Below are 72,089 nucleotides of genomic sequence, written 5' to 3' on the forward strand. Positions count from 1 at the left end.
AGTGTCAAAGTTGTTGAAAAACTGTTTGTCCTTCAATCTTTTCCCTTGTCTTTTCTAATTTTTAAATACATTTTTTAATATTTTTCAAATGTTTGTTCTCTCTTTCACAGATTGAAAGTATAAAAACAAAAAGTGAGTAATTTAACGACAATTATAAGGTAAATATTTTGTACTGTTTTCGTTACATTTCTATCACATTTAACTACTATTAGTTCCACTGCTTCATTTCTTTAACCCTCAGTTTCCTGCCTTTGCTACTTCCCTCATTCCTTTCTCTATTACCTACTTACTCAACTCCTTCCACTCTTTTTCTCAGTCCCTCTCTTCTCATAGTTCCTCACTCTTGTTCACTCACTGCGTCTCTATTACTCTTAGTGTCTTTGACTGATCACTCTATCACTACTTGTTCATAATGCTTTCTCTGTGTAGTTGAAGCACACTAAGGGGAATATTATGAACACAGCCAATAAAATTATTGCTCTTTTTATTGGCAGAAAACTGGTGCAAAAGTGGTTTTAGTGGCAGTTTTCTGCCACAAAAGCAGCTTTAGCGACACATTTCTGCCAATAAAAGCTGCAAAACTTTTATTGCCTATGTTGATGATATGGCTCTATGTTAATTACATTTCTTTGCTGTTTCAATTAATCTTTTTCTGTTATTTTTTGTTTTCTGTTTTCTATTTTTTCTCTCTGTTATTCCTCATGTTTTAATCTTATTTTGAACATTCACTCACATTCTCCAAGAAACTCTTCTTTGTTAATGTTATACTCTCTTTTTTTTTCTTTCACTTCGTTATCTATTTTGTTTTTCACAATTATACCCTCTTCTGTCTTTTCTTCGGTAAATAGATCTATTAAACAGTATCTCTTCTTTACTCCCTATAGCTGTCTTTCTTTTAACATCACTCTCTGTTTCCTTTCCTTATACTTACACTTTTTTTTTTTTTTTTTTTTTTTTTTGGTTAGCTCCCGGTCCGCGTACCGGGAAGCTAACCCGGAAGCGAACCAAAAGAAATAGAGCTTGCCAGAGTGCTAAACATTCTAGCAATTTTTTTGGAAAGGGAAGGTAGTTCTGAAAAGAACTTTTTTTTAAATATTTTTGTTGTTTTATATATTTTTTTTATTTTTTGAACATTTTTTGTTTTTTTTGTATTTTTTGAACGATTTTATATATTTTTTGGTTTTTTTTGGGGGGGGGGGAAACAACAAAAAACAGGCGTTGAAAAGGGCTCAACAGGAGCAAAAAAAAATTACTGGGGGCGGTTAGGGCAATCATGGTGTTCATACGCCAGGTTCAGTGCATTGATGCTCATGTTGCCACAAGCTAATAATGCACGACAGTGCATACATAAGTGAATCATGTGCCCAAAATTTTGTTGAATATTTGGCACAGTTTCCCGTGCCTCTTCTGGTGTTAGAGAAACCGGTATTGTTGGTCTGGCTACAGGAGTTGGTCTTGGATTGTCGTGCATATCCCTTAATTCCGCCCGGCTGTAATTTAGGGGATGTTTCCTTATCATGTGCCTGTGCATTGTGTGATTTCCAAAGCTATATTTTTTGTCCGTCCCTCTGGACAATTGTTCCTTGCATATCAGGCAGGTGACATACCTCGCATTGACTTTTTTTTGGCCACGAGGTATTGAAAAAAACTGCCAGATGAAACTGGCTTTCTTTCTGGAAACCCGGGGCAACTCTTCTAAAAATTGTGGTTCTTCTCCCTCCTCATCCATTTCTTCCTCTTCCTCCTCAGTGTTGGTAAGGACCTGGGGAGGTGGTCCTCTCTTCCCATGAGGAGGTGGTGGTGGTGGTGGGGGTCCACCAGCTGAAGCTACCAATGAAGCCATTTTCCAAGGAGCAAAATAGGTCTTCCTCTCACAATGATGAAAGTCAGAGTGAGGAAAGAAGGAGGGGTTTTAATCATTTGGGAAAAAACAATACTTCTCAACCAATGAAAAGTGTTATTTTTAAGTCACCTGACCTAGCCTTCCATCATTATGAAACCAAAAGTGAAATGAACCAATGAAAAGTTTTATTAACAAGTCACATGACCTCTCACGCTCATGTTACGCGCTGCGGAACGCTCCCCGGTTAGCTTCCGGGTCGCTCCGCTTCGCGCCTCGGTACGCGCCCCGGGACACTTCCGGGTGCGCTAACGCGATACGTCACAAGACGCATTTCGCGGCAACGCGATATGTCGCGCTTTCGCGCCGCGGATCGCTTCCGGGGAGCTGCGTTTCGCGCCTCGGTCCGCGCCCCGGGGCACTTCCGGGTGCGCTAACGCAGTACGTCATAAGACGCATTACGCGGCAACGCGATACCGTCACTATGTTGATTTCTTACCGGTTCGCGGACCGGGTCGCGGCATCAATTTGAGCTAACGGAAAGCTTCCCGGTTAGCGGACCGGGAGCGAAACAAAAAAAATATTTAAAAAAAATTATTAATAAACATATAAAATATATTTTTGGATTTAAAGAAGAATACATTTTACAGCTATAGATATTAGCTTTTAAAAAACCAATGAAATTCACTGAAAAAACCATAGGTTATAGACCATATATAGTTAGGAATTAGCATTTACAAAACCTTGAAAATTCACTGAAAAAACCATAGGTTATAGACCATATATAGTTAGGAATTATCATTTAAAAAACCTTATTTTACTCACACAAAACCATTGAAATTCCATATATAGTTAGTTGTACTAACTATATATCGCGCACCCGCAATCCACTGCTGATCATGTCACATATTACATCATTCATGACATGGTCAGTGACATCACTGATGACATCACTGATGACATCTCAAATGACATCACTGATGACATCACTGATGACATCTCAAATGACATCACTGATGACATCACTGATGACATCTCAAATGACATCACTGATGACATCACTGATAACATCTCAAATGACATCACTGATAACATCTCAAATGACATCACTGATGACATCTCATTTGACATCAATGGTCACATCACTGATGATATCATTCATGTGACAATACAATGCATCTCCTCACACTTTAATATAACCTCTGTTACACCCAGTGTTAAATACAGAATATATTTTTTTAAACAATTGACACACCAATACTAGTTACTACATACGCACTCACTGATTCCTACGTCTACACACACATTCACTCATTCACCCATACAATCATTCATACATACAATCACTCATCTTTACAACACTATCATATGCACTCATACACCCTATACAGACACTCACACTCTGCCACTCATCCTTGGAGTTACTCACACACCTAGTCAGTCCTGTAAAGAATCAATCACACTTCCATTTTCTAATCTATACAGTTAAACATAGAGTACCTTACATTTTCAAACATATTCTAACACATACTTACTCTCTTATAAATCATTGATACAAGAACACATTGATCTGCACAGAGTCACACATCTCCCAGCCAGCCACACACACACTCAGTCTCCCATACAAATACTTGGACAATCAATCAATAACCCATATAGTTACTCATATAGCTACTGATCAACACATGCAGCAGTTTACAGAATACCAGACATAATGATGCACAAATTAAGACAGTTTAGTCACTAACCTATGCATTCAGTGAGACACATTTAATCACTCACTCATACAGTCAGTCACGCACCTACTAAAACCTTCATTCAGACACTTATACATCCACTCATTTAGTTGTGATGTGATGTCATCAGTGATGTCATTTGAGATGTCATCAGTGATGTCATCAGTGATGTCATTTGAGATGTCATCAGTGATGTCATCAGTGATGTCACTGACCATGTCATGAATGATGTAATATGTGACATGATCAGCAGTGGATTGCGGGTGCGCGATATATAGTTAGTACAACTAACTATATATGGAATTTCAATGGTTTTGTGTGAGTAAAATAAGGTTTTTTAAATGCTAATTCCTAACTATATATGGTCTATAACCTATGGTTTTTTCAGTGAATTTTCAAGGTTTTGTAAATGCTAATTCCTAACTATATATGGTCTATAACCTATGGTTTTTTCAGTGAATATATATATATATATATATATATATTCTCAATATCAAAAAGTTCACGCGGCACACTTCTTGGCAGATAAATCACAGTTTAATCACACAGGTTGTAAGCAAAACTCCTACGCGTTTCGAACAGACGTTCTTGGTATATATATATATATTCGTAGCACTATTTCTGAAGTGTACTCCAGTGATTAGGGCAAGATAAGCCTTTGGAGGTTTCTGGAAGGTGAGTAGTGACGGAAAGGGTTGAATGTCTTCAGACAGACAGTTCCATACCCTGGAAGCTAATTTAATGAATGTGACTAGACAGGGTTTACTCCTGGTAGACCAAAGTCCCCACACAAGTGTGGGTTTCTTGTAGGGGTACTGTTTTGTGTTGCCAGTGAAATAGCTTTTGTGCTGCTATTTATACAGCAGATTCCACATCCGTAAGTAGTTGGGTTGACGGAGGACGAGGGTCTAGATGTCTGTACACTTTGATTGAACGTCAGCCTTTGCTCACTGGCATGACTTCACCATCAACACAGGGGTAGCCTTGATGACATCACACACAAATCGTTTTCTGATTAGGCCTTGGCGAAATTTAAATTACGCTGACGTAATTCACATAATGTAGAGAATTTCATGTTATGCTTGTTGGAAATTCTTACAATTACGCCAAGTCACGTAACTGTGTTGTCGTTTGCAGCAAAATTTAAGGGCCCGATTCACAGAACTAACTTAAGACAAAATCCTAAACTTGCTACTTTTGGTATTCACAGAAGTTAGGATTTTGTCTTAAGTTTGTCATGAGACAAACTTAAGACAGACTTAAGACAAACTTAAGACAGACTTAAGACAAACTTAAGACAGACTTAAGACAGGCTTAAGACACTTATTTTACTGGGAGCTCGTTAACTGGAGCAAATGGAACCACACATTCACTCTTTGGCCTCTCTGGGGCGAGATCTCGCCCCAGAGAGGCCTAAGAGTGAATGTGTGGCTCCATTTGCTAAGGAGTGAGCGAGGGGAGGCATTGAGTCTGATGGTGCAAGCCACCTGTCGTGACATCACTTCCTGTCGTGACGTCAGCGTCCCCTTACTTCTTTTTTTAGGACTTGTGCCCTGAATAAATGGGTGCTATCGGATGGCAGGTAGATGTTGTCACGATGACAAGACACACACAGGTACGCATTTGGGATAAAAGTGTGAGCTGTTGACAGGGCTAGGAACCGTCCATCTTGAGTCTCAGGGCGACTGGCGCGCCCTACAGTGCAGGGGTATGATTCTGGCCTAACCAGTCCTGGATAGAGTCCCTCATTGTTGGTAAGGCGGAAAAGCAGGGACCCCTTCCAAAGCCGCCGCCTTGAAGCCTGCCCCAGCAGGGCGGAAGGCACCGTGTAAAGACACTGTTTGCCTGGCATTGTGTGGCTGCAAAGCAAACAGCCCTGGCATGCTCACCCAGCCCTCAGCCTGCGGGCGCGCGAGGGCGGCCATCTTGAGAGGCCTAGAGGCGGCTGACTGCAGACACAATACACAGCCACTCCAGAGAGGTAAACACTCCCAAGCAAAGTGTCATGTCGGCCATGAAGATTAATAGGCTGTGGAGGCCGCGGGTCACGTGCGTGTGCTCGGCACGACGTTTGACGGATGAGGCTGTCACATGGCCGCAGGCCTCCTCCCCTGCTGGGGCTTGGCAAATGCAGTGATTAGCAGGGAAAATAAACAAATATTTCGATGTTTTCAGACCCCTGCCTGGCCCTATCTGTGTACAGTCAAAACTCACACCAGGCGTCCCCCGCCCTCCCCCAAAACTGCTTTCTCGATCACTTTTGAGATGAACGGTGTGTTTCCATCACTGTCCTGAAATAAGGAGACATATGCCTTGCAAATCAGGCAGAGGAAAGACTAGGGTTCACTACATGGTTAGGATTATTGGGTTAGCGCCCCATCACGTGCTGGTGTCACACTTAGTCTGGTTATGCCAAAGGAAGACAGCACTAATAGTGCCAGAGTGCATTTGGGTAAGTGACAATGTGGCCAATCACGAAAAAGGACCTATTTACTGGTGCTAAGCTGTATGGGAGAGCCCGAGTGCTGGGCCTTGTGGGAAACTTGCACTGGTGAACAGTGTGAGAAGCATATAATGGTGGGCAGTGTGAAGATCTGGCACTAATGGTCATTGTGATAAACTGGCACTGTGTGAAAAGCTTTCACTGGTGGGCAGTGTGAGTAGCTGGCACTTGTGAGCAATGTGAAAAGATGAGACTTTTGGACAATGTTAGAAGCTTGCACTTGTTGGCAGTGGGGCAGTGTAGAGGGTTCGCACTGGTGAAGAACTTGAGAAGCGTACCCCTGTGAGTCGTGCAAGGAGCTGGTAGTGATTGGCAGCATGACAAGCTAGCACTGATAGGAAGTGTGAGATGTTGGCACTAATGGGCTGTGTGAAAAGATGGCACTAGTGGGTGATGGACGTAGCTTGCACTAATGGGCACTTTGTGGAGACGGCTCTTGTGCTTAGTGCAAGGAGCTGGGAGTAGTAGCAGTGGGCCTAGGTAGCACTGGAAGTGTTGCATTAGATGTTGGCAGTGGTGGCCGAGTGAGTATTTGGCACTGGTGGACAGATTGTGAACCTGGCTCTTTTGGGTAGTGGGATGAGCTCTGATTGGCGGGCAGCATCAGATGCTTGCTCTGTGGTCAACACGAGGAGCTGACACTGGTGCCCAGTGTAAGGAGTTACCCTGGGTGGGCAGTGCGTGCGACCACTTGCCCTGATGGATAGTTCAAAAGATGGTACCGACCAGCACTGAAGAACAGTATGAGCAGCTGGCACTGGTGGACATTGTGAGACACTGTCCTGGAAATGTGTCCAGCTGGCACTGGTTGACAGTGTGAGGAGATGGCATTTGTGGGCAGTGCATAGAACAATGGTGGGATGTGTAAGATGCTGGAACATGGATAGTTTGGAGATCTGCTGAAGGCAGGCAGCGTGAGGACTTGCAAAAGGTGGGCAGGATGGTGCCACTGATGGGCAGTGTGAGAAGATGGCCCTGGTGGACAGGGGAGAAGCTGGCACTGCTGTGGTGGACTTCAGACTACGGTCAATTAATCAACCAATCAAGGGATTTATAAAGCGCGCTACTCACCCGTGAGGGTCTCAAGGCGCTGGCGAGGGGGGGTTGGCACGGATCAGTCGAAGAGCCAGGTATTGAGGTCCTTCCTGAACGTGTGCAGGGTCGGAGAGCATCTGATGTTCACAGGGAGCTCGTTCCATGTCTTGGCTGCGATGTAGGAGAAGGATCTCCCGCCTGCTCTGTTTCTGCGGATGCGGGGGACCTCGGCCAGGGCGAGGTCGGCGGAGCGGTGGTTCCTCTTGGGTACATGGAAGGAGACTCTCTTGTTGAGGTACTTGGGTCCAATGTTGTTGAGGGATTTGTAGGCATGGATGAGGAGCTTGAAGGTGACCCTATTCCCGATGGGGAGCCAGTGGAGGTCTCTTGGGTGTTGAATCATGTGACTTGGTGTCCAGAGGATGAGTCTGGCTGCGGCGTTCTAGATGGTTTGGAGTTTGTGTAGAAGAGAATAGGGCGTTGCTGTAGTCCAGTCTGCTGGTTATGAGTGTGTAGGTGACGGTCCTTCTGCAATTGGGGGGGGGAGCCATTTGAAGGTCTTGCGGAGATGCGCAGGCATTTGAAACAGGTGGAAGCGACGGCGTTGATTTGGCGGCTCATAGAGAGGGAGGAGTCAAGGATGATGCTTAGGTTTCATGCGTGGTCTGTAGGGGTGGGGGGCTTCCCGAGGGCGGAGGGCCACCAGGTGTTGTCTCAGGCGGAGGTGCGGGGTCCGAGGATGAGGACTTCGGTTTTCTCTGAGTTGAGCTTCAGGCTTCATCCAAGCTGCGACGTCCTTCATTCCTTCGTGTAAGCAGATTCTGGTGTCCTCTGGATTGTTCGTGAGCGAGAGGATTAGCTGGGTGTCATGGGTGTAGGATACGATGCTGAGGCCATGCTGTCTGACGATGGCGGTGAGGGGGGCCATGTAGATGTTGAAGAGCATCGGGCTGAGCGATGATCCTTGGGGACTCCCCGGGACAAAAAGTGTACATTATACAATGAAAGTTACGCATCAGACGCAGAGCATCTCTGTTTTTAACCCTATGGTTTCCACTACAAGTGCCCCAGAGGGGTAGGAGATAGTTATCGAATCCGATAATACTGATACCCCAGGGATCAATATTTATATGGGGTGTAAATGTCACCTAGTTCAAATTAGGCCTTGTGAATTGGGGAATAATCTATGGACTTCAGTGCTTTGGCCATCAGTATCTATCTTCCAGGTATTCACCAGGCCTTTTAATCTGTTAGATTCCGACAGGTTGACTTGCCAAAATTTATCAAGGGAAAATTCAAAGGTACAGTCTTTACCAGTACCCGGCAATTACTCCCAACCCCCTCTACCTGGTCCCACTTCACAACCCCTCCCATGAGGTAGAATATGATTGCTGGGTAGTCGGACAGAGCTAGAGTTGGGCATAACCCACATAATTCTGTGTAAGGTAATCACATGGAATTACCTAAGAATTTTGTAAGATTCCACTTGAATTCCGCAGGTAGAGTTGTTCTGCATTTAGCTCTATTTCTTACTGCAAAATGTCTCCTTACACGCAATAGAACATGAATAGCGACCGCGGGCAGCTGTTCGCTAAATGTGCTCTTGGGGTAGTATTTTTTCCCGATTTACTACCTACATATAGTGCTATATCTTAGTACAAAATCCAGCAGAACACAAATTGCAAGCATGAGAAGTCACTCACACTCGCTAAATGTGCTCTCGCTGTAGGGATTTTGCCCCAAAATAACTCTTATGCGTGAGGAGGCGTAATTGTATAACCATCAGTATTCCATGTCAAAGAGTAACACAGAATTACCAAAATTACTCTGATTACTCCAGCGTAATCTAAATTCTGCCCCGACCAAGACAGAGCCTCTGCAATTGAAAACCTTGTGTAAACCAGCGAGAGGCAATACAGACTGAGACATGAATGCATAGAACACCTTTCGCGAGATCAGTGACAAACTAATCTCTGGTTGACAAAGAGCAACAGAGAACGAAGCAAAATAGAGAACAAGACAAAAGAAGGAAGAATGGTAAGTAGGATTTTTTTTAATAATTGCACACTGCAGTCTTTGTGATACTGCTTACTCTCCTGCAGCAAAGAGAACAAAAGAAAGTCAGGCGCCACCTGGAGGAAAAGGTAGGGAAATGAAAAGGAATTCATGGAAAACGAAAGAAACAGAAAGAAAACCACTCATTGGCATTAAACTAATAAATAGAACCAAGTTAAATAGGAAAGAATATACAAAAAAAACAACAGGAACATTATAAATAAACAGCTCTGCTTCTATGTGCAGATATTGTAGAGGTAGAAAAAAATATTATGTTTTTCATGTTATTATTTTTTATGTAGGGCCACACACCCTGAGCAAGTAGTGTGCTCTTGCACAAGTAAAACAAAGTTTTAAATCCACCGGTTGAAAAACCAATCAGAGATCGGAGAATGTTCTTGTACCGGGCACACTGTGACCGGAATGTCATCTGTCTGTACCCACATTTGTCCTATAAGGGAACCGAGGAAAAGGTAAATTATGTCACTCTAAGGAACTGGAAATATTCATTCAAACCTTCTGTTGAAGTATGGATATGGCAAACTGAGCACAAGTGGAAAATTTGGTGCACATGCATCAAAGAAGTCAATAGCGATTCTTTAATTGCGATTTTTACGGAATCGTAATTATAGAAGCGGTATTGCATATGCATGTAGGAATCTCAAATAAAATTGCGATTCCCACAAATTCCTTAATTGCGAGTAGCAATTAAAGAATTGCTTCCCATTCATTCATTTCTATGGGCTTAGGGGCCCATATGAATGAATGGGAATTGCATGTGTAATATGCGAGTACCCAATAGGTACTCGCAAATTGCGCATTCAATTTCAAGGTTGCAAGTGTGCCAAAAGCACACCCCGTTGCTCCCCTGAAATTGTAATGTGAAAACATGTTGCACATGTTCATCTGTGTGTGTAACCAGGAACTTTAAAAAACACACTTTAGTGCATTTTTCAAAGTTTTTGCATATTACCTTCAAGTTTCATTTGACGGTAATTTGCGTCCCTTAATAGAGAAATCGCTATTTTCAATAGCTTCATGCATTACATTTGAGGCATCACAATTTGCGATTTCTTAAATGCAATCGCAATTTAAGTAATTGCAAATTATGCGATTCCTTAAATTACAATTTTTGCCTTTGGGTTGATGCATCCCAAATGCAAAAATACTGGTCGCAAAGGGGCAGATTCTGAGAATCTGCCCGTTTGCAACCGGTTTTTCTTTTGATGTATGTGGCCCTTTGAAATTAACAGGTCAAGAGGTTCTATTTGATCTTATCTGGAGAGACTAGATCTGTCTACAATATAAAACATTTTAGTTTTTTGAGTTATATTTGAGCCTTTAGATGTTCCCCTTCTATATATGTATTTGTTTTGAGATTTTTAAATCACCTATTTAGCACAGATTTATTGGCGTTTAGGAGTTTATTACACACTATTTGTTTCTGACAATATTATAAATATACTTCCATCCGGGTATTTTTGAAAAGGGATTCAATTTCTTGATATATATATGCCATGTCTCTGTTTACTGCTTTCATATTATATGTGGTACATATAATGAGTAGACAGATGTTTATTCTTAATGTTTTGTAGTGTGTGTGTGTGTGTGCATGTATATATTCACTGAAAAAAACAAAGGTAAAGTTATAGTTAGGTGAAGTGTTCAGTAACAATGTAACGTTTTCAACTGAAAAAAACACAGAAATTCACCAGTTATAGTTATCTCAAGTAACGATAATGCGTGCCTTTAGGTTACTATAAGTCACACCCTCACCATGCACTGCTAATTACTGCACATATTACATCACTCATGACAACTCCTATGACACCATTGATAATATCACTGCAACATTTGCAATGAAATAATTTGTGAGAAAACTGTGCCTGGTCTGCAGCCAGGCCCTGTTGCCAAACCACCAGGGTGCAGCCGACTCCACTGCAGGCAGCCAGCCTCACGCTGCGCACAGCTTTTCATCGCGCACAGTGTGGGATTGGCCACAGGGCCTGGCTTGCCGTCAGTCCCTGCATTGAACTCCTCGCAGGCAGCGAACCCCACGCCGCACACGGCCTTTGCTCGTGAGAAGCATGGCGTTACCTGCAAGGCCTGTGTTGCAGCCAGGCCCTGCTTCCAACTCCCACAGGCAGTCGAGAGCAGACAGCGCACAACCTTTGGGTATGCGCAGTGGGGTGCTGATCACAGGGCGTGCCTGTTGCAAGGCTCTGCGGCCAACCCCCCAGCCAACTGTCAACAGCACACTGTGCACAGACTATGCTGTGTGCAGCGTAGAGTTGGCTTTCAGGCCCCGAAAAGCCCATCCCTAGGGCCATAACATATATATTAAAGGGAGGGGGTCATTCAGTCCCTTCCCCCACCCCTCATTTGCCCCGGGATCCCATTCCGAGGGCCAAGTGCAATTTAACAGGGGACAAGTGTGTGTCCCCCCCCCCTTCCTGAGCCCTATTAGGCCCCAGATCCCATCCCTGGGGCCAAGTAAAATAATAAATTGAAGGCTGCTCCCCTCTTTAAATCTCATTAGGCCCTAGGGACCACTTCCCCCAAGGCCATATTTTGTTTTTAGGGAATGGGGGCCATGGGGCCCATCTTCACGAGCATCATTAGACCCTGGGACCCAATCTCCAAGGGCGTTATGGTTTTTAAAGAGGTGGGGGCAAAGTGCACCTACATTCGTAGTTTTAATGGTATACCCATTTAAAGAGCAATGCGAACAGAAGAAGCTTGGATGATGTCATCAGTGATTAAGACAACCCTAAGACAACCTTAAGACAAACTTAGGACAGACTTAATATTAACTTAAGACAGACTTAAGACAGACTTAGGACAAACTTAAAACAGACTTAAGACAGACTTTAGACAGACGTAAGACAAAATCCTAACTTTACCACTACTAAATGCCTTCTGTGAATACCAAAAGTAGTAAGTTTAGGATCTTGTCTTAAGTTAGTTCTGTGAATCGGGCCCAAAGTGATCAGAAATGACTCAAAACATAGAGACGTGTTGCTATGCGGTGGTAGGCCCTTCGTAGAAGTTGACTGGTAACCTTTCAAACTCCTAAGACTGCATTTGAGTGTTAAACTGTTACTAATGAGGTGGAGATTTGGCGCAGACTGTGCTAACATGCCAACAATCATTGGCAAAGCTATGTTGGAGTGGAGTGGTATAGAGTAGTATGGAGTGAAATAGAGTGAAGTGGCACTGTGTGGTGTGGAGTGGCAGGTGTGGCGTGGAGCGGCGTTGTGTGTGGTGGAGTGGCATTGTGTGGCATGGGATGAAGTGCCATTGTGCGAAGTGGAGTGGCATTGTGAGGCGCGGAGTGGAGTGACATTGTGTTGTGGAGTGGAGTAGAGTGGCATTGCGCCGAGTAGAGTGACACTGAGTGGCATAGAGTGGTGTAGAGGGGAGGAGCATTGTGTTGTGTGGAGTGGCATTGTGTGGCGTGGAGTAGAGTGGAATAGAGTGGCATTGTGTTGAGTAGAATCATTGAAGTGAAGTGGCAATGAGTGAAGTGTAGTAGTGTGTCATTGTGTGGAGTGAAGTTGAGTGGAGTGGTATTGTGTAGAGTCAGTGGACTTGCATTGAGAGGAGTGACGCTGAGTGGAGTGGAGTGGCATGCTGCAAAGCCCTTTAATGCCCCATCAGGGGCATTAAAGGGCAATAACAATTAAATAAACACAATTACAATTGAGTGGAGCGGTATTGCATGAAGTAGAGTGTTATTGTGTAGCATGGAGTGGCATAGTGTGGTGTAGAGGGGAGGAGCATTTGTTGCGTGGAGTGGCATTGTGTGGTGTGAAGTGGAGAGGAGTGGCATTGTGTAGCGTAGAGTGGCGCTGTGTGGCATGGAGTGTAGGCAAAAACAATTCCCAACAGGTATTATGTAGAGACAATTTCAAATATGTATGCCAAAAGCATTACGGAAGAAACAGAAACAAGGAGTCAATTGATTTCGAAAAAGGTAGTATTATTCACCAAGGAAACAGAAAGGGAAAATTCTTTCATATGCAATTACAGTTTAAACAGCACTGTAAAGACCAGATCTTGTGACAACCCAGTGACACTTGGTGCAAAGTGCTATGTACAATTGGTGAGGTGAATGTGCAAGTGCTTTAAAAACAGCATTGGCGACGCATTAAACAAAATATGTACATCAGTTAAAGGCTCCAAAGACAAGTTACAATCACTTGGAAAAACAATTATTTCTACAGGAGCATTTAAGCGTGATATGCGTCATATGATTCAGGCTGTATAGTCGACGGCGTTTCGATCCCCTGTAGTCGGGATCGTCATCAGGACAGAGTTGTCGATAGATACAGTGCTGATCGCGGCTTGAGGTGGGACGGCACGCGGGGTTTACAGCGTCTGAGTTAATCAGGGCGTCAGAAGGCAATCAGGGGCTCATCTGGCGTGGCGACTACCGGCAGTAAATGTGTGGCATGGAGTGGCATCCTTTGGAATGGAGTGACATTGAACGGCATGGATTGGAGTGGAGTTGCATTGTGTGGCATAAATTAGAGTGGATTGGTATTGTGTGCAGTGGAGTGGAGAGGCACAGTGTGGTGTGGAGTGGAGTGGAAAAGTGTAGTGTGGAATGGCATTGTGTGGCGTGGAGTGGAGTGGTATTGTGTGGAGTGGCATTTCCATGGAAGCATGTGGCATGGAGTGAAGAGGCATTGTGTGGCATGGAGTGAAGTGGAATTGTATGGAGTGAAGTAGAGTAGAATAGCAATGTGTGGGGTGGAGTGGAGTGGGGAGGAGTGGAGTGGCAGCTATAGGGGAAGAATCAACATGGAGCGGGGTGGGAGGGAGGGGAAAGATGCACCAAAACTTAGGGGGGTAGAGGGGAAGGAGAAATAGTACCTCAATCACAGTTCGAGCAGAGGATGGGCACTAATTAATGCCTTAACTGCGGCGGTCCATGCCATAGAACTCAAAATCAGCTCAGACGTCACATTTATTTTATGGTATGTGATGTGTTGTTATGTTGTGTCAATTTGTAGAGCACACTTATCACCCTCAAGAGTAACCAGGTGCTTAAGCCTGTGTTTAGGTGTGGGGACCTTACAGAAATATTCGGCCAGCCAGGTCTTCAGCTTCTCGCGAAACTCAAGTAGCAAAGAAGCGACTCTGAAGTGTTGCGGGAGGTCAGGCCACGATTTGGGTGCGTTGTAAGAGAACTCCTGTTCTCCTTTTGTGAATACGGGGGTGAGAGTAGGAGTAAGGCTGAGCGTAGGTGTCTTGATAGGTTCTGAAAGTGCATGCAGCTGTTGAGATGTGTCGGTCTCATGTTGTGTAAGGCTTTGTAGGTGTGAGTGAGGAGTTTGGATTGGCTGTGTTTGTGAATGGGGGCCACAACACAATCAGGCTATTAACCCCAGCATCAAACAATATAAAGCACAGCTTCAAATCTATACCACAGCATCAGGCCATGCACGCAGCCTCAGACAAAGTACCACAGCATCATGCCATAAGGTGCAGAATCAGGCCATGCACTGTGGCACCAAGGCTTTACACACTATACCACAGCATCAGACTGCACACAACACAATCAGGATATTAACCTCGGCATCAATCAATATACTACTGCTTCAACACTATACCACAGCATCAGACTGCACACAACACAACCATCACAATACATTACCCTCAGCATCAAGCCATACACCACAGCTTCAACACTATACCACAGCATCAGGCTGCGCACCTCAGCATCCGACAATACACAATGGATTAGACTGCGCACAACAAATCAGGACATTAAGCCGCCAAGCCACATATACCACCGCTTCAACCCTATACCCCAACATCAGGCCATATACCACAGCAGAAGGCCTGACACCTCAACTGCAGGCCACACACCTTAGCACGAGTTGTTTGAAACAGCGGCATCAGGCCTTGGACCTCAGCAATATGGCGTTCACATCAGCACTAAGCCGTGCACCCTTGCATGAGGCTGCACTGGTCAGCAAAAGTCTACACACCTTGGCATCATGCCCTAGATATCAGCATCAGTCCACGCGCTTCAGTATCAGGCTGCACTGGCCAGTATCAGACCTACTACAAAGCATCAGGCTCTACACCACAGCATCAGGCCACGCACCACAGCATAAGTCCATACAATCAATTTAGACACCACAGCATAAGTTAATGCAATCCACTATTATGCTAAACACCACAGCATAGGTCCATGCAACCCAAAATCATGCTAAATACCACAGCATAGGTCCATGCAACCCAGAATCATGCTAGACACCACAGCATAGATCTATGCAACCCAGAATCATGCTAGACACCACAGCATAGGTCCATGCAACTCAGAATCATGCTAGACACCACAGCATAGATCTATGCAACCCAGAATCATGCTAGACACCACAGCATAGATCTATGCAACCCAGAATCATGCTAGACACCACAGCATAGATCTATGCAACCCAGAATCATGCTAGACACCACAGCATAGGTCCATGCAACCCAGAATCATACTAGACACAACAGTTTAGGTCCATGCAACCCAGAATCATGCTAAACACCACATCATAGGTCCATGCAACCCAGAATCATGCTAGACACCACAGCATAGATCTATGCAACCCCGAATCATGCTAGACACCACAGCATAGATCTATGCAACCCAGAATCATGCTAGACACCACAGCATAGATCTATGCAACCCAGAATCATGCTAGACACCACAGCATAGGTCCATGCAACCCAGAATCATACTAGACACAACAGTTTAGGTCCATGCAACCCAGAATCATGCTAAACAGCACATCATAGGTCCATGCAACCCAGAATCATGCTAGACACCACAGCATAGATCTATGCAACCCAGAATCATGCTAGACACCACAGCATAGATCTATGCAATCCAGAATCATGCTAAACACCACAGCATAGGTCCATGCAACCCAGAATCATGCTAGACACCACAGCATAGGTCCATGCAACCCAGAATCATGCTAAACACCACAGCATAGGTCCATGCAACCCAGAATCATGCTAGACACCACAGCATAGATCTATGCAACCCAGAATCATGCTAGACACCACAGGATAGATCTATGCAATCCAGAATCATGCTAAACACCACAGCATAGGTCCATGCAGCCCAGAATCATGCTAGATACCACAGCATAGATCTATGCAACCCAGAATCATGCTAGACACCACAGCATAGATCTATGCAATCCAGAATCATGCTAGACGCCGCAGCATAAGTCCATGCAACCCAGAATCATGCTAGACACCACAGCATAGGTCATTCCTGAGCGAGTGCCCAGAAACAATATGTCAGTCTGACAGTGGGTCCCATCACCCACCCCCTCTGCAGAAGACCACCGAGCCCAATGGGATCAGAGCATAATATCTGTGAAGGTGGAAACTGGCACTGTCTGAAACCCAAGCCACGTTTCACCCCGCTGACATCACTGGACCATTAGCAGAAGATTGTATGATGATGTTAAAGTCTGCAAGAGCCAGGCTTGGGTTACAGCATCCACCGGGACCTCAACCCTGGTGTAGTCACCAGACGGCAGAGCTCGCCATGAAGACCTCGATTCTGAGGGGTAAGCACGCTGGTCCCAAGCGGACACCCACAGTCACCACCCTGGGCACATTATTGCAGCTTTTTAATTAGTAAAATACCTTCCGAACCAGCCTCGAACAGCAGACAAAAAGTTTGCCTCTTGTGGGGCTCATCAGAGCAGCATAGCTCAGATCAGACAAGTGTACCAGTGAAAGCAAAACTCTCATGGGCTGATTTACAGAACTAACACAACAAAATCCTAAACTTACAACTTTTGGTATTCACAGAAGGCATTTAGTAGTCGTAAGTTAGGATTTTGTCTTAAGTTAGGATTTTGTCCTAAGTTAGTTCTGTGAATCAGGCCGTCAGAAGCTAAGAGTGATGCACTGCGCGAAATGTGCAAAGAAGAAACAGGACAGCATAAAGAGTACTTTTAGGAGGCAAGAATTCCAAGAAGAATGAGCCAGTCCATGAGGGACACGATATTTTGTCGATCTGTCCTATGTTGTATGTTATGAGCTGTGATTTACAGCATACACTGTACTTAGAAGGAGCACATTCACCACCAAAGCTGTGTCTTGGTAATGATTGGAGATATTTTGTTCCCTCGCTCAATATTAGTCACTTCACCGTCATTGAAAGGATGAAAGCCTGGGTGGGCCCTCCATAGTGCAAACCTGTGACTACACAATTAAGCGAGGGGTGTAAATTTGTGAGGTCCTCAAACTCACATATTTGCACATTTTAAATTAAAAAGATCACAAGTTCTGCAAAAGTACAAAGTTTTTTATGTTTTTTAAAAAGCAGAAGAGTGTCACCGTCCTGGAAACCCCTCCGTCTCACTTGAAGGGCAGCACAGAGCAGTGGGCGGACTGAAGGCACAGGTCAGAGGGCCTCCATCTCATGTTCTTGGTCCACCCAGTAGAGTAGCATTAATTCATTAATTCTTGCTGTTTTTGTACCATCATTCGAGACCCTCATGTTCCTGTCACTATCACCTGCGCCCAGAGGCCTCCAACCCACACACTACTTACCTGTGACAGGAGACGGGTAGAGGCGGAATTGCAAGTCTTGGATTTCCCACCAATGGCTAATGCTGTGCCTGCAAATTAGACAGCGCCGATGAGCTTTGCTACAAGCAGGGTAAGTCAGCCACACTATGGAAAATGTGATTCACTACAGTCAAGTTTCCCAAATATGCCCAACCATCTTGGCGTAACTAAAGCCTTACCCACCCCTACATTAAACACAAGCCCCTACAATGAATGTGCTACTCCACTGAACTACCAGACCGGCTATGAGTGGTGTTACTGTAGAAAGATGCAAAAATAGTTGCTATGCGACGAAAGATATAAGGGTGATTGAACCCTTTATAGTTGCCTGAGAGGTAAAGGGGAGTTAACATCGATTAAACAATTCAATTTACAGTGTAACCCATTTGGCCACATATTAAGGACCAAGAATCGATAAGTAAAGTTAAACTGTTTTTAATACAACTTAAGGACCAAACTGATATATATGAACCACGAGAACATATTCTAAAGATACAAAATCACCACAGGTAAATCGAAACGTTGAATAAAATTGAGACTCAGTAGCCATACGGTAAGACATACCAGAAATTCAGTTGCAGCAACACAAAGGATAAGAAATAGAATTTGATGATCAGTGTTCAGGTTTCAGTCCTTCAGTCTATGCATAAATAAATCTAAAATCCTCTAAAGTAGTTCTAAACTAAAGTTGAAAAACTAGCGAAACCTAGTTAGATCAGGGTAAACAGGAAGGTGTCAGCATGGTGGAGACTTCAGTAGAAGTTCTCCAAATTGAGATAAAGTATAACGTAAAACCCCACAATGGAAATATGAGCAGAGTGGTCTAGGCATCTCAGAGTCCAATGGTATCTGCTCTAAATATTAAAGTGTGAACACTAATTAAACCCACAGAACGTTCGAGAATTCCACGTCATTGACTGCAGTAGTTTTCCACCTTCTCACAGTGGAACTTGGCAACTTCACTGGATTTTTCCATCCTATGGTTAAACATCAGGACAACATTAGATGTCTTCCTGCCTGTTATACAAACACAAATAAGAGACTTCTCTTAGTTTGTTAGAGGCTCTTTTTCTTGCCGAAAGTTCTCCTCCGGACCCCACTATCTCTAATACACAAAATGCCTATCGCTAAGTATGGAACCTTAACGTTGTGTCATCTGAAATGTTTTGTTTCCATTGACTTTCTTACTTTGTTCAGCTTTAGACTTTGAGGATTCCTACTCACAATGGGCCACCCTCCCTACTCCACCGTTCCTACAACTATTTCGTAAAAGAGCACTTCCTTTGTCATTCATTCTTACACTGTTTGGATCTAGGGGTTGAGTGAAATCCAAATATGAATCCCAAACGTGTGAAAAATGTATGGACTTTATATTTTGCAAAAAGTGCAAAGTTTTGGAAATGTACTATAACGTTTCCTGTGACCAAACAATCCGGTAAAATGCTTTGATGAAGAATTGTATTTTTTTTACTAAGAGACTCGGTAGGGATTTTTATTTTATTTATTTTAAAGGTTTTGGATTCTCTCTGTTTTTCTGGGAAACCTGCTTTTTTTTTCCAAATGTAACTTTGAAAATGTTGACACATTCTCAATGTCACAAAACATTTTTACAAAGTTGGCAAAGAAAAGCGCTGCTCGTTCCCACCGCCAGTGTTAGGAACCGTATCCCCCTCTCACGCTCGCCTCACGTTCCCGGCGAGGGCGGAGGGGAGGCCCGACCAGCAGCAGCCCCGACGCGCCGGAACGCATCCACCTGCGCGCCAGTGACCACCGGCAGAGCCGGTAATCTGCAAACCAGCCGGCTAAAACCCCCGCTTCACGCGGGCCGTGCGCGCGGGGTCTCCTGACACTTGGGGGGCGCAGAGGTTAAACACTTAGTTCCAGCACATAAAGTTTGAATGTGTGTTTGTGGGGGCCAGGCCCTCTGGTAGCCAGGAGCCTGCTGGGCCGGCTGAGACGGGCTAGGCCTCAGATTAACACCGCCGAGGGCTGGAGGCTACCGAATGAAGGGGGCTTCACACGTGCACCCCGGGGCTGGCTGCGGCCGCCAATGACGTACAGGCCTTAATCTGCCATTGACGCACGTCGGGGTGAGGGGGTCTGGAGGTGGGAAGATGACATTCCCTCAGACTGGTCTACTCACGTCTGAGCGGGGTGAGGGGGTCTTGGGAGGTGGGAATGTGGGGACGGTTTTGTTACCACAAAAATACCTGCATATTTGCTTAAAGCTGCATGTATACTGACAAACCATGAAGTGCAAAATTGTCTCAACCTAATATACACTTATTTTCACTTGTACTTTAGTAGTTCTCTATTTACTTGCATATTATTGTGCAACCTTCTCTGATGTGTCTGTAAAACTTTCCTTTTGTCCTGAATTTTGACCTCCAGTCCTGAATTTTTGTCCTGAATTTTGACCCTTTGTCCTGAATTTGTACACTCACTGTCCTAAATTTGCACCCATGCCAGTTGGTCACCCTATGGGAAGATGGCATTCCCTCAGACTCACGTCTGAGCCTATAGCCACCAGCCCTGGCGCCCCCTATGGGTGTACAGGAGCTTCGCACACCGATGCAGGAGGCTAGGCAGGGATCTTAAACGGGGCTCCAGGCCATTAAAGCCCCCCAGGCAGAAGTCACGAAGAAGGTCTCTGAGGGAGGGCTCCTAGACAGTGACTTAAGCAAAGCCCTGAGTCTGGGCCCCTGGGCAGGCCTCTAACAGCCCCTAGGCAGAGCCCCCAGGCTGGGCCTCCAGGCAGGCCACCTTGGCAGTCCTCTCCAGCCCCTAGGCACAGCCCCCAGATTGGGCAGGCCCCTTGACAGTTCCCTGAAGCATCTCTGATCAGAGCCAGGAACCACATGTTGCCTTTTTGCAAAACACTGTTTTGGTGCAATTTTATTTAAAAAAAAAAGGGGGGGGGGGAAGAAAAAATACATGTATTCGTTTACACTGATGAAACACACCTGAAAGCAAATGAGGCCACTTTTGCTAAGGCCCCCTGCCCCAGCTCAATATGCATATATTAACGGGCAGACCCCAGCGAGAGAAAGGGAGTGACACCTCTGCGGTTGATGAGAGGGAGGTAATGGAAGCCCATCTGCCTCCAGAAAGGCCACTCAGGCACCCACTGGGCCGCTGGAGGCATCGAACAATGCAGAAACTGCCCGTCCAGGCTGCTCAAAAAGCAACCCACAGCTGGAATTCAAATACCGGCCCATCGGGCATTGCCCGAGTGCCCGCAATAGCAATCCAACGCTGCTTGTGGAGGGCCCTAGGCCTAATCAAGACTTTTAGGTGGAGTTTTCATGCACTGGTAACCAGAATCCTTGCTTCTTTTTCCTGTTTTAGTCTTTTCTTCTATACATTCGGCCCATAGCAGAGGGCAATAGGGTGGCCCCTTCTGGCCAATCTTCAGACTGCATGTCCCTCGCAGACTTTCATGGATACCATTATTCAGTCGGCCTCCAGGTGTCACTGCTGCATCAGTGTAGCCTGGATGAGACATACCAGTACAGCAGTTAGTATCATACAGCACCAGTCGGCTAGGGGCACTGCTTCCTGTGCGCCACAGGGTGTAAATCAAAGCCATGCCAGATGTATGGCCTATCTCCGAAGGACCCTACTCTGTCGGACCGTCGAACAAAGCTGTACCTAGAGTAAATTTGAGTCCATCACTGTAAAACGTGCTGTCCGCCCAGCTCAAAATCAGGCAGGCGCACTTTGCGTTCGGCAGACTAGGTACTCTGTTACCTTAGCAATGAAACGGGTGATTGTGCGCTATACAAATGTGGATTATTATTATTATTATTCTGTCCTCCAAACTCTAAATAAGCACAGAGGCTCACCTTATGCAAATCAGTACTGACCCTGCTCCTCGTGGACACAGCCCACCCAGAACCCTGCCCATCTCACCTGTTCACCCTGCGACCACTGCTTTTTTAGTTGGGAAATTTGAGATGTACACCCCCGAATTTCACTAACTAAGCTAAGTCTCTGAGAATAAACATAAGGGAAAAAGAGCTAGCCAGAAAGAGAAGTGTGGCTCAATGGTAAGAGCGGCAGACCCTGATGCAGAGGTCTAGCCCGGGACCAGGGTTCAATCCCTGCCTCGGCGGGTCTTGGGCTCAACTTCCTCGGACCTGATAATTCTCGCCTCGGTGCCTAGTCTAATCATGGGTCCCACTCTGTGACTCTGGGCAATAGCTTGCTTAATCTCCACAACGGCCCCAACAGCGCTAAGGATGCCTGGCCTCCACCTTGGGGGTGCCCAGGAGTGGACACTTCACAGAGAAAGGCCAGGAAGGGTTCCTCAGCGGTATTCGTACAAGCGCCGAGATGCCTCAGGGTAGTTGTGTGCTATACAAGTACCTCTACATTTACAGAAAGAAAGGCTAGCGAAGGAAGGAAGACAGAGACAGAGAGAGAAAGCCATAGGTCGAGTAGAGATAAGGAGAGGGAGGGTGACAAAAAAGGAGGCAATGAGAGAGGAAGAGAGAGAGATGGAGGCAGAATGAAGGATGATGAGGAGACGAGAGAGATAGAAAGAGGAGAAAATAGAACAGGAGAAGAGCATGAAACCAGACAACCAATCATTTTTTTTATTTTTAAAGGGAAAAGAGAGAAAGATGATGTGGAAAGATATTAATGAGTCCACAGAACCATCCGAAAACATATGAGGTCAGTCTGAAGCGCTCTGGCACGAGATGAATTATGGAGGCGGCCTGGGGCCGCCACCCTGGCAAGCCCTGGCGCCCAGATGTGGCCAGGAGCACACGGCGGCTCCCACCCTCAGGGAGATCGGTTTCACCCGACAGGCGGCGCATTAAGGGCCTGGCGGGGATGCTGTTGTCTCTCATTTATCCCTTAGCAACCAATGGCAGGCGGCCAGCTCCCATCTTTAGGGGTGGGGGTGGGGGGGGCAGTATTCAGAGCGCGGTGATCGCTGTTCCCCCGAGCTCACGTGACGTGTCTGGGACCCCTGTATCCCCTTTGAGAAGCAGCAGGGGGGTATCTGCAGGTGTCTAATTAAGGGTGGGCGTAGTTCGCGGAGTAGCGCTACGCGAAGCTACGCGAAGCTACGCGAAGTGCACTTCGCACTACGCGAACTTCACGTAGCACTACGCGAGCTGCGTAGTAGCATGTTCGCACTGTGCAAGATGCGTTTTCAATGATTGCACAGTGCGGACAAGCATCCGGCACTGTGCAAGCATTGAAAACGGCATCTTGCACAGTGCGAGCTGTAGTTTTCTGCTGCTCGAGGAGATTATTACTCGAGCGGCAGCTTTCTCAACGCGAACAGGTAGTTTCTCATTGAGAGCGGTCGCGAGCATGCGCAACCACTCACAATGAGAAACCTGAACTCCTCGCGTTGAGAATCTCGCCGGGATGTCATTTTGCTTGCTCGCGGTCGCGAACATGACATTCAGGACCGCGAACAAGCAAAAAATGAGCGCTGCACTACGCTACGCTGCACTACGCATGTTCGCACTGTGCTACGTGCCGCTCGCGTAGTGCGAAGTTGCAAAAACTTCGCAAACTCCGCGAGCGGAGCGTAGTGCTTCGCCCAGGGTTAGTGTCTATGCACCTCGAGGTGTCTTAAAGTCTCTCTGACGTCTCACCTGCTCCCTCCCTCCCTTGAATATGTATGTCCCTTTATTCTTCAATCCCGCCCCCATCTTTCAATCTCTCTGTCCCGGGTCAGTGCTTTGAGGCGACCTTAAAGTTGTGTATAGCGCTATACAAAATATAACACAAGCCTACTATCCCTGTTTACAAGCCTTTTGTATAATGTGGTTATTACGGTGGGATTGTGAAGTCACCTGTAATAAGGAAATGATATATCTGCTCAACTGTAACAAGTTATTACAGTGGAGTTGTGACTTCATAATGCCTGTACAGAGCACAGTCACAGCTGCAGTTTAATGAAAGCAGCGGAAAGAGAACTGGCCTGGGTTTCATTCCTCTGATCTTTTTAGTGGGAACATGTTTATTTTTTGTACACTAAATGTAATTACAAGGAAAAACAGATCTTTGCGTTTTGTCTACACATTTATAGCCCCATCATTTATTTAATCTGACACATTAAATTGATGCTGATATCTTACAGCAATAAACTAAATACGTTTTTTTAATGTGTTTAATATTGCACTAGATTCTGCTTTTATTCTTCACAGCTGCCACTATGCTATGCCTTAGTTATGAACGAGCAAGACACCAAACATGTATGTCATTTATGGGAAGGGTGACATTGTGATCATGTATTATACAGAATAAAGTACTCCATACTGTATATTTTCAGGAGATTGCAAGTCATCATCGTGTTCCATGACCAGAGTAAAGGAACTCGACCTTTGACCTCAATCCTCTTTATGGTGACAGAATACTTTGATGACTTGCGATATCTTTACAATGTATGTCAAGGCATCCTCTATCCCCTATATCATGTATGCATATATGCATAACCCTGAAATATTAAATGTTCATGCCATAATTCCCGTTTCCCTTTTTAACGGTATATGTACCCTGAGGACTCATATATGTTCCTTCCCCCTTGAAAAGGACTCTTTGGATTGTAACCTTTCAAACCGCGTCACTATGTGGAAACTATTTGTAAAAAATTAGGCCAGCAAGGGATTTTGTTTCAGAGTTATGAATTTAAGCCAACATGGGACATAAATGAATCAGTTACCCACACTAGTATCGATAGGTGGCTAGGTTTAAATTATTATTAAAACAATGTTATTACCACACTAATAACACAAATAAGTACACAAACCAGGGTTGTAGTCAAAAAATTATTATTTTCTTTATAGTGAATAAAAGGGTACTAAAAAATGCATTTTGGGATAAACGAGGAGCGGACTAAATACTCCTACTATCAATCTCCAAACATAAGTCAAAACTGCTAAACAATATTGGTATACTGATTTCAAACCAACAAAATAAGTGAAAATCAATATAATGAATCAAAATCAAGCAGAATTAGACTTTATAGTCGACGTTTCGGTCTTTTAGATGTGATTTCATAAGACCATCATCAGGACTTCTTTGTTGTGCATTTGGGAGGATGACCCTACAGAAAGATGCAGAATACACCGCCTAGCGGTCAGTGATGCTAATCGGAATCTTGTCGATGAGACCAGTAGAGTCCAGGCAGCTGCTTAAAAAACCGCTGTCGTCCTGACGCTGTTTGTGCAATCCGTGTCGCTTCGTAAAAACTCTTTAAATCGTGTCAAAATTAAAATGCAACGTCTGAACTCGAATTTGCAGTTCACAGTTGTAGCGTAAACAATATCTCCTCAAGTGACCATATTCAGTTTTTGAAGGCCTGGACTCTACTGGTCTCATCGACAAGATTCCGATCAGCATCACTGACCGCTAGGCGGTGTATTCTGCATCTTTCTGTAGGGTCATCGTCCCAAATGCACAACAAAGAAGTCCTGATGATGGTCTTATGAAATCACATCTAAAAGACCGAAACGTCGACTATAAAGTCTAATTCTGCTTGATTTTGATTCATTATATTGATTTTCACTTATTTTGTTGGTTTGAAATCAGTATACCAATATTGTTTTTTGTTTTTTTTTGCGCAGGGGCCATGCTAATCTTCTCTGTATCGTTCCAATTTTAGTATATGTGCTGCCGAAGCGAGCACAGTATACCAATATTGTTTAGCAGTTTTGACTTATGTTTGGAGATTGATAGTAGGAGTATTTAGTCCGCTCCTCGTTTATCCCAAAATGCATTTTTTAGTACCCTTTTATTCACTATAAAGAAAATAATAATTTTTTGACTACAACCCTGGTTTGTGTACTTATTTGTGTTATTAGTGTGGTAATAACATTGTTTTAATAATAATTCAAACCTAGCCACCTATCGATACTAGTGTGGGTAACTGATTCATTTATGTCCCATGTTGGCTTAAATTCATAACTCTGAAACAAAATCCCTTGGTGGCCTATTTTTTACAAATATTATTTGCCCAAGCCCGCAAGGGTTTATTGGGTTGCTCACCTTTTTTAATCCCTATGTGGAAACAGCAGGTCTTGTGGCGTAGTGGACTAATGTGTCCACTGTAGGGGCCTGTGTCTGACCTCATGGTCACAGGTTAAAATCCTGGCAGGTTTACTCAGCCTTTCATCCTTCTGAGGTTGATAAAATGAGTACTATTGGGTAACAATAAACATCTGGTATTCAGCGCCAAGCTACCCATAGTGATGAATGTGAGCTGTACAGATACACATGTCGTGTAAGTCACCGGACTGCCATAAAATCAAGGAGTCTAAAAATGAGGGGCCTATTATCAACAACTAGCGAAAATTATTGCTAACTAAGCTTAGTGACATATTTTCTATCGCCGTGCTTCGCCTGATTTTATCGCAGAGATAACGTGCTATAGGCAACGTTTATCTCAAATGCGATAAAATTTCAGGCGTTAGCGGTGAAATGCGAGAATATAGCTGAAAATCCAGCGATATTCACGAATTATCGCTAACAGGGACCTTGCCACAATATCCAACTCCCATTGGATATAATGGCTAAGAAATGGTCTGAGCAGGCGTTAGTTTTTGGAGATATTCGCGCTTAGCGCGAATATTTCCATCGCTACGCCTGCCTTGCTAATAGGCGATAGTGACGTTAGCGACTGCTTTCAGTTGCTAACTGGTTGGGTACGCCCACTTTGCATGTCATTAGCGATAAATATCGCTGACATGCAAAGTGGGCCCCAAACCGCGCGCTATCGCCTAAAAGCTGTCGCTAACATCAGTTAGCGACAGCTTGCTAATAGGGCGATATAATTATCGCCGCTTAGTGGCCAAAAACGGGCGCTAAAGCGGCGATAATCCAATATCGTCAGGCTTGGTAATATGCCCCTGAGTTTTTTTTTTATATATCGACCTGTACAACATTGACTACCGCCATATTGTCAAGGTAGGTGGGCAGGCGCTAAGAATATTAAACCTCTGCTACCCTCAATATGCTCCCATGACATAATATTGGTAGCTCTTGGCCTGGTGGCGACATGAGTGCACGTCGATATCGCTGATTTTTATATTTTGGCCTACAACTGCGGGGACTCCAGTGGCAGAATGTGTGTTCTAACAATATTACACAACATACAATATTTATTATATTATATCACCGTGGGAGCCACGTGGTGTTTAGATGTCGCTGTTCCGCCTCTACCTCAATGGTATCTATAGCTCTCTATTAAATATCCGCCCCCACTGCAATAACAGGCCTGTCATATTTAAATCTCTCTCAATCATACCTCCCTCCTCCCTCTTTTACTGTATAAACCACAGGTATTTGAACACCTCACGTACATCTCCAGTCTCAATCTTCTACCGTTTTTGTAAAAGGGGAAGGTTTTAGACCTCACCCTCACATTTGGGCATAATTAGTAAACTATGCCTCTTGCAAAATTTGACCGAATTTCCCAACCTTGCATGCACAAGAATCTTACCACAAAAAGAAAAGTTTTTGAAAGCGAATTCACCTACTTAAAGTGTTGTTTAGAATCTTTTTTTCAGCAAACCTATTTGTGGCAGAGGTTATAACCCGGTATGTGTGTGCTCTTGAAAATATGCTAACTTTGCAAAATTCAAAACGTTTTTAAAAAATCTACTATGTTGCAGACAAAATACGTTTACCACTTCTCACACACCTTATTTATGCCCTTGGTCCTACCTCACTGCATCGTGGGGTGTTTTTGTAACAATGAGGTGCATAATTCTGACTTATAGCCCGTGCACGGTTCAAGGGCTTCTAGTGCTGTGAGGAGCAGGACAATAGCGCTAACGGCTCACGAGCAGAGCATAACTGTGTGTCACATCTTTCTTGAATAGATTCTAGTCTATGGGGCATATTTACAAGCCTCTTATGCCACCGAAGCGTTACATTTTTTGACGCTCCAGTGGTGCAGTATGCTGTCCCATATTTACAAGGCCACGCAAAGCCAGCCCGCCCTGCCTACAGCAGGTTTAGGTGTATGAATATTCATGTTCTCAGTGGGGGGCGGGTGAATATGTTAAATAACTGCATTGTTGTAATTTGTGGGTATTGGCAAGTATTCCCAATGACTGTTCACACTCAAGTTGCACACTTCGCTTTACTGGTAAACAAACAGGAATCTGGACTAATGGCCCCATTTAGAGTTTGCGGGAGAGGGTATTCCATCGCAATAACACCAGAGGGCACTCTCTGCCAAACGGAAGCTCCGCCCACCTCATTTAGAGTTAGGCAGACCTTCATTGTATCAATGGAGGAGTGTCTGCCCACTCAAATTCGAGTGGGCGAACACATTGCCAGCTTTTACTGTCTGTCACCGCCAGGCAAAAACTGGTGGTAAAACACAGTGAAATCTGTAAAATACCCCCCTCTTTATTCGAGAAAATTCCCATGCCGAAGGGGGGCATTGAATTTTTTTTCCATACTAAATCCCACTTTAGGTTTTTGTTTTGGTAAAAAAAATGGTCACTTTTCCCTGTGGCTCTGTCATGTTGATGGAACTGTCCGTCAAACTTACAATGTATTGATAGGAGCTGCCATAACAGTGGTTCCTGCAAATGGTGGAAATGTCCGCTGTGCCACCGGACATCTCTAAATGTGGCAGGTGGGGACTCCATCAATGCGACAGAGTACTTTACTATGCCTCCTTGACGGGGTAAAACCCCGCCCGCCAAACTCTAAATGGACCCGTAAATTTGCAAAAAGATATGAAAGTAATCCCACCTGTCTATTTCTGCAGGGGAAGGCTTCTATCCACATGGAAAAATACTTTCCCTGTGAAGGAAAAAAGTTAAATGTGCAAGTATATATTTCCATCATGTTTATGTATGTTCTTATTGTTGACAGTCCTCGGGGACGGATGTATGTCGTTACAACACATGCTATTACAACGCATGCGTTTACGACGCAAGTTTTACAATGCAAGTCATTACAACGACTTGCGTTGGGGGGGGCGCTGGATAGTGAATAGTTTAATTTACTATTCCAACTCCAGCCCCCGTGGATGGTAGGGAAGGTGTTGGATAGTAAATTAAAACTATTCCCTATCCCAGAGCGCCCCCCAGCGCAAGTCGTTATAATGACTTGCGTTGTAATGGTTGCGTCGTAATGGTAGTGTGTTGTAACAGTTGCGTTGTAAAGGATGTTTCCCCTAGGGGTCAAGTGTTAGGAAGTAGGAGTGCGCCTGGCAATCTACAGCTTACTAGGGGTGGGCGGAACTCGCAGAGTTTTACTCCATGAAGTTACCCAAAAACTCAGCGAGACTCCAAGAAGTTTTACAAGCAGCAGAGTGGTGGCACGCCACACTGATTTTTAGTGCTGGGATCTTGACCCGTGCTGTAAAATCAGCGCAAACAGCACCATGCGGCATGCCAGAGGGCTCTGCTTCTTTCTGCTGCTCGAGTAGACTTTCTACTCGAGAGGCAGCTTTCTCACCGCAAGCAGCAGCTTTCTCAGTGCGAGCAGTAGTGATCTGCCGGAACTGGCCTTGTTGAGAAACTCGCCGGGAGGCGGTCTAGGGCTTGAATTTGTCATTCGCCAACTTAGGGCCATATGTATCAAGCCTTTTTGGATTCGCAAAGGCCGTAATTCGGCGAATTCCGGCCTTTGCGAATCGCAAAAGGCTGTTTAGCATTTTTTGCTATGTATGTAAAACTCGCATCATAAGGAATCGCAAAAATGTGCGATTCCTTATTTTGCTATAGCATTTAAGGAATCGCAATTTTGCGATTCCTTAAATGCTATGTATGATGCAATTTTCAATTGCGATTTTAGCTTAAGAAATCGTAATTTACCACCAACTTTCAATTGGTGGCAAATTGCGATTTCTCCAAAAAAAAAGCACAAATTGGCATTTTTAAATGTGGCATGTGACGCACATACATGCCCATAGGGCATGTATGTGCACCATATGCACACACATTCTGATTTCAGGGGTGCAGCAGGGTGTCCTTGAGACACCCCTGCACCCTTGAAATCAAACTCATTCTGCGAATTCACAAATTGCAATTCGCAAAATGAAATGCATTTCACAATCCTGGCCCATAGGAATTATTCCTTATTTGTGAATTCGCAAATTGCAAATTCGTAAATAAGGAATAATTGAAAATCGCAAAAAAATAGCGATCTTCTACATACATACCATTTTGCGATTTCTAAATAGTGATTCCTTAAGAATCGCTATTTAGAAATCGCAAATGGTGATGATGATGATACATATGGCCCTTACTGTTGACAAGCAGTGCACAAGAAAAAACTCTGCCATGAAGCAGTTGACTGAGTTTTTCTGAAACTCCGCGCAACAAGCAGAGAGCGAAGTGGGTAAAACTCTACAAACTCCACCGTAGTGTACCTCCCACCATTTGAGCTTCCATTGAATTTCGACTTATCCTCCTTGGCATTGGGTGAATACTGACACAGGGGGAAATCAACACAGATGGAAATCCATCAGGCGTGAAAATCTTTACTTTTCTTTAATTAGCCCTACAGTGAGGATCCAGGAACAAAGGCACTGTGCTGGGAGGTGAAGTGATGCTAGGGACAGGCCCCTTCCATGTATGTGGCAGGGAACACTCTCAGCTGGGTGGGGGGTTTGGTTGGTGGCCCCACAAACAAAGCAGTTATCACCCACATTGTGTTTATAATCCACGTCGAAGACATATTTAGTAGTTACAATTGTTCTTGCAGGTCTTGTCTAATATTTTGCTGCTGAGCACTGGTACTCACATGGGCCTTGTCAGATGATGCAGAGACAGTGGTGTAAAGAAACCTCTGGGGGCCCCTCTGCAAGGAATAGGGACCTGTGCACTACCCATACCCTCAGCTGACAAGCTGAGGGAGTCCCCCTTTATGTATGGAAGACTGGGGTCCCTAGCACCACAGGATGGCGAGGTGTCTGTTACACGCCTGTACAGAGAGACAGAGCCGGGATGGCTGGCTGGACATTCTTGCATTTGTGGTGGACTGCAAGCTAAGGGGCAGCTTTTAAGGGTGGACAATCAATCAATCAATTAATCAGGGAATTGTAAGCATGCTACTCACCCAGGGGGGTCTCAAGGCAATAGGGGGGTGGGGGGAGGGGAGTCTGCAGTTCCGTTCAGTCAAAGAGCCAGGTCTTGAGCAACTTCCTGAAGGTGTTCAGGAGGGAGCGCATCTGATGTCGAGCAGGAGCTTGCTCCAGGTCTTGGCCGCGATGTAGGAGATGGTTCTTCCACCTGATTTGGCTCTGTGGATGCGTGGGGTTTCGGTGAGGACGAAGTTGGTGGATCGGAGTCCTATTTTAGGCACGTGGAAGTTGATTCTATTGTTGAGTTATTGAGGTCCGGTGTTGTGGAGGCATTTGTAGGCGTGGTTGAGTATCTTGAAAGTGACTCTTGCCAGTGGAAATTCCGAAGGTGGTGGCTGATGTGCTCGTGTTGAGGGATGCCAAGGACAAGTCTGGCAGCGGTGTTCTGTATCGTCTGGAAGTTGCAGAGTAATGACTTGTTTATGCCGGTGTAGAGGGCATTTCCGTAGTCAAGTCTGCTGGTTATGAGTGCGTGGGTGACTGTCTTCCTTGACTCGGGAGATCCATTTGAAAGTCTTACGGAGGACAGGCTGCGTAACTCACCCGAATACGCTAGTTTGGTGTCTGACATAACTCAGTGCTGGGGTACATCCCTGGCAGCGCGTGTTCTGGCATGGCTTCGGTACTGTACAGGCTGGCACAATGTTTGTGTTGTAAGGGTGCTTACGTACCAGAGAAGTTAGCATCAGGTGTGGCAGTGATGCTATTCGCATTGGGGCAATAAGTATTCAGACAAAACAATTCGGGGCCAAATGGACTCTGGTATAACAATGGTGTGTTACATATGGGGTACGATCCTTCCTGGCATTAGAGTGTTGCTTCATATGAAGGGTAATGTGTATGTTGGCATGACAGTGGTGTGGTGCATATAGGGTAACATAAAATCCTGGTATTTCAATGGTACTTCATATGGGGGATAATGTGTATGTTGCCATGACAGTGGTGCTTTATCTGACTCTACAATGTGCTTTTGGGCATTGCAGTGCCATTTTTACATACCTGGACAATTAGAAATGGCCATTGATATGTTTGCAATTCAAATTACTCTGTGGACACTGGCAACACTGAAATATCTATACCCTTGTAGATGTCACTCATGTGCAGGGCTTCACCCAGTATAATAATTGAACACCACCAGTCCCAGATGCCCACCCACAAGCACGGGTTGGCTGAGCAGGCCACAGGTAGAGTGGGTCATCTTCTCCCACAAGGGGGGTTTGGAGGGCAGCCGACTTCAGAGGCCTCCCCTCCGGGCGCTTTTGGCACAGTGGTGCAGTCCAGGGGACTGTGAGGCCATTGGTGGTAGTTTGGCTGGGGGGGCTTAGGGGTTAAAATTGGGTGCATTTTGTATTGACCTGCCTTTTGTATTACTCTATGAATCTGTAAAGCGCTCTGATACCCTCACGGGTCAAGTTCGCGCTCTATAAAACCTTAAAATAATAAATAAATAAATAAATACAGTGGGATGGGTGCAAGACTTAGTTTGCCTTGGGAGCTAGTTTTGTGCAGCTGGTTTAGCAGGCACTAGCAGGACAAGTGGGTGGAGACGGGTTGGTCAGTGCAGTGGGTGTAAAACTGGACTAACGATAATAGGGTGATTGGGGAGTCTCTTATGTCGGACCTGGTCAGTGTGGAGACATCGATCAGGACCCTCAGGGTAGTGGGCGTGAGGACCTTCTGGCATCAGAGGCTGGAGCCATGCTGGGAGTAGCGGGTAGGGCTCGCCAAGCAAAGTTCTCAGCTGGAGCAGTAGTGGCAGCCATGTTGGCATTCTCGCTGCCACTTTAAAAAATCTTTAAAGAAGCGGCAGGTGAGTGGGGCCGTGGGTAGGGAGGAACAGCACGTGGAGGAGCATGCGGAAGACTGAGTCATTGTGGAACCGAACATGATGGGCTGTTCTTTCATACTGGTAGGTTCATCTGAGCAGCCACAGGTGGTCTTAGAAGGGCTAAATGCAGCCTCACTACCCCAAGGTGAAGAGAAGGCGCAGCTAATACTGGCTAGCTGGATCGCGGCATTGCACTGGTCGGAAGACCGTGGGGGGAGGTCTGGTGTGACGTCATCATCTGCTCAAGTGTGGAGAACATATAAGGGGTGGATGTCGGACATGTTGGATGATGAAGTGGTGCCAGGGATGTATGACGTTACAACGCATACTTTGACATCGCATGCCTTTACAACGCGGTTTTTACATCGCATACCATTACAAGGCATAATGCTTTTAGGCGCTGGATAGTGATTTATTTAATTTACTATTCCAACTCCAGTCCCCGTGGATAGTAGGGAAGGTGTTGGATAGTACATTAAATACATTCCCTATCCTAGAGCGCCCCCCAGCGCTATACGTTGTAATGGTTTGCGTTGTAAAAGTTGCGTCGTAATGGTAGTGCGTTGTAAAAGTTTCGTTGTAATGGATGTTTCCCGGTGCCAGGGACGAGTGGGAAATGCGTGTGTGCATCAAGAGGGGTGGGTGCATCAACTCTTGACTATGGGGAGGAAGAGCAGTTGGAAGAAGGTCAAGTGAGGGATGATGGGCAAGAGGACGAGGGTGAAGTGGAATGGCATTGGTGGGAAGTGGAGTGCATGCCACAGAGGCTGGAGGTATAGAGCAAAGGGGAACAGATTGGTGTTTTTCAGGAGGTGGGGCGAAGGAGGTCGAAGGAGACGATGAAAAGCGCAACCACTGGCAGGAAGGGAGGCTTCGGTGCTGGCCCAACCTTGAGGCCAGGTAAGATGCCCGTTACTGGCATGAGGTCAGAGGTGGTATCAAAAGGGGTTGGTGGTGAGGGGGATGAGGGTGAGAGTGGGACAGTGGTGAGGCTACTTAAGGGAAAATAGGTGGCGGACGAAACAGGGGAGATGGATGGAGGAAAAGAAACAGAGGAAGAGGAAGCAAAGTGGACAGAGAAGGGTGCAGGGAACTTAGGGGAAAAGGACAAGGAGAAGTAGACGGCCTCCAAAGCGGATGGCCAAGGAGGTGAAAAGAAGGGGAGTAGAAGAAGGATGAGGTAGAGAAGTAGAAGCGAATAGAAGCAAAGATGATGAAATTGCCATTCATTCAACATGTGGTACTGCAGGAGGGTTTTTTGTAAATTTCACCATGAGTGTTTAATGTGTGGAGCAAAACAGAATGGAAGGTTGACATTTCTTTCTGATGCCAGGGGCCAGCTTTAGCCTATTTTGGTGTGCTGAGCAGGGGTTGAGGTTTGGAAACATGGGGGAGCAGCATTGCTTTCCTGGAGTTCTTTCCACTGGTGGTGGCTTAGGGTTTATTGGGAAAGTATTTGAAAATAAAAAGGTCCTGTTTAATGTACTTAACATGGCTATGGTGAATTTAGTTAACAGGCACTCGGTGAAGGATTTCAGAGTGCAGCAGTTGTTGAGGGTTTTATTTTAAGGTTGTTGGCGGCACAACATTGTCTCTGAGGCACACCACGTCCCGGGAATTGATAATGAACTTGTGGATGTCTTGTCTCATTCACAGTGGAGGAGGTTCTCTCGGCTTGCAGTGGGTGGAGTCGACGAGGAAACCAGAATGCCGCCGGAGCTTTGGAACATAGCCGTACGAAAATGTTGGAGTTGGTTCATGGCTCGTTGGCACCTTCAACCCGCAAAGCGTGGCAAGAGTTCATGCGGTCGGCAGCGAAGAGGAGAAATGGTGTTGCAGAGATTTTGTAAAGGAGGGACAATGTGGTACATTTTATCATGGCTACGATTGAGAAGGATCTATCGAGAATGACTATCTCTGGTAAGTTGGCAGGGTTGGCGTTTTATGCGAAGACATTGTGGGGCTACGAACCTACTGCAAGTAAATTGGGGCAAAATATTCTGGAAGGTGTGGGAGAGAGAGGGGCTGGGGGCATGGTAAGGTGGGGAGGGTAGTATAGGCCTTAGCTTGGATGGTATTAGATCAGGTTCTCGGAGTTCTGCCGACGGTATGCCAAGAGTTACGAGGTGGTGTTGTTCTTGTTACTGATGACATGGATATTTTTTGGACCGTACATCCTGGCAGAGATGTTGGCCACAAAAGTGGGTGAGAGCATCAGAGAGAAAGATGTGAGCACTATGCAGGATGGACAGGAGATTAGGTTGCATAAATCGAAGATCAGAGGCCAAAAGGGAAGAAAGTGTTTTCGAAGGTTTACCCAGCAGCAAGCTTGTGCCCAGTAAGTTGGTGGAAAAGATTCCAGAACGAAAGGTTTTTCCACTGAGGGAGGATATTTGCGTATAAGGACCGGTCAAGGGTGTCAGCCTTTCAGTTGCTGGCAGTTTTACAGAAGGGATTCAGGGCTCTTGGCATGCAAGGTGAGGTATGGTAGTCAGTCTTTTAGAATACTGACGTCAGCAGAGGCAGGGCAGAGCAGACAAGGTTAAAAGCTAGTGGAGGTGGTCATGGTGGGGTTATAAGTCCTTCATACGCAAAGGACTCTTAGGGACAGATTTACGTCACTTTCCCTGTGCCACTTTGAGAAACCCTTGTGCCAATATGGATGCGCCGTATTTCGGCGCACCATGGTGCAAGGATTGACAGATGCATCAGAAATTTGTTGACGCAAAAGTCACACATTACTGGAGACGTGTCGCAAGCACGCAGCAACTCCAGCAATGCAGGGGGAGGCCTATCTTCATTGTGCTGCGTCACTCCTTACGCCTGCTTCAAGCAGGCGTAAGAATTCGAAGCAGTGGCGTCGTAGAATCTTGTAGATTTCACTGTGTCACTTCTACAAGGCTTTTTTGCTCTGGAACGCCCACCCTGCATACATTATAACTGAAGCAGGTATAATGTGACACAGGGCTTTACAAATTGAGGCATCTCCCTAGATGCGTCACGTTGTAAATGGGCCACATTTTTGCGCTGCTGCTGCATCACAAAAAGTGACGCAACTGCGGCGCAAAAACAATGCAAGGGGCTTGTAAATCTGCTCCTAAGAGTTTTGAGATGTGGGTAACAGGGTTGTTGTGTTAGCTGTCAGTGTGGATCTGTGGCCACAGTGTGAATTTGTGGCCACAGCAGCATGGGACACAACTGGGTTTTGAAGAGTCGAACGTTAAGGTTCAGCGGTGGGTAAAGGGGGTGTGAGGTTGCAGGAGTTGCTTTACATGTTGAATAACCAGACAGGGCAGGAAGGGTGCAGTGATGCATTAGGTGAGCATGATTGGGTCAGGATGAAGGATTTGGTCGGGCACGCACTGCACACCAGAACCTGGGCTTCTATGGAAATTCACAAGGGCATATTATCAAGCTCCTTATCGCCGCTTTATCTGCAGTTTCCTGCAACAAAAGCGGCGATAATGTTATTGCCGTTCTTGATAATATGGCCCCTAGTGTGGACAGAGTTTGTTCCAAGGAGAGTACGGCGGGGAGCAGAAAATGAACAGGTAAATGAGGAGGATTCACAAAGAAGGGATGGGCAGAGTGCGGCATCTCGAGATAAAGGTGAGAGAAGGTGCTCTTTTGGGACGATGGTGGACATTTGTCAGTGATGAGCATGGACAGCTATCTGATGCGATTGAGGGAGGAGACGACTGTGGCATTCGGGATTCGGATGTGAAAACATTGATTTTCACTATGTGGGGGGGAGCAGAAATAATCCTATAAACAGGGTTTTTCTGAGTGCCTGTGCTGATGGAAGTTCCAGTTTGGAAACAGTTTTATTACAAAATATCTACAGAAGCGCTTGGCTTTCTATGTGCCTCGCAGGACGTTACGCTCCGCGACTTTATCCAAAGCCCTGATTCCTCCCATTCGCCGGGCTAGAATCGGAGGACGTTATTTTCGCCTTCTAGCGTCTCAAGGCTGGAATGATATGCCTGTCTTGCTCAGGAAAGCCGAGCACCTGATGTCTTTTAGGAAAGGATTAAAAACCTGGCTTTTCTCACAGTAACTTTTTTCTACTTTTTTCTGTCTCCGATGTGTTATGTTTCTTTTAGAGTGAGGGCTCTTTGTCAAAGCGCCGGGACACCCCTAGGGGTAGCCGTGCGCTATAAAAGAGCATTTTTAACATAACATAACATACCAAGTTGGGGAGGTAAGACAGCTTAAAATGAGGGGAGTAAGGTTGGTGATTGTGGGAAGGTTGACGATTACGATTAGGTCATGCTACGAATCTAATCACAGTTGTGTTTGGGTGGTTGTTGGGATTTTTTTAAAGGCTTAGTGTTATTACACTGTTTAGTGAGGCATGTTGAGTCTGTAAGGCTAAGATCCGAGGGTAATGTTTTTGTTAAGGCGCCCTGCTTCAATAAGGAAGCAGCCTTTTCCACACACATAGGTGTCGAGTGGTTTCGCCCAATGAACAGCAGAGGACTTTGCATGCACCACTGACCACACCTGACAGGTTGGCATTGTGAACTGTAACCTGGTACACAGAAGGGGCACCTCCGATAGGCTCAGATACGTAGCATCATATTATTCTATGCCTTATTAGCTCATATATTTCAAAAATCATGCTGTAATATGAACAGTTCAGACTCATTTATTTTTTTTCTAATACTCATTTTGCAGAAGATCCTTTCAACCCCCTCTGGAGGTGGATGGACTATCTTTCTGTGAAAAGAGGGGTCAGCTTGTACTATTTTTGCCAGTTCTAGTTTTGCATTTCGGTCTGAGGCGAAGCTCCGATTTGTCTGTTGTCGTGTCGTCAATGCTGTAGTAGGTTGCACCCTACTCCCCACCCCTGTGTTTGCTGCAGCTACAGAATCCTGAAAAATGTTTTGCATGTTATCAGACACGTTAGACCACAAGAGATAAGTGCATTAGCAGCTACATGTCTCCTGGTCACCAATCTAATATTTAGCAACTGATATGTCCGCTGCCTTATCCATCGCTTTCATAAAGAACAATATCTGTGGTCACCGTTGACTGATTAGATTATTCTCTGGATGGATAAGGACCACATTCACGTTTATCAGCTGGTGGTACAGCTCAGTGGGTGGAGAGATTACTTCTGAGATGTGTGTACTCAGCAGACCACAGGTTTACATCTAAGCAGGGATCCACCAGGCATCTTGTACCAGAGAGAATGAGGAACAAAGCATAATTACCATGAATATTTGCATAGGACACCTCACGGGACTGGAGCTGTCTCGGGACTGGAAATCAAAATCAGCCCTGGCACGAATGTACAAACACTGCAGGATGTCGCAAATAGAATGGGTGATATGGAATTTCCAGGTGGCATCATGCACCTTATCCAGGTCTAAAAACTACACCCTGCCCTGCAACACAAAAAGACTAGATCCCCAAACCCTTGGTAATTTAGCAGGAGTAGAAATAAGCATGGATGCAACAGTTCTGGGTGGACGGGGCGTGGACGCCGTCCTTCTTTCATTAGGCCTGGGTGAACTTAGGCTGGCCCAAGTTCAGGTATCTCAGGAATTTCGCATTACGCTTGTTATGCAAAATTACCAAATTTATCCCATTACACCACTTCACAAAATGACGTGCCATTTGCTGTAAAAATGTACTGTGAAAGTTCCATTTGCTGTACATATTTACAGTAAACTCACAGCTGTTGTTCACAGTACTTTAGCTTTTAGCACTATTTATTTAGGCACAAAATGCCTCCGTGTGTCACCAATTAAGGCAAGGATGCATTTCATGACAGAATATAGTGCAAAATGACAGATTTATATTTCCCAGAAATTTCAAGAAATTACACGAAAGCAAATTCCACAAATTTTGCCCACCCCTAGGTTTGGTTAGCTGTCAGGCATGCTGAGGGCGCTGTCCTGACTCAACCGAAAGGTCCCCTTCAGTGGCCCACGTCTGTCCTTTCCATGGAAGAACCAACAACAGTGTCAAATAGGGCAGTGTCCCTCCGCGCCAAACTTACTTCAGCCTCTAAAGAGTCCTCGGAGTCCAAATCTGGAGTGTACAATTGTTGCCAGAAGACTGTGCAGCGCCCCAAACCCAACCCCAGGTGATGCACAGGTCTGAGAACCAGCCAGAGAGCCTACAGGTCACATGTGCACCTAGACAACTAGTTATTTCCACAACCTTTAACCTAGTCCTAGAAGTCCTGGTGTAAGGTGCCAGTGTGAGGAGCTGAGGGGCCTGACCATAAGCCACCCTCCTTCAGACCGCAGAGGCTGGAGAAAGCCTGATGGTTTTGCTACCTTCAGGCAAGCTCAATGCCTTGTTTTGCCCACTAAGCTAATCAATTTTCTGCCAGCTGCTGAGGTAGATTCTAGACCTGGACGGTAAATTCCGTTCCGCTCGTGGAATTTGGATAATTTGGGTAATTTCGCATTCCACGGATAACGCAGAATTACCAAAAATTTCGCGATCCACGGCTTCGCCGGATTTTTTGCTTGTTTGCGCTTTCAAAATGGCTGTTCGTGAGGTATTTCCCCCCGAGCAGGCAAACAGCGTTCGTGAACAGGAAAAAAGCATCGCAAACGGGCGGAACAAGCAATTCCGCATGTTTGCGGAACTCTGCGTGCTTGCTGTGATATTTCTTCTGTTTCGCGGAGCTTTGCGTAGCACGACTACGCAAATTCCGCCCACCCCTAGTAGATTCTAGTAGATTCCCCGCTGCAATCATGCTAAAGATGAATGTCCATCTAGGGCAGTGATCTTCAATCTGTGGGGCGCGACCCCCAGGGGGGCCGTGGGTTCATGAGAATGGGGTCGCACATTTCCAGGCCTCACTTCTGCTCTGGAAAAATACGACCGTCCGGGACACTTCCTTCCAACCGGTAAAATGCTTCTGCTGAAGGTAATTGCTGAAGTTAATTGAATCTCCTGTGCTGTGAAACAAAGAGGCCGGGCAGGCAGGTAAAACAATCCATCATGCCAGGGTGCCTGCTTGGCTTCATGCAATGCAAATGCAGCTATGAGTTAATCTGTAAATATAAAGGTTGCTTGGGAGCGGTAATCACTCCAAGCATTGTGAGTGCAAAGATGTTTTTTCAGGTGTAGTATGAAGAGTTAATAACTGGGCTGTGATGTGCGTGTTTTTAAATTGTAACTGTATTTACACAGCGGAGCGCTTAGTATCCCTGAGAAGTGGTTGAAAGGACAGTTATGCAAAATCAAATTGCAATACTTATGTTTTTGTATTACTAAAATCTACCTTTTGGAAGATCCATTTTATCCTAAAACTACCTCCTGCACAGTTTGAAGCAGTCTATCTTATAATGTGTGTTATGCAAGTATAAAATAATGACTTACACATTCACAGTGTTTTCTTTCACAGGCTATGACCTCTTAGCCCTAACAATTACACAAGTCACTATTCTCCACTGCACCAATCAAATGTAATTCTGTGGCTCTCTGGTTACAGACACACACCTCTGCAGTGCATTAACTAATAGAGGTTTCATAATGTACTACAGTGTATTTCCCACTGAGTGACATCTTTTTCAAATTTGTAAGCTACCTATTATTTTATATGTAGCTACATAATTGTGAAAGTTCTAAAAAATGAACAAAATATTTTAGGGCTATTTATGAGACAGTTGCTCCGTCAGAGCATCACTTCTTTTGAAGCTCCGGCAGCGCAAGAGTCTCAGTTATATCTATGAGGCGACGCAAAGTCACCCAGAGTGGCTTTGCATGGCTTAATAGATATGGTGTAAGGCAAAGCAGTGCAAGCTGCTATGTTGCCTTACTCTGTGTCAAGTAGGCCTTCCATGGGCATTGCAACAGGTGTTTCCAAGCAACGTCTAGGGCTTTGGGCGGTGCCCCAGATTTACAAAACCATGTAAACCTGGGGCAGTGCCAACCTTTACGCCTCCCTACAGCAGGCATAACAGGGAGCAATCTCCGCCACATCTCCGCCCACCTGAGAGACCTGCACTGGCTCCCCGTCAACAAGAGGATCACGTTCAGACTTCTCACCCACGCACACAAGGCTCTCCACGACTTGGGCCCGAAGTACCTCAACAGCCGCCTCACATTCTACACACCCACCCGCCAGCTCCGATTCGCCAGCCTCGCCCTCGCCTCTGTCCCAAGAATTCGGAAATCCACAGTCGGAGGAAGATCCTTCACCTACCTGGCGGCCAAGACATGGAACTCCCTCCCCACTCACCTACGGCTGACCCAGGATCACCTCTCCTTCAGGAAACAACTCAAGACCTGGCTGTTCGAGCAGTAGCGATCCCCCCTCCCCCCCCCCCCCCCCCCCGCAGCGCCTTGAGACCCTAGCGGGTGAGTAGCGCGCTTTACAAATGTTATGATTGATTGATTGACCAATGTTTTCATTTCTCATTTGTTCCACTTTCCATGTGTGCTGCATCCTGCCGAACATATAGAAAGAGGGAAAACCCTCTCTGAATTGTTTTTTGTGAAGGAAGGTGCCCCTTCCTGCACAAAAACAATCCTGCTTATGTAGGCGCTAGGCAGCAATTTGTGCGCCAACGCAAGGTACATTCCTGCCCTTTCACATTGGCGTAGGGCAGCTCAGCAAGAACACTTGTGGTGCTGCCCTGCGCCAATTCCTCATAAATGAGGCCCTTTGTTTTTAGCGACACCTTTGACCACACCCCCACGCTCACTGACCTTTGGTTTGCTAAACACTGTTTAATTTTATTTCCCCACTGTAAAAATGATTTGATGAGGGGATTGGGGGTGTTTATGGTTGTCGATAGTTGTCAATGATGAGGAGTACCAAGTTCTTTACATTTTATACAGGAGGGGGTACTTATGCCTAAAAGATTTTGACAGGGGGGACCCGGCATCAAAAAGTTTGAAGACCTCTGATCTAGGGTAATACTTTGAAAGCAATCACTCTTTAATAAACACCTTCAAATTGCAGAATCATGAAAATGACAAGGCATTGTCAATATAAGTTTATCGGGGGTGTTTGTGCATGTGCTTCATGGCCTGGTCCAGACACCGTTTCATGGCTCTGTTTGGTGGACCTCCTCCCCAGGACAAGGCACACACAGACACCCTTCATGCATTATGTTATGTGTTGTGTGTTTCAAGTAGTGTAGTGTTTCACTTTCATCTTTTAAGGGTAATCATGCATGAAATAGATCAAAGCTCCTGTTGTAGTTACATGTTAGGTACATGTTCTCTTTAACCCCTTCTGTGCTCATGACGAGCTCAGCTCGTCATGAGCCACGGCGCTCCGGTGCTCATGACCGCGCCCGTTTTGTGGAACACTCGCACGCTGGGCTGATTCCCCTGCTGTGCTGAGCGTTCCATTAAAACGGGCACGGTCATAACTAGCTCAGCTCGTCATGAGCACCGGAGCGCCGTGGCTCAGGAAGGGGTTAAGTAGGTGCAGCGGCTCATGACAGGAATGTTCCGGGTCACCATGGTGGTGATGTTCTAACGGGAGTCAGTCGGAGACTGGGGGCTGACTGGCAGGCTGCTACTGTTGGTGGTGTATACTTTGGGGCCGATTCCGATCTCGGTCGGAAAGGCACCGAATCGGGTTTGGCATTAGCGGATCGGAATCGAAGGCTGAATTTCCGTCCGGTTCATACATGGGTCTGGACGTCGAAGTACGATGCGAACAAGTGCAAAATCTCCAACCGAATCGTTTCCGGGTCCGAACCGCTCCGTACGTCTCGGCCGTAAGCTAACCGTGGCGTGCAATGGAGGCAAATGCTGACCGAGCCAGTACGATGCTCGATTCGGACAGCCGGATCGAGTCGGAGCTTCCGGCTCGCAATAGCTCCCGGAGTTGGGCTTTGGGGGTCCGTACCCCTAGCCTTACGACTCGGACACAGGGATCGACCCATGGGTCTCCCCAATATAGGCATGTACGGTGCGGATGGCACCAACACGTACCCATAGTAGGGGGCGCACTTGTCCGCCACGTACCCATTCAGTCAATGGGAGCCCATGTAAGTGTCGTACCACCAGCTCCCATTGACTTCAATAGGATTACGACTGAACTGAGTTCGACTGAATATGGCCGCATCGTACTCGCATGGTCGGACTGCAGGAGTCCGGTTCGGTCGGAAATCACCCCGGATCCGGATCCGGATCGGTCGGAGTGCTTTCCAACCGAGATCGGAATCGCCCCTTTGTTGTATCTTGACTCTAATGTTATTCTTGCCCTGCCAATGGAATCTTGCTGTAATGACATAACATGGAATGCTGGGAGTCAAATAGTCACAGTTGGCTGAGCTGAGCAGCATGCTGGCTGCTCTGATCACTACACACTTCATATGAATAAAGACTACTTCAAAGGTTACCATGTTCAGCGTCTTAACTCTGGTGACAAGCGAGGCTTGGCTGGGAACAAGCTTCGCCACCAATTCCCCTGAGAACCCATGTATGGCAGATATCACTGTGGACACGATGGATTCATTGGAAAACACAAGCTGAACTATTGAACCTCCAGCGGAACTGCTTCACGGCTACCTGCAAATTTTATGTATCAACACAGCAGCAACAGGATCCTTTGAAGGGATCTTGTGCACTGAGGATTAATTATGGTACAGCGCTATTTTTGGCACACACCAGAGCAAGGTAGAGTTGGTTCTTCTGCATGCAGCTTTTTTTAATACAACTTTTGCAGTCATGTCTGTCAGTCATATGTCTCAGCCCCCATTCTTTTTATCTGAGAAGAGAGAACCAATGCTCCCATGGAAGCGATAGAGGAAGCTTTTCATTCGTACTTAATAGCCACCGGAGGTGAGACATTTTCGGCACACAGGAAACAAGCCATTCTTCTGCATAGCCTTCTGGTTGAGGGCCGTAATATTTATGAGAGCATTGATTAGTTACCAATGGGTGATGGTGATGGGGGGCCCTCAGACGTTTTCCAGATATCCATGAAAATGCTGGAACAGAACTTTGGTCCATGTATAAATGTTGTGCTGGAGATACACACATTTTTCATAAGAGCACAGGACCCGAATGAAAAAGTGGGCAACTATATTGCATCATTTAAAACATTTGTGCACACTTGTGAATTTGAGGCTTTAACGGATTCTCTAGTGAGAGATCAATTAGTGAGGTGCAGCAGCAGTGTACAAGAAAAACTACTGTTGCGGGTTCCCTCACCTAAAAGACAATTGCCATTGTGGAAGGAGTGGAAAACACATCTGGTTGGGTGAAGGAGATGGAAAGTCAAATGATGATATCTGATAACATTCCTATGCCTTGCATCATACATGAAGTGGTGGAAAGGGAAACACAGCAGGATGTGTGGGGAGGGGCATTTAAAAATTGATTTCTGGAGAAAAGTCTCAAACTACATCGGAAGCTACTAAAGTCAAGTATTATTGGTGTGGGAGTGTTAGACACATTTCCAGCTGTCCGAACTGTTATGCGAAAAACTCCAAATGCTGCAAGTGTGGCCTCAGAGAACATTATGCAAGGGTCTGCAGGTCCAATGTTAGAGTACGGATGGTAGAGAATGTAACAGATGGTCTATGCACAGTGGTGTTGAATGTGAAAAGCAATGGTAAAGTAGATGCTGGATTTATAAGTATGCCTGAATGTGAAGTTGATATTGCAGCAAAACAATTTGTATTTCTGACGACTCAGGTTCGCCATTTAAAAAGATTGGAAATTAGTTGTGGGATGAAACTTTTCCTAATTAAAAGATTTTTCCTCTCGATATGAACCCAGTTAGTTATGGTAGTGCACATATTGATGTGTTGGGTTATGCGTTGATGAGTACTGAATTTAAGAGCAGAGAGACCATTGCAAAGATTTATGTGGCCCATAGGGGGGACAAACTTCTAGGTTGGAGACATCAAAGAGACTTAGGGATTATTTTCAATCCCAATGCACACAAAGCACTTGACCAAGTCATGTGGATTGATGATTGTGCTGGTGGTGAAAATTTCTTCAAAAAGTTTCCGCAGGTATAGAGTGATGAGTTGGGTGTGCTCAAGGACTTTTAGCATCGAATAGTACTAAGAAAGGATGCCAAACCTTGTGTAACCAAGTAAGGAAAGTTTCTAATATGATGCTTGAACCTTTGAGGGGAAACTGGACAGATTGCTGGGTTTGAAAGTCATAAATGAGATTGAATACTCAAGGTGGTTGGCGCCGGTGGTGCTGGCACCCAAGGATGGTGGGAAGTCTATCAGTATCTGTGTGGACTGGAGAAGCCTCAATAAGTGGACCTGAGTGGATTGGATTGCCAACCACTCCCTAATATTGCTGAGTCCATCACTATGTTGGAGGGGCAACGATGCCGTTTTCAATGATTGCACAGTGCGGACAAGCATCTGGCACTGTGCAATCATCGTGAACAGCGCACTACGCAGTTCGCGTAGCGCTATGTATAGCTCGTGTAATGCGAAGTGCACTTTACATAGCTACGCATAGCGCTACTTCAGCGCTACTTTGTGAACTACGCCCAGGGTTAGAAAGAGTTCATCCATTGACCCTTTCAGAAGAAATACTCCTATGAGAACTAGGGAAGAACCTGAATGTTTCAGGGGTTATGTTATGAGTTAGTGCGTGCCTGCTGTTTTTTTTGGGTCACTGGGCAGAACTCTCTTTTGGTATATGCTTGTAACATTTTATAGTTGCTTTCGGCTTTATATTTATTTTTACCCTATTCTGTGGGTGGAATAATCTTCTAACTGCATGTTATATCATGTTTCCTTCCTTGTACTGTTCTGTAAGTGGGGTGTGTTGTAGTTACATGTTCACAGTCCCCATGTCGGTGATGTTCTATGGGGAGTCAGCTGGAGACTGGGGGCTGACTGACAGGCTGCTCCTGTTGCTGGTGAACACTTCAGCTGAATAAAGACTACTTAAAGGTTACCATGTGCAGCGTCTTAACACTTCCTAACATGAGATAAGTAAAAAAAATCAGTAAAAGAGCAAACTTATCTATTCTCTCACCCACAGAAACTACCCAATGCAAAGAAAGCAAATCGGATTAGAGAAATACTTGTCTCTGTTGAGTGCTGCATGCAAACATGCCACATGTATGGCTTGATATGTTTCCACACAGATGATAACATGCTAACATTCACCAAGGATTTAAAAAACAGAGAAAGTAAACATTTTGATGAAATCCACTGATGCATAGGGCAAAAACTACGCTGGCCGAAACATGTTGATAACTTAAGACAGTTGGGTAATAATAACCCATATCTGTCATTAACCTCATAAACAATTTCAATCCAGCCAAGACATCCTTGAATAAACTAGCTTGAGTGGCATCCCTGCACTGTTTTAAGCATCTTCTCTCTGGCACAACATTTAATTTAACGAAAAATCACCTTGCACTCACACTAGGCGGTCGAGCCCACGCCGACTGACACAGGGGTCAGGGTGTGGGAAGCCTGATGATGTAGCATGTATCATTACCAGTTACCGATGTCGGCAGTAATTCTGGGCCCAGAGACGCAGGCAAAATAGAAGGGCCCAGAGCGATATGACCCCTGGGACACAACTGCTCCTAGGGGCTCGTGAAGAAGGCCCTAGCCCGGCAGAAGTAACACCTGACAAAATGTCAAAATAATGTAAATGTAGCTCTTGGACCTGACCCCAAAGGCTCCTGGGCATGTATGAGGTTTTTCCTTGAGGTCACTCAATTTCCATTCTGCACGCGATTTCATGTTATGCAAATGATGTGAACATTTGGAAATGAGGCTAGCATGAAAAAAACTGGTTCAAGCAGGGAATGTCGCGTGAGGGTCTTTTCTCTGCCCACGAGTGTTCTGGTCTTTATTTCGTGCTCAGTTTTCACTTACAGCTCTAAAGTGCAGTTTCGCAATACGCGTAATTACGCACACATTTCCAGACATTTCGCATAATGTTATAAACAAAATTATGCAAAAACACACATCAATCTTTTTGAGCTAAAGTCTTGTCCGCTGAAGTTGAGGCTGCCACAAAAGCGTAAAGCGCTTCGACGCCTCGTCAGGGGTAGTAAACGCTACATAAGTGCCATTACAATTGCATGCTTAGACCTCTCCTACAGCCTACCCATGAATAGTGGGTTCTGCCCCTTATCGGGCTGGGCAGAGCTGGTCTATGCTGTGATGGCATCCCTCGGGGAGAGAATGGAGCGACAGGGACAGTCTCATGGCACCTGCAGACCTGTGCCTCAAAGCCACGTGGGTGTTTTTGGACAGTGGCAGCTCAAAGTTGTAAAATGCGCTGGCACTGAAGGTGTAGATACTTTACCAAAGCCCGCCCCCGGAGGGTCGCCACAGACGTCTCAGTTAATTTGTTCCAGGTCGGTCATTCTTGAAAAATGTGTTAAATGAATGAACATTAAAGGGTGCATTTAAGTGGGTTCGTCAGTGTTGTCTCCAGGGCTCTCGCGGGGGGAGGGGGGATGCAGGTTCAGGGGATTCCTTCCGCGTTGCCTTCCCAATCGAGTTATAACCCTCATTCCCCCCACCCCCCCCCCCCCCCGGCCATGGTTCCTTCATAAATACTTCCCAGAACACCTGCAGCTTCCCCGCAGAAACACGAGACTGTTCTTATGGAAAACGTGTCAACCCGAGGAAACGCACGAGCGAGTGACACATTCACACCACAACAGATGCATTGCTATAAAAATTTTATTTTGAGCACAGGTAAGGCGCACATTTCATAAAATAACCCTCATATTACCTACCAAAGAGGTTAATGAAACAGAATGACTTTCACAAGCAGTCAAGCATGACTGACCCCGGCCCGGCCCAGCTGGCTTTGCCTCTGACACACCGGCTGAGTCCTAGAAAGGGACAGTCAGTGAACCCTGTGTGGCACCAGCATTGGTTTCTACAGCACACAGCATCTTATATAAAGTGGGCGTTGGAAGGACAACAGAACAGGACGACGTGGCGTAAACCCGGAGACTCAGTGGGGTCCGTGTGCCACGAGGCGGGCTGCTGGGCGCAGGCGGGTGCGCCGGGTGGGCCTCGTCTGTCGTCACACCGCGCGTTTCTCCCATGCCTGTCCCTTCTATCGAGAGGGCTGTAAGGCAATATGTGCTGGTGATGCCTAGAGACCGCCCACCGAGCGCTGCAGCTGGGCTCCTGCGGCCCCCACCCCTCCCCTATAAGATTATATAGATGACAGTTTCATGGGGGCACCTGGTGGTCGGCCCACAGGTGGCATGAGAGGGGATTAATCCAGGGGGTGTCAGGCGCACCCCCCACTTTGTGAGCATGCAACAGAAGGAACGGAGCAGGCAAAACAATGGCTTTAGGTTTTAAAATATCAAATTCCTCAAAACTTCACGTTTCCTAAAACAGCCCCCCCACCAGCAGGGCCCGCGGGGGCTGAGAGGGGGCTCCCCTCCCGGAGGGGGGTGGACGGGCTGGGGCACACTCTGCCTCAGGGGAGACCCTGCTTGTATACTCCGGCCTAGACTTGGAGACAACTTGGGGCAATAAAAGGAACTAGTCTGCCCTGTTCGAAAACCAGAGGTGGTTCTCACAAACTGGGGAGGCAGATTTACAAGCCCCATGCGCCTCTTTTACGCCTCCGTTGCGTCACTTTTGTGACGCAGCGGCGGTGGAAAAGATGCACCATGCTGCGGGGTATTTACAACGAGACGCATCTAGGAGATACGTCACGTTGTAAAGCCCTGGGCCAGAAGGAGGTGTTCCTGCGCAGGGGGGGGCGTTCCAGCACAGGAACGCCTCCTAAAAGTGGCTGAGTCAAATCTACAAGATTTCACTCAGTCACTTTTGGGCCCATGCTGCGTCAAAACCACGCGCCTGCTTGAAGCAGGCGTAAGGATTGACGCAGCATTGTAAAAATAGGGCCCCCCAGAGCATTGCTGGAGCTGCGTCGTGCTTACGACGCAACTCCAGCAATGCGCCGCCTTTATGGCACAGATGCGTCATGTACCTGTGCCGATTTTGCCCCATGGTGCGCCGCATTGTAAATGCGGCGCATCCATGGTGGCGGAGGCAAGGCACACAATAACTGGTGCATCCCTGCTGATATGCAAGGATGCCCCAGTTATTGTAAATCTGCCCCTGGGACAGGCCGGTAGGCATGGGGCAGAGTCGCTTTTTTGGCGTCAGCCATGGTGAATATTCAATATTGCCTTTGAGGCATTAAGGCGTGAGGGTCTGAGGACATGACCCACACAGAGGCAAGTAGGCAAAGCCTTGGGCTGTTGAAATTGGCAATGTATATACACATAAGCGGCGTTCATTTGTGTTCACTGTACCTCTTGTCGTAAGCAGAATGGACATTGCAAAACACTGACTGTGTTATCCCGCCAGCATAGACCCATGCACACATATATACAACAGCCATTTTAGGTACCATGGTCTCTCTGTTTGCAATCGATCACCAGCGCCCTTCCCTGACCCTGCAAGCTTCCCCCATGCACCCTGACCGCCCCCGCTCTCACATGCACAAGTCATGAGCCCTCCCCTCCCGCATGACTCTGTCTCTGAGAATCACACCCCGCGCCTGACCAACACCTCCTGTCCCTCCATGAATACCCCTCCTTTGATGACCTCTTCCTCTGAACCTAATTGTCTACATGGACCGCTGGTCATCCCTTAGCCTGAGGATACAGTTTATTGCCCACTACTGTATGCACTCGCCTCTCTTGAAAGGAGCCACTATTGATCATGACCTCCCCACCCCCTGAGATTCGATCAGGCGCACACATTCTAAAGGAATCAGCAGAACACTCAGCTGCGTGACAGCCCCCTCCTATTGTATGGAGGATAAGGGCCCCTACTGTAGCCACGTGTTGAAATATCTTCGTACTTCACAATGTCTTGATTGTAATGAAGGATGTCTGTGTGCCATAAACCTGTGTATAAAAGACGAAGCCTCAGAGAAACTTGTTAGAGCACCTCCTGAAGACACTATGAGAGTGTCCGAAATGACATGCTCTCCTCATGAGAAATAAACTCTGTTCTTGTTTTCCTGCCTTCAGCGCCCGTCTCTTTATTTGGTAATTATTCAAGATGGGAACTAAGAGTCGCCCTGCACCAGCAGCCTGGGCATCAGGTGCGATATGGGCTGACTTTTCCACAATTGGCGTCCCAACGTGGGGTCCATCAGCGACATAAGGTCCGGTAAGAGAGGTCCAGACGATGGGGTGAACATCTAAATGATTGGAGTATACCTGCCTTGAGAGGGCCCTCGTCCGGCTGCCGATTGAATGAACTTCACCGATTCCGAACGGACCTCTCTCAAGTGACCTGATGTCCTGACTGGAATCCCACAGGAATGCTGCGGTAAAAACATGGAGAAAGAGAACGATCGGGCGCTGGAAAAAGGAAGGCGAAGAACTGTCCACACGGTCCGGTCCGGGTAAGGTTAAGTAGGACGTCTTTACGTCTGATTGGTAGGATGGCTTTATCCATCTGATTGATTGATTGATTATTGATATTGGAAATGGTATTTAGATACTGGTATTGTTTATTGATTGGTTCATTTAGCCTTGGGTGCTACTTGAAGTATTGGCTCTCTTGGAGACATTCTCTATTTGCAAACAGCGACAGATAGGAACGTCTCTCTCTCTTTGCAAATAGTGAAGGATAGGTAATGCGGACTTTTGTCCCCCATTGTAATCCGTCATACCTATTTTTTTCCCCACTGATTGATTGGTTGCTCTGATGCTCTTTGAGACATTCGCTGTCTACAAACGGGGAAGAATAGGAATATTCTGTCTCCCTTTGCAGATAGTGAAGGATAGGTAATGCAGACTTTTGTCCCCATTGTAATCCGTCATACCTATTTTTCTCCCCATTGATTGATTGTTTGATCGAGCATTGAATTGTTCGAAGTTGGTTCTCTTAAGGATCTTCTCTGCCTACAAACGGGGAAGAATAGGAATATTCTCTCTCCCTTTGCAGATAGTGAAGGGTAGGTAACGCAGGCTTTTGCCCCCATTGTAACCCGTCGTGCCTATTTCGTTCCTCATTGATTGATTGGTTGTCCGAACATTGACTGTTTGGAATTGTTCTTTTTGGAGGTATTCTCTGTTTGCAAATAACATAGAAAAGAAATACTCTGTCTAGTCTTTGCAAGTAGTGAAGGGTAGGTAATGCGGACCTTTGTCCCCCGTTGTAATCTGTCATGCCTATCTACTCCCCACTGATTGATAAACCAGTTCCACCCGGACCATTTACTAGAGGTAGGTCATCTGGCCCAACCAGAGAGCACCCTAGTGAAAAGGACATATGCAATAATAACGAAGTGATCACCGTATCCTGTTAACAGAAACTTTAGCACGAAACAAACTAGAAAGAAAGGAATAGGAAAACGAAATCAGTAGGCCACTGATGACATTTTTATTAAATAACGAATAAGGAAACGATAACAATACTTAATGATAAAACATATGATTGTCCTAGAATCAAGAAACGTTAGAAATAAGCCCGTAATAAGAAACATGAAAATGATAAGAGAAGCCAAGCTTGACATTGCGACGGCCACGAGGCAACGAGGCTTCATCGCCCCTCACTGCTCCAAACATGTCTGTCCCACCGCCTGCCACTCCCCAATAACGGCAACCTGGGAAAGATACAAGTCAGCAGACATCCGCCCCCATTCTGGAAACTCCCAGAGTACACCAGGTTTGCGGCTACGCCCAGCCGGAAGACGAGCTCTTCAACACATGTAGGGCGGGTCCTGCTGCCAGCCGTCGGCCGGAGGTCATCGCATGAGGTGGGCCTGAGGAGAGGCTGGGGCCGACGGGATCCGGCCACGGTGGCGGCTACGACAACCCTGGAGAGTTGTAGGGGGGGGAATGTCCATGCCCCGACCCCCCCTCTCTCAGACAGTCTGGACCAGCGTCCATAAGAGGCCTGGGGGTGGAGAGGCCACTGCACAAATAGCCCGAAGGCGGCACCACGCGCCAAGGTCTGCCCCACCGGATGAACCAAGGGACCCGTTCCTGGGGCCAGGGCGAAGAGCGTCCGGCCGCCACCAACCGGAGGCCCGGCCCGAAACGTGCCAGGCGTCGCCACTTCTTCTATAATGGCTGCGACAACACTGGGGGGGGATGTCTTGCACATGCCTCCGACCCCCCCCCCTCGTCCTCATCGCCTGGTCCGGCCATAACAAATGTCAAGCGAGACGCCGTGGGGTGCACCGGGAGGGAGAGGCGGCGCGAACGAGCCTCTCCCACCTCCCCAGGTGGAGGTTCCCCAGCTGCACCCCCAACGCTCCTCGCACCCAGCAAAGGGTTCGTCCACTGTGGCGATGCTGCGACGCCTCGCCCGGCAGGTTGGAGCCCGTCTGCTCATTTGACCCCTCGATCGCCGGTAGCTGCCGAACTCTCAAAATGGCGGTCGACCTTGCAAGAGCGGGCCCAGCATGAAGGAATGGCCCGGTCACTTGTTGACTCCACCATCATAAAAGTTCTCCACGACCTTGAAGATTCTATGGGAGCCGCGGGGGCCTCCGACCCCCGCAGAAACCCCCGATGGGGAATGACTGCCATGATTGCCCACGGAACGATGGAAATGTAGCCGCAGGACGTCGGCGCTCCCATGCTGTCGCCAGCCTCGGTTCGAATGACTAAGATCCTGCAGACTACAGTTCGGAACAGTTCCGGTGAAAACCCCAGTATGACCCGGTAGGAAAATTGTTGCCTCCCTCCCCCTTTTGACTGATGGTTCAGACCACCGATCCTTTCTTTTGCCCTTTAACGGAACTTTTTGGACTGCCAAAAGGAAGCTCTGGGCCAACCACGAGTTAGTGGAGATTTAGACTATGCCTGGATCTGCCTGACTGCACCCAAAATGGCGCAGATGCAAATGAAACTCTCAACTCCTTATTGTACCCCGATTGCTCAGCCTTGGTGTCATGGGATATGTATGAAGTTTTTTAAAACATATAGATTGATATAGGATGTGTACTGATTATATGTTCGGACAATGGATTGATATAGGATGTATACTGTCAGCTCGGACAATGAATTGATATGTGATGGGTACTGATTATGTGTTCGGACAATGAAGGACAATGAATTGACATGAGATGGGTACCGATTGAACATTCGGACAATGAATTGTTGTTAAGTTTTGGCGCATCATGATTATTGAAAGTTCGAATTTCAATGCTTATGATACTCGCCCACACTAAAGATTCAATATGATTTTTATTGCACTTGGCGCACTTTTTATGAAATTAACGACCACCGACTCCATTAAGTTTTCCACTAATAAAGTATCCCCACATCTACAGTTCCAGCCTGCTCCGTGGCCGGCCCACGGGGTTGTAGGCCCGTATTTGTACACCGACATTCTTATTAAAGATTTTTGGAAAAAGCAAATGTAGTTGTCACGCGTAAGTTGATAAGTTTCAAATGAATGATCACTATTTCCGATATAACTAAAATACAGGTGAAATGGCTCAGCTCGATTAGTTAAGGGTTAAAACGTATAGTACGCAGAAATAGTGCAAATATGAATGGTCCAGGTTTTTGTTGTATGTACTTTACACATTCTTGTACAGCCTAAAGCAACCGTTAAAAAACCCTGGAATTCAGCCTATACTTTATATGCTACCTGTATCAGGAAAATTGTGCTAAAATGTCCCTAAGTCGCCCCGAAGGAGTGCCACCTGGCCTCCCTACATACGGTCCATAATACCACACACCGGCTTCCGATAATCATCTCTCCCACACTAAAAGGTTCATCTGGGCTTAAATGCCGAGTTGGCAAGAACTGCGCTCCGTGGAGATAGACCGAGTATGTAGTAAGTAAAAGCCTTTTCGGGTTTATGCGCGCTGATGTGTTTTTAAATGTTGCCCCCGCCCCCTTCTTTTTCCCTCTTTCTGCAGGTTACTTTGGAACATCGATTAAAAAGACGAAAAGGAAAATGGTGATCTAACGGACGAAGAGACGGGAAAAAGGCGTTTGATTATGGTACCTAACCGCGACAAACCCCGAATAATGCAACCAAAAATGACGTACAATAATGAATACATTCCTACGTTTAACTAAATAGGGAAAGTTTAAGGAATATTCCGAGGTAAGGTTTACACAAGTATCCTCCGCCGAGAGGACTAGGAATATTGCCAATATTTAAAAACCTACTACCTCCTTTTTTCGCATCCTCATAGACATGTAACTCAAAGCTGCCCCATTGTTCTCCAACTGACACCGACTATTGTCTCAGCCTGGAAACACATTTGCTAAAATGACTCGAAAATACCACCGTGAGCATTAGCCCGACCAGGTTAGTTCATGACCAAGTGGCAGAGACGTAAGTGTGTGCAACCACAACCTCCAGTAAAGGCAGCCGACAATAAAAAGAAAAGAAAAAGTAAAGAGAGCTTAGGATGCTGAGAATGTGCAGCGAACAGGAAGAGATCATTTTGGCCAATAACTGTTCTATGTTTTGTCTTGGTATATAATACATGTACTGTCTCCCCCGTCTGAGTTTGTGTGTACGTGATGCATGGATCTACGTCATCCCTCTGCCTGTGTTTCCGTATTACTTAACCCCTGTTGTTCTGTGTTGTGCGCGCACTGAATGTCCCATTATTGTACACGTCTCTCTCTCTCTCTCTCACTTTCTCTCTCCATGTCATACGTGTACCGAATGGACCATTTAGAGTGCGGTCTCTCTCTCTCTCTCTCTCTCTCTTTCTCTCTCTCCAAAAGCCCCCTGTTCCCTCTTTTCTTGTATGGTGACGTTGTGCCCCCCGCAAAAAAAACTTCATTGGGTCTCCTCGAACACAAAGGTGTTTGGCAAAATTAACAGGAACTAAAAACGATTGTGACTTGCCATATCACTACCTCTCCTTTCTGCAAAACGATAGAACCCGAGTTGGTAATGAAGGAAAGGACAGGTAAGACGACGGATGTCCCCTAATCTGGCCTTTTATAGGGGGACTATAACGTCAATGGCCTTCTGTTTCTCAGTTCGTTAGAAATGCGATCCCCAATGCCCTGATTGCCCCACCCCTCTGCACCTAAGTGTGGATGTCCGGAGTACCCCACTTCTCCCGATCGACCCCAGCTCCCTGTCCAAAGCGCCCACGCTTCCCCCGATTAACCCCAGCCTCATGTCAGCTACCCACGAAACGTAATTGATGACCTTGATTAACGGTCATTCCCCAGGAAAACCATGTTTAACATCTGCCCCCTTCCCCCTTCTTCATGACAATAACGCCCCTGCTTGCAAGAGTTAGCCGACCCCGAAGGGAAGTGTAAGACTGTCAGTACTTGGGTTAAAATGAAAAAGGGCGAGTCTCTACATAAGGACTCGATTTTGAGTGATGATATAATACACTGTGTATAAAGGTCCAATTTCTCCCCACGTACGAATGAACGCCGAATAGGTTTATGAAATCAATAACAATGCCCTCCTACATACTCCATAAGTGATGACTTCTGACTGTGATCGATGAACATATCCCCCACCTACGCAGGATTGAGGACGGAATTGAGATGTATAAATGTCTTCTCCTGCCAGTTTTTCTAAAACTTGTTTTGTACTCATTCAAAGATACAATCACCGGAGGAGAGGAGCTGGACGTGACGCACAGCCTGGCCACAGATCATGAAGCACGTGTGACCGCAACCAAAGGTGGAGCCGCAGAGCAACGAGACGCGGGACGAGGCACAACTCTCAAACTCGGCAGATGAAGGAATGAAGGGCTGCCTTGAAGCCCTCGACTTGCTGACCCACTCGTGCCTGAAGTCCCCGTCCCCTTTTGAGTCCGACTGATGGGCCTGCCTGCTCGTTGTCCTTTGCTCCCTTGGTCCCTTGGTGTGTTCAAAGATCTGGCCCCACTCCGCCCTCTCTTCCCTCGATTATTCAACAAACTCACCCTTTTTCGCATAAACTTTTGACTATAGAATAAGGTTTTGCCACGGAAGAAGAAAGACACGCAGGTGCCCAGCATAAGGCACCCCTAAGAAGATCAGTTAGGAAACAGGACTGTGATCTAACAGCAGAGGACTGATCGCACCCTGCAACGCGTAAGGATGATTCCGAACTGGACTTATAGCTCCACCGCCGGTGCTCAAAAGCGCCAACGAAAAGAAAACGGACTACCAGAGTCTACCAGTGGTGGCTTGTCGTTGAAAAGACATTTTCACTAAGACCCCCCCTTCCTGAACTTTCTACCCACCCCTTGACTAGTTGCTTACATCGAACTGAATTCCTCCCTCAACTATTTTTATTGCTTTCAAAAATGTTTCATCGGTCACTCAAGTCCAAAAGTTTCATATAGCACTTTTTCCTGTATGTTGATGTCATCGGAGAAAAAGTCAGAACCTGATTCCTTGGTTGACCCCGACTAAGTGTTATGCCGATCTCTAGATTTGTATGAATAGCGCAACGAATGTAAAATCATATGTACCGCATTCCGCCAATTGTATCGACTGCATATGGTTACACGCAATTTACTAGCATTTGACGAACGTTATTTCATTGGCCACGCATGACTATACGTACACCCCATCAGTTGGGGTAAACACAAATGTACTAGCATATGTTAAAAAGCGGCGACTGTTGAAATTGGCAATGTATATACACATAAGCGGCGTTCATTTGTGTTCACTGTACCTCTTGTCGTAAGCAGAATGGACATTGCAAAACACTGACTGTGTTATCCCGCCAGGATAGACCCATGCACACATATATACAACAGCCATTTTAGGTACCATGGTCTCTCTGTTTGCGATCGATCACCAGCGCCCTTCCCTGACCCTGCAAGCTTCCCCCATGCACCCTGACCGCCCCCGCTCTCACATGCACAAGTCATGAGCCCTCCCCTCCCGCATGACTCTGTCTCTGAGAATCACACCCCGCGCCTGACCAACACCTCCTTTCCCTCCATGAATACCCCTCCTTTGATGACCTCTTCCTCTGAACCTAATTGTCTACATGGACCGCTGGTCATCCCTTAGCCTGAGGATACAGTTTATTGCCCACTACTGTATGCACTCGCCTCTCTTGAAAGGAGCCACTATTGATCATGACCTCCCCACCCCCTGAGATTCGATCAGGCGCACACATTCTAAAGGAATCAGCAGAACACTCAGCTGCGTGACAGCCCCCTCCTATTGTATGGAGGATAAGGGCCCCTACTGTAGCCACGTGTTGAAATATCTTCGTACTTCACAATGTCTTGATTGTAATGAAGGATGTCTGTGTGCCATAAACCTGTGTATAAAAGACGAAGCCTCAGAGAAACTTGTTAGAGCACCTCCTGAAGACACTATGAGAGTGTCCGAAATGACATGCTCTCCTCATGAGAAATAAACTCTGTTCTTGTTTTCCTGCCTTCAGCGCCCGTCTCTTTATTTGGTAATTATTCAAGATGGGAACTAAGAGTCGCCCTGCACCAGCAGCCTGGGCATCGGGTGCGATATAGGCTGACTTTTTCACAGGGCTATGTTAGGCAAGGGAGAGAGGTTGGGGTGGGCTACCAGAAAATGTTTGCCAGAGGATCTCCTGGCTTCAAAATTGTGTCTTAAATGTCATGGCCAAAAATATCTCTACATTGGAGTTTATAAATTAAAATCTAAACTTTTTGTAAAAGATTCTATTTACATCAGATTATATCTCTGTATATGATAGTTGTACCTATAACGAGTCCAAAACATGTGATAAACAGTGGCAGCTCATCCTTAAGGGTGGAGGGGCCCGCCCCCACCTCCCCCCCCCCGCCACCCCCCCCGATGTGAAGAGTGTCTGTCAGGCTGAGCAAAAGTCAGCCTGACAGACACTTTTCTTGTTCAGGTCAGGCAGACAGGTGCTAGACATGCTCTAAATTAGGGGTGGGCGAAATTTACATAAAAATCTCCGCGAACATGCCGAAATTCCGCAAACACGCAAATTGCTTGTTCGTGATGCTTTTTTCCTGTTTGCAATCTCTCTTTGCGTGCTCGGGGGGAAATATCTTGTGAACACGCATTTTGGGAACACAAACAAGCAAAAAATTTCACGAATTCGCGGAACGCAGAATTTTGTGCAATTTCACGTTCTCCGCGGAATACAAAAGAACCCAAATTCCACGAGCGGAACGGAATTTACAGCCCAGGCCTACTCTAAACGCGAAGGCTTCTGGCTGTCCAAGCGGTACTTTGCTGGACAGAAGATGTCTCATTTTGTGCGCATGGCCTCCTTCGCTCCCCAAAGCACTAGTTGGTTCTCCCCCTCATAAAGAGCGGGGCATCACTGATAGCCGCGGACCTGGGCGTTTCAGGTTTAAGCCCTGAAGTGCCCAGGGCCAAGTGCCAATCACTGACGCCTTGTCACAAAGCAGGGTAGGATCAGCAGTCTCACCGACCCCATCCCACCTATGACCAGTGAGAGACTGCTGCCTCCTCTCATTGGCTGACCCATAACACGGTCAGCCAATGAGAGGAGGCGGCAGTCCCTTTAGTTAGGATCACCCAAAGCTTCCCTCCTGCCATCCGAGATCACAGCTGCGGCTCAATATGTGTTATTTTAATAAATGTTAGATACATACGTGAGTGTATGTATCAATATATGTGTATTTGCGAGTGTGTGCTGTAAATGGGTGTGTGTATGTGAATGCATGGGTGTGTCATTAAGTGTGCATGTGTGACCCGTCCGCAGCCCTCCGCCTGAATGACCGGCTTCCACTGTTGGTAAGGGGATGATTTGCATATAGTCCAAGTGAAGAACCGTGGAGTATCATTCTAGTATCTCCACTCAGGCCCATGCTTGAGTGAAGAGCATAGAGCGCCGGGACGCCCCTTTGCTGAGGCATCTGTTGCGCTATATAAAATTTCCAAATAAATAAAATAAAATAGAGCATACAGAGGTCCACTCACACAAGAAGAAATTGGGTGCTATCATTAAATACACAGAAAGATCTAACCAAATGAGAAGATGTGAGCTCCTATCATTGAATATACAAGACTATCCAAATGGGCAAGAAGACATGAGACACTATTATGGAGAATACAAAGAGATTCACACACAAGAAGGTACGAGGACCTATTGCTGTGTATACGCATCCCACTGGCTCTCTAATACTGCTGCTCTCTACTGAAGACGGGCACAACCCAGAAACAGGTGTCTAGAGGTATACAGCAATGTCTGCACCAACTTTGGTGAAAAACTCCAGCTAATTTTGAAGTAAGTTTGAACTGTGTACTGCATTTACCAGAATGCAAAGGGGCGAACTGTGCTGGGACTGTGAGGCAGTGTGCTCCCAACCCCTTTTCTGTTTAAAAGGCTCCCTTGAGCCAGCAAGCAGACGAGCTTTGGAGATGCACCTGTGTGCCTGTGAGTGGTACTGTGACCTGAGAGAACTTGGCAGCATTTCCAGCAACCCCAGATGATTTTTCTTTGCTCTCTACTGAAGACGGGCTCAACCCAGAAACACATGTCTAGAGATATACAGCAATGTCTGCACCAACTTTGGTGAAAAACTCCAACTCATTTTGAAGTAAGTTTGAACTGTGTACTGCATTTACCAGGATGCAAATGGGCGAACTGTGCTGGGACTGTGAGGCAGAGTGCTCCCAACCCCCTCTCCACTCTCAAATATACACTGTGATCCTACTAGGACATAAGGGAGCCGGCCTGTCATCCACCCAGAGAAGAATGCACAAGGTCATATTCTAAAAACATACAAAGAGATCCAGTGAGACATGGAGGCATGGAGTTTTGCCATTGAATATAAAAAATAGATCTACCCAGGAAAGAAAGCATGAGGTTATATCAATGACTATAGAAGGAGATTTACCCTGAGAAGAAGGAATGAGGTACTGTCATCACATAGAGAAAGAGTTCCAATCAGACAAGATGGTACAAGGTGCTAGCACTATGTATACAAATAGATCTACCCAGAGAAGAAGGCAAGAGGTTATACCACTGAGTAAAGCAAAAGGAACAAATGATGGACGGAAGGCTGAACAATGCAAACATTCCCCCCAGTCACAAGGATTTTGGTTTAATCAATTGTTTTCTTGCTCACCACACCACCCTAGTTTGGACACAGTCATATGCAAATCAGTCTGACCCTGTGCCTCATGGGAACAGTCCATCATGAACTGCCAAGCCAGGTCCTCTCTGGACCGGAAACAAACATCCTAGGACCGGTTTCAGGGCATTGCCCTTTATCAGCCAGGCTAGCTTGAGTTCAGTGGTGTAGTGAGCAAGGGACCCACGTCTGGGCATACCCATCCCACTTAGGGCAACATATGCAAAATAAACAATTGATGGAAGGAATGCTGGACAATGCAAACATTCACCCCCAGTCACAAGGATCTGGGTTTAATCCATCATTATTTTGCTCAACACACCACCCCAGTTTGGACCCAGCTATATACAAATCAGTCTATACTCATAAAGATCCACCCAGAGTAGATGGCATGAGGTGATATCACTGAGTATACAAAGAGATCCAGTGAGACATGGAGGCATGAGGTGACATCACTGACTATACAGAGAGAGAGTGCAAACCATAGAAAGAGACCCAATCAGTCATAAAGGCACAAGGCATAGTAAGGTGCCAGAATGTCATGTACTAAACAACCTCTCACTAAAACATATTATTCTCCTAAATAAAGTGCATAAAAATATCAGCTTATTGAATTTAATAATAGAAAATCCACATAAAATGGGATCATATTTTTATACATTTGGGACACATTTCCTCAGTGAAATGGTATTTTGGTCAATGATAGTCTCACACTGTTTCACTTCTCAAATTCCATATTCCATATTCAACTATACTAATATACTGCCCAAATAACTGAATAACATATCTACTACTCAAATTACTTCACATTTATACTATACTAATTTTCAACACTAATCCTTTATGGGTTACGGAGTGGCGTGCTACTTGCCAGAAAAGCGCTTCAACATCGATCAGGGGTAACAAGTGCTATATGAATGCAAATCTTTCTTCCCCTTTTATCCATCCGCTATCCTTCTCACTCCAAGTAACAGACTAATATCCACCACTGAAATTACCTCACATTTCACCATATTAATTCACCACTAATCCTTTATAGGCTCCCTGAATAGCATGCGTCAACAAGCGAGCGATAAATAAATACAAACCTTTGTCCTACTCTATCCTTCTGCTATCATTCCAAATCCAAATAACTGACTAACCTATCCACCACTTAAAATGTACTTGCATGTTTCACTATACTAATTCAACACTAATCCTCTGTGGGTCGCGGAGTAGCGTGCTACCCGCCGAAAAAGCGCTTCGACGCCTCGTCAGGGGTAGTAAGCGCTATATAAATGCAATTACAATACAATACAATACAATACAATACATAGCAATCCATTCTACACTAGTGAAATAAATCCAACAAGACAAGGAGGCATGGTGGGTTTATCAACTATACAGAGGGATCTAACCGAACAAGAAGGCATGAGGTGCTATATGGAGAGATATTTAACAGAGGATACATAAAGCAATATCTGTTTGTAAAGTGAGATGTAAGAGGGTGATGAATCATGAGGCACTGTGGTTGAATTTACAGTTGGTTCAAACAGGGTGAGGAGGCTTGAGCTATTATCATCAATTGTAAATAGAGAAGTAATAGAACAAAATTATGAGCACTCTTGTACATCATACAAAGAGATCTAACACGGCGATGAGGCATGAATCAACCTGGGTCATCTTACAGAGAGAGATCTAACAGGACGAGGAGGCTTGAGTCCCATAGTTCATCTTACAAGCAGATCTAACGGGACGTCAAGGCATGAGCCACTATAGCTCATCTTAAAGAGAGCGGTACAAAAGCGGGTGGTGATGGACGGAGCATCTGAACCAATCAAACACTCACACCCAGTCCACAGATCTGGGTTTAATCCATCACCGTTCTTTAGACCACTCTGCCACCCCAGTTCAGACATGGCCATATGCAAATCAGTCTGACCCTGTGCCTCATGGGAACAGTCCAGCCCGAACTGCCAAGCCATGCCTTCCCTGGACCGGATTCAAGCTTCCTAGGTCCGGTTTCTGGCATTACAGCCGTCTTCAGCCAGGCTTGCTGAAATCCAGTGGCAAAGTGAGCAAGGGACTCATGTCTGAGCACACCCTGCCAACTTATGGCGAACAAAGCGGTACAAAAGGGGGTGGTGATGGACGGAGCATCTGAACCAATCAAACACTCACACCCAGTCCACAGATCTGGGTTAAATCCATCACCGTTCTTTAGCCCACTCTGCCACCCCAGTTCAGACATGGCCACATGCAAATCAGTCTGACACTGTGCCTCATGGGAACAGTCCAGCCCGAACTGCCAAGCCATGCCTTCCCTGGACTGGATTCAAGCTTCCTAGGACTGGACTGTTCCCATTAGGCACAGGGTCAGACTGATTTGCATATGCCATGTCGGAACTGGGGTGGCAGAGTGGGCTAAAGAACGGTGATGGATTAAACCCAGATCTTTTGACTGGGTGTGAGTGTTTGATTGGTTCAGATGCTCCGTCCATCACCACCCCCTTTTGTACCGCTTTGTTCGCCATAAGGTGGCAGGGTATGCTCAGACGTGAGTCCCTTGATCACTTTGCCACTGGATTCAAGCAAGCCTGGCTGAAGACGGCTGGAATGCCAGAAACCGGTCCTAGGAAGCTTGTTTCCGGTCCAAGGAAGGCATGGCTTTGCAGTTCGGGCTGGACTGTTCCCATGAGGCACAGGGTCAGACTGATTTGCATATGGCCATGTCTGAACTGGGGTGGCAGAGTGGGCTAAAGAATGGTGATGGATTAAACCCAGATCTTTTGACTGGGTGTGAGTGTTTGATTGGTTCAGATGCTCCGTCCATCACCAGCCCCTTTTATACCGCTTTGTTCTCCATAAGTTGGCAGGGTATGCTCAGGCGTGAGTCCCTTGCTCACTTGGCCACTGGATTCAAGCAAGCCTGGCTGAAGACAGCTGGAATGCCAGAAACCAGTCCTAGGAAGCTTGTTTCCGGTCAAGGGAAGGCATGGTTTGGCAGTTCGGGCTGGACTGTTCCCATGAGGCACAGGGTCAGACTGATTTGCATATGGCCATGTCTGAACTGGGGTGGCAGAGTGGGCTAAAGAACGGTGATGGATTAAACCCAGATCTTTTGACTGGTTGTGAGTGTTTGATTGGTTCAGATGCTCCGTCCATCAGCACCCCCTTTTGTACCGCTTTGTTCGCCATAAGTTGGTAGGGTATGCTCAGACGTGAGTCCCTTGCTCACTTTGCCACTGGATTCAAGCAAGCCTGGCTGAAGACGGCTGGAATGCGAGAAACCGGTCCTAGGAAGCTTATTTCTGGCCCAGGGAAGGCATGGCTTGGCAGTTCGGGCTGGACTGTTCCCATGAGGCACAAGGTCAGACTGATTTGCATATGGCCATGTCTGAATTGGGGTGGCAGAGTGGGCTAAAGAACAGTGATGGATTAAACCCAGATATTTTGACTGGGTGCGAGTGTTTGATTGGTTCAGATTCTCCGTTCATCACCACCCCCTTTTGTACTGCTTTGTTCGCCATAAGTTGGCAGGGTATGGTCAGATGTGAGTCCCTTGCTCACTTTGCCACTGGATTCAAGCAAGCCTGGCTGAAGACGGCTGGAATGCCAGAAACCAGTCCTAGGAAGCTTGTTTCCGGTCCAGGGAAGGTATGGCTTGGCAGTTCAGGCTGGACTGTTCCCATTAGGCACAGAGTCAGACTGATTTGCATATGGCCGTGTCTGAACTGGGATGGCAGAGTGGGCTAAAGAATGGTGATGGATTAAACCCAGATCTTTTGACAGGGTGTGATTGTTTGATTGGTTCAGATGCTCCGTCCATCACCACCCCCTTTTGTACCGCTTTGTTCGCCATAAGTTGGCAGGGTATGCTCAGACGTGAGTCCCTTGCTCACTTTGCCGCTGGATTCAAGCAAGCCTGGCTGAAGACGGCTGGAATGCCAGAAACCGGTCCTAGGAAGCTTGTTTCCGGTCCTGGGAAGGCATGGCTTGGCAGTTCGGGCTGGACTGTTCCCATGAGGCACAGGGTCAGACTGATTTGCATATGGCCATGTCTGAACTGGGGTGGCATAGTGGGCTAAAACCCTAATTTAAGACAAAATTCTAATTTAAGACAAAATCCTGACTTTACTACTACTAAATGCAGTCTGTCAATACCAAAAGTAGTAAGTTTAGGATTTTGTCTCTGATTAGTTCTGGGAATCAGCCCCCTAGTTATTATGATGAGGAACAGTAAAACCTGTGGTATTGGAGTTTACCAATAATTAATGACAGCATTACCTGCTGGTAGGACTGTGACACAGAAGATTACCACCAGTAGTAATGGAAATTACCAATAAAGAGGACTGTTAAAAAAGCACTTTCTGTGGAAGTACTGCACTTGCCACCTGCTCCATGCACGACTGCACATTTAGATTGTCAAAAAAATGTTTTTGTTTGTGGCTGAAAGGGATCAAAAGGTACTATTAAAAGTGTGACATGTGGTACAGTGCAATGGCAGACACCTTGCATAAGTTAATTGGTCACCTTTAATATGTTGATTGCTATACTCAAATAATAATGACGTGAAACCTTTGTCTAGAGAGTCTATTTGATGGACTTCAGTGTATTTCAAACAGGGTGAAAATAATTTATTTACATTTTATTTTATTTACAGAGTTTTATAAAGCGCGAACATGACCCAAGGGTACCAGAGCACTGTAGATAGAGAAGATCCCACACACAGTTGCATGACAAATACCAGTAAAAACATGAATTAAAAAAACATATACTTATGCGGTTTCTGACCACCCGAAATGGGGAAACAAGGGCTATTGTTGAATTATAGCAGTGTCGCAGTAAGCATGGGCTCCGTAAATCATACAGTTTCGGACAGGATGCAGAAAGCCAATAAAAACATCCACTGTAGCAGTCCACCCCCTCTGCGGGATTGACCGTGATTGTTAGTGTCAGTACCGCCATGGCGAACTTGTGCTTCCGGTGTCAGTCGGTCACGATTAGACCCTGGTCAGGCACCTTATGGGAGGAATCTGCTTGTTAAGATCTGTTTGACTTATTTCTTGAAGTCTCAGGTTGAAGGGTTTCCTTGAGTCTCTGGTGGAATAGAGTTCCAAATTCTTGGGGCAGGTCCAGAGAATGTGCAGTCATAGGTTTTCCTTTTTTCTAAATCTAGGAGGTTCTAGCATAAGGGAGCTAGCCCTGCATAGGGATTGGCTGCCTCCTGAGGTTGTGAGCTTCTGTACAAGGTACAAAGGTCTCTCGAGGTGGAGGGCTTTGTGCATCAGGCAGGCTATCTTCAACTGGATCTTGGCTTCAAATAGGAGCCAGTTGAGAGAGGGTGTGAAATGGCTGAAACGTCTTGTTTCTGTAATCAGTCTTGCTGCAGCATTGGGGGATGCCTTGAGCAGTGTTGTTCTTGGTTTAGGCAGACCCATCATAGTCGACCTCCCGTATTCAGGTCTGGAGATGATTAGGGAGTGCACAGCTTGCTTGAAATTTGGTGGTGGGAGGAACAGTTTCACCTTTCTTAGGAGGTTCAGTTGGATAAAAACCCCTTGTGTGGTTGAACTGATATGTGCTTGCATGTTAAGGTTTTTATTAATGGTTATCACAAGGGATTTCTTTGACTCGATGGTGATGGGTTTGCAGTTGAGGGCACCTAAGTGGCTAATCCATTCATCCACAGACGATTTGCTGGTGGTGGTGATATGAGTAGGAATTCTGTTTTCAGGGCGTTCAGTTGTTCGTGACAGCCAGAATTGGCTTTTATAATTGTGCCATTGAGTCTGATGACATCCTCCAGGGAGCAAATCTTTACATAAAGCTGAGTGTCATCCATGTACATATGGTACAATACATCTGGTGCATTGTGTTTGCTTGTCCAAGGATCTCCATCAGTTGTTCCAAATACGGGTAGAACAGGGGTCGTGAAATAGAGAAATTTTTAAAAACTCTGTTGATCAGAGCCTCAGTTTCTCTCAGAGACTCAGAAAAGTCTCTAAAAGCCTTTATCGAGAACCAGTGAGATTTAAGAGTAGAAAAAGAAACATTAAGTTGGTGATGCTCCACCAAAAACTGCAAGGCTGCCACAAAAGGATATGAAGAATCTCAGAGATTATGCTGGGTACACCACCTGTGGAAAATATCCCAATGTCTAGAGTAGGCATTGAGAGTCGAAGGCCAACGTGAATGCTGAATGGTCTCGAGAAAGGATGCCAGAAGACCCCTACTTCAAAGGTTTGCCCGTTTAACCTCCAGGCCGAGAGAGGGAGTTGAAGATGTGAAGGGCAAGGCATCTCGAGAGGAGATGGAGGTGACAGAGACACTAAGGAGGACAAGTGACTGGTTGCTTCAGAAGAGGAAACCACGATCTTCTTGGTCATAACAGAACTATCAAGATCACTTCTGCTCTCTCCCGCCGAATCTTTGCCAAGTCTCTGTGATCAAGGGATGGAGGGAAAGCACAGAGCAGCCTCTGGGGCCAGTACACCAGGACAGCGACCGTGACCCAGGCTCCCTCCTCCTGGAACCTTGAACAAAACCTCTGAACCTTGAAATTGTTCCGTGATGCAAAAAGATCCAGAAACGGCTGACTGAACGTCCTGCAGATCTGGAGGAAGATCTTGCGGGACAAAGAAAGGTACGTTCATGAGGGGCGTGTCCTGCTCCAGTGATCCCCCCCCAGAGTTGTCTCCGGGCCTGATTCACAGAACTAACTTAAGACAAAATCCTAAACTTACTACCATTTTGGTATTCACAGAAGACACTTACTCATTTCGGTATCCCAGAAGTTAGGAGTCCTAACTTTAGGGCTCCTAAATGCCTTCTGTGAATACCGAAACTCTTAAAGTTAGGAGACCTAACTTTACTACATCTAAACTGAGAAAAATCCTAACTTTAAGACTTTCGGTATTCACAGAAGGTATTTAGGAGTCCTAAAGTTAGGACTCCTAACTTCTGTGAATACCAAAATGAGTAAGTGCCTTCTGTGAATACCAAAAGTATCAAGTGCCTTCTTTGAATACCAAAATGAGTAAGTGCCTTCTGTGAATACTAAAATGGTAGTAAGTTTAGGATTTTGTCTTAAGTTAGTTCTGTGAATTGGGCCCTGCATCCCTGATGTGTGATGCTGTCAATCTCAAAAGATTGGACTCTGCCCAGAGTCCGATTGATGACGCTACTGGATTCAAGGCCTTGGATCTGGTGCTCTCCTGATCTCTGTAGGCAATGGAGAACGTGTTGTCTGATCTTACCAGCACATCCCTCTACGTGATCCACTTGTCTGGAGGGATCCCTCGACCTGATCCCTCCATACAGCTCGTCCCATGTGTTCTGGTCCCAGAGGATAGAAAACCAACCAGGGAGACTCTGGTTGAGCCCATGCCTTATATACCAGGAGGGTGAGTCGGGCTTACTAGAATACTCCTGTCTGTTATTCTGACCGGAGGGTGGCGTCACGCTCATGCATCAATGGTGGCTCCTCCGCTAAGGCGAGGAGCGTTGCCCCACTGCTTTGCAGCAGTGAAGTAAAGGAAACAAAATGATAACTCGAGTTATTATCATTTTATGTTTCCTTCTGCTGCAGCTTTGCGTTTGGGGCGGGGCTGCACCGATGACAGAGGAGCAGGGGGAGGCATGGTTATTCCACTCCTAAGTACACATGATTGTTGGGCCGGCCAAATATTCATGCGCACTTTGCATCTTCTCCATACAGGCTGCATTACAACCTGCGTGAAGAGCATGCCCAGGCTCCCATTCCCTGGCTGAGCGCCGAACCACGGTGCTCAGACCAATTACACTGCTACATTGCAGTGTTGTGATTGGTTCAGGGAAGCCTGCGAGCCCGGGCGCTTCCTGCTGCAGGACCGGAGACAGAAAGAGGAGGACAGAGGAGAGGCAGATAAGTGGCTTTTTTAACAAGGATTGGCATAGCCAATAGGTCTCGCTTGTGGGACCTTATAAGTATTTAGTTTTGCAGCACAATATCCTTGGTGCAACAAGGATATTGTGCTGCAAAACTAAATACTTATAAGGTCCCACAAGCGAGACCTATTGGCAATGTGCCAATGCTTGTTTTATCTACTGATCGAAGTGCTGTTCAAAGCTACAAAGCCTTGTATGAGGTCATAGGCCAGGGCCAGGCTCATTAGGGCGCCTTTGCTTATGTAAAGCGATTTGACACTCCTGAGCCATGACGCACTACATCAGTACTTACAAAATACAAATAAAAAATAGCACATGCAAGGTGTCTCGAGCATGAGGGCAACACTTGCACACGTCCGGCAATAGCTTCTTAATATTAGGTTACACATATAATGTAGTCCACACTCATTCTTGGAGTTGTTTTTAAATGAATTGGAATTCATTTGACTTTTGTTTTGCATCTGTATTATCTCCTCTGTCTGACGTTCCGATTGTTTTAACCATAAGGTCATTTTAATCATGTCCTGTGAGGCACACAAAGAACTTTCAGATTGTGTAAGGCATTGTGCTTAAAATACACAAAAGCCAAGCTCCATTTGGGATGTGTTTCTCATTTAATGGACTGCAGATGTTTTGCTAGCAGTGTCGGGCTGTGACTACTTACAAATATAGTGTTAGTGAGTGAGAATTACAGCTTCACACACATGATTAATTGAATAAACACGGCCATTTTCCACACAAGGTTGTAATCACGGGTAGAAATCACTCACATGATCAGAGCGGTCAGCGCTCCAACAAAGACTAAGCAGGAGAATGTGAAGTGCCAGGGATATCTAAAGGGATAAAAAAGGTGCCTCTTTTATTGCATAGATTAACTTCGAAACAACAGAATTCGGAAATCGGAACCGTGGTTGTCTGAAGGGTAAGGAATGCTGGTGTTCATTTTGTTTCAGTGATGTAGGACGGGCCAGCTTGTGTGTGGAGAAGGGGACAGAGGGCAGACAGGGAAGAATTATCTGCCGAGCTGGGAGCTCACATTTCAACACTCTGCTGTGGTGGTGAAACAGAACATGAATCGCGATGTCCGTGAAGCAAGCGCCGTGCTGAGAAAACAAAAGCCACAAATTTTGTTTACACATCGAAACACATACTACTAGTTGTGAAATGCAAATGTGGTTAAAACCTTGAAGCACAGCATCCTGAAGCGGGCGCCATGCGGATACACGAGCCGAGGCAAAAAAAAATAAATAATAATAAGGGTAAAACATGTGTGACTGTCAGCATTAAGGTTGAGGTCACCCAGAATAACGAGAGGAGATTACGGTAAAATTTGTATTAAGAGGGAATCAACATCATCAATAAAGATGCAGTAAGGCAACATGAAACTCTAAGAACAAGCACAGCATGTGCTGGAGTGGAGTTCAAAGCAGCGAAAGAAATGTCAACAAATGCGTGCGCCGGGAAATGAAGGCAGAGAAGGGGAGGGGGGAGGAGAAATGCGACACGGCGGGCAGGGGAGCGGCGAAAATGACTAATTAGGGGAGGAGAAGCCGAGAAGCCGCAGAGCGCACGCTGGGCGAAGCCCTTTGATGTGCTGTGCGGCAAATGCAATTAGGAGGGAGGGAGGCTGATGCGCGTTCGTGTTTGATCACGTGATTCACGTGAACTTCATGAAAACGCCAGCAAAAAGCTGGTGGTTTCATGAGGATTTTCGCTACTTGAATTCTCGCTCCGCTCGATGCGCATGCGCGCATCGATAGGTCGCGAGACCTAAAAACTGTTTTCGTCCACCGCCACTGCCTTCGCCCCAACCCCACCACCGGGTCCGGTAGCAGCTGCTACTGGTTGTAATGAGTCTGACTGGGACAAGGGCGAGGGACGTAGCGGTAATGCCTGAAGATCATGGTCTCAATGCTTGAACCACAAATTCAGCCTTTCACTGTTCTAATGATGTTAAAATGAGTATTGTACATTTGATGACACTCGGTTTTTGGCGCTGTCATATCATTTCAGCAAAAAGGACAGGGCAGTACATACATATTAATGCAATCAGATGAGGCATTGACGGCATTTAAATACCCAACTCTAACTAAGGGCCTCAGTTAGTGGAGTGGTGTGGCTCACTGGTTAGAGGCGGCAGACCCGGAAGCAGAGGACGGCCCGGGACCAGGGTTCAATTCCTGACGCGGCAGGGTCTTGGACCAGGATCAGCGGACTTGATAATTCTCGCCTCGGTGCCTACTCTAACTAGGGATCACATTCGGCAACTCTGGACATTAAGCTTGCCTCATCTCCACAACGGCCCCCCACAAACGCCGGGGATGCCTGGTTTCACCTTGGAGACTCCCAGGAGGAACCATCTCACAGGGAAAGCCAGGACGGGTTCCCCAGCGGTCTATAGCGCTACGAGGCCTGCGGTGCGGGTAGCAGTGTGCTTTACAAGACATACAATTTACAGGAGAGAATGTATAATGAGGGGAAAAGGCAAATAACAGATGTTAATGCCCTGCTTCAGAAAGACACGTGTCACACAATATTATATCTTATTTAAAATGTCTTGCTGACTGCAGCGCCGCCCACCTTCCTAGAAGCGTCTGCGATCGTTTCCCCCTCGAGGAGGGAAGAGATCAGAAGGCGGAGGGATCTGTGGATCTCTGGCAGTGGTCACGGCGAGAGATTAATCGCAAGACGGCGGGCCCGGCCCTGAAGGATTAAGGGCCCAGACAGCGAGCTCTCCCCTCCCTCTGCACGGCTGACAGCAGCGATGAAGGATTCTCCCTGGGAGTCCAGCGGGATCAGCGAGCCCCGCCGGGGAGCGCAGATGAGGGGATGGAGCCAAGAGAAATCACGCATCATCTCGAGCGCTGGGATTTACCTCAACTCCAGGCCCCCGGTGAGCAGCGTCCCGTGGCCGTGGCTGCTGAGCAGTCATTGGCCACTTGATGTGGCCCGGTGGGGAAATGATCAAAGGACCGAGTGGGGAACCTCACTTGTAATCTCGGCTTCCACCTTGTCCAAACTGTGTGATCTTGGGGAAATTGCTTTTGCGTTGGATGCTCTGTTTTTTGTCTCGTTTTGGAAACAGAAACAGGTATCCATCTAAAATATTTTGCTCTGCTCCGAGTTACAGTTTACTGCATTACTTGTGGTTAGTTGAGGAGCACAACAACTTCAATCTCAGCCCCTTCCTGAAGTTTTGGTAAAGACTTCACTAACTGCATGAACGTCACAGAGTTCAGAAACATTCTTTTTTAAAGGACGAGGGCTGAAAAATGCTGCAAAACTCTGCCTTTTCGCTGAAATGAAAATTACCTAAAACAGTTTTCATATGAGAATTCTCCCGCAATATATTTCTTTTGTTGAGTGGGAAAAAGTTGTTCAAAATCCGTATGGTATGCAGTTTAATGGAGGTGTGAGGTTCCAAACATCATACAACTGTGCTTGGTTGAAAATTCACATAATTGAAACGTTTGTTCGAGTGCTAAAGGCAGTGTCAGAGAAAGGAAAACAGAAAGATAGAAGATGAATTCAGGGAGAATTGCAAGGGAAATGAAAAAAGAGGTAGAAATCAAAGATGGATTAAAGAAGGATTAATAAAGAGAAAAAAAACATGTCTAAATGATAGTACTAAAAAGAGCTAAAGCACTTTAGAGAAATGGATACATGAAAAAGAAAGAAGAAAAACTGAGAGCACAGAAAAGGGATTATACTGAAAGGCAAATTGAAGGGAGAAATTAGAAAAGAATAGGTTACACACAAAAATTGAAAAAAAGACAAAGAAAGTAAAGAAAAAAAATAAACAAATATGGAAGTAAAGAAAGAACAATGAAAAAAAGACCGAAAGTAGGTGAGACGGAAAAGAAAGAGAACAAATGGGTCAACCATGGATGAATGCAGCTGAGTTGCACATAGATCTCTGTGAAGTGAAGTAATGATATACACAGATACACCACAAGTCCCTGTGGAAAATGGGATGCAATCTCCTGGTTGGTCAGTCTCGGAAAATTCCAGAACAGGCTCACAGGTTAGACTAGAACCACAAGTCGGGTCGGCTGTGAAACTGAGCGTGAGTGCACGCGTGACAAGCGGAAGCCGAGCATGGTGGATGGTGAGGGAAAGGCTGTCACTGTTGGACTCCAACCACCTTCCCCATTCCTCTACTCCTCCCCACACACCCCAAAACATCAAAGAAGCCATCTGAGGTCATGGATCCTTCAAACAATTAATTGTGTAGCCTTCTTTCGCTCCCTCAGAGGGATCCCCGCATATTTGGCAACCCCCTTCTCCACATCTCGCCAGGGGTATCTGCCAACCCCTGACAGTCAGCTGTTTCCTTCCAGTTTCCCCAGTTTGGCAGTCGCAAACCTTAGCAGAGGAGGCCAGTGCAACAGCCTTCAGAAGTAGAATGAAGGGTTAATTTAAAAAACTGAAATGCCCCCCCTCTGTAAAATCCAGGATGAAACTGTACCTGCTGTATGCTTCCACTAAAATTAAAATGTAATGTTCTCCATCAGGTTCAAATTAATCTAATCTCTTCCAATGAAATCTGGAAGTG

General features: G+C 46.1%; 1 non-coding gene across 1 annotated transcript; it reads right to left on the reverse strand.

Annotated features, from left to right (window-relative positions):
• Window positions 1-25,319: 25,319 nt before the first annotated feature.
• LOC144793193 (U6 spliceosomal RNA) lies at window positions 25,320-25,424 on the reverse strand. Its single transcript, XR_013602838.1, has one exon. It is a non-coding gene; the product is annotated as a U6 spliceosomal RNA (small nuclear RNA).
• Between the last annotated feature and the right edge of the window lie 46,665 nt (window positions 25,425-72,089).

Source organism: Lissotriton helveticus, chromosome 11 (assembly GCF_964261635.1).
Source record: "Lissotriton helveticus chromosome 11, aLisHel1.1, whole genome shotgun sequence".
Taxonomy (NCBI): domain Eukaryota; kingdom Metazoa; phylum Chordata; class Amphibia; order Caudata; family Salamandridae; genus Lissotriton; species Lissotriton helveticus.